At 42.2% G+C, this 72089-nt stretch overlaps 3 protein-coding genes across 3 annotated transcripts; all 3 read left to right on the plus strand.

Annotated features, from left to right (window-relative positions):
* Positions 1 to 12140: 12140 nt before the first annotated feature.
* Positions 12141 to 20132, plus strand: galnt4 (polypeptide N-acetylgalactosaminyltransferase 4). Its single transcript, XM_003225920.4, has one exon. It carries the CDS (start codon positions 14482 to 14484, stop codon positions 16231 to 16233), a length of 1752 nt encoding a protein of 583 aa, XP_003225968.2. The 5' UTR covers positions 12141 to 14481; the 3' UTR covers positions 16234 to 20132.
* A 6747-nt stretch (positions 20133 to 26879) lies between these two features.
* On the plus strand, positions 26880 to 37295 carry bpnt2 (3'(2'), 5'-bisphosphate nucleotidase 2). Its single transcript, XM_008118556.3, has 5 exons — positions 26880 to 27338; positions 30742 to 30901; positions 32132 to 32227; positions 33120 to 33281; positions 35404 to 37295. Exons 1-5 carry the CDS (start codon positions 26961 to 26963, stop codon positions 35673 to 35675), a joined length of 1068 nt encoding a protein of 355 aa, XP_008116763.3. The 5' UTR covers positions 26880 to 26960; the 3' UTR covers positions 35676 to 37295.
* A 4024-nt stretch (positions 37296 to 41319) lies between these two features.
* Positions 41320 to 63804, plus strand: cdc25a (cell division cycle 25A). Its single transcript, XM_062957904.1, has 15 exons — positions 41320 to 41547; positions 44745 to 44827; positions 46543 to 46597; positions 46951 to 46987; positions 47855 to 47953; positions 49825 to 49944; positions 51459 to 51599; positions 51825 to 51902; positions 52354 to 52506; positions 52799 to 52906; positions 54811 to 54873; positions 55076 to 55174; positions 56438 to 56568; positions 58741 to 58852; positions 62477 to 63804. Exons 1-15 carry the CDS (start codon positions 41426 to 41428, stop codon positions 62615 to 62617), a joined length of 1542 nt encoding a protein of 513 aa, XP_062813974.1. The 5' UTR covers positions 41320 to 41425; the 3' UTR covers positions 62618 to 63804.
* The last annotated feature ends 8285 nt before the right edge of the window (positions 63805 to 72089 follow it).

The raw sequence follows: 72089 nt of genomic DNA on the forward strand, positions 1-72089 counted from the left end.
TTTTATTTTTCAGTGATTGGTTTGGGGGGGGCGCCAAAATTCTGTTCGCCTACACTTGAAAAATACCTAGGGCCGGCTCTGGTTGTGAGGCATGGAGAAACTAGGCAAGGAAGGTTAATATATATCTGTGGAGAGTCCAGGGTGTGAGAAGTGTTCTTTGTCAGTTGGAAGTCAGCGTGAATGTTGCAGTTAATCACCTTAATTAGCATTGGAACAAAATCTGGCTACCAGTATTAAAAAACGTAACTATCAGAACAGTAGATGGGAAGCAACACTCTGAGGGCAGAGGAGCTCCAGGGACGGCTAATCACTCTAAACCAGGGGTCCCCAAACTTTTTCAGCAGAGTCCACAATTCAGCAGTCCACAATTTTTCAGCAGTCCACAATTTTTCAGACTGTGGAGGGGCCGAATTATCATTTGAAAAAAAAAAATTCCTATCCACACTGCACATGTCTTATTTGTAGTGCAACAACAACCACAACAATAAAAGAACAATACAATATTTAAAAATGAAAACAATTTTAACCAACATAAACCTATTACGATTTCAATGGAAAGTGTGGGCCTGCTTCTGGCCAATGAAATAGTCAAGTTAATTAGAACTGTTGTTGTTGTGTGCCTTCAAGTCATTTCAGACTTTGGCTGAGCCTAAGTCTAAAATTAATTATTTATTTACTGCATTTATTTACTACATTTATATCCCACCCTTCTCACCCCGAAGGGGACTCAGAGCAGCTGTATGTACATACAATATATTATATTATTAGCATAACACAATATTAGCATTATATATTACTATATTGAACTATACCACTATACTATTATATAATATGTAATATATAACATACAATTAATATTATTATATGGTATTACTATTAGTATTATATTGTATAACATAAGATTATTATCAATATTATATATATTTACAATATATTATATTATTAAAACTGATATAAAAATATTATATTATAAAACTGAGGTCGGGGGCCAGGTAAATGACCTTGGAGGGCCGCATCCGGCCCCCGGGCCTTAGTTTGGGGACCCCTGCTCTAAACAAAGGATGCACCCCAGGCAAGAGACTTTGTGCTTTTTCTGCATGGCAGAGGGTTGGACTAGATGGCCCATGCGGCCTCTTCCAACTCTATGATTTCATGAAAAGCAAATTGCAGCAGCATCCACTTGTTGGTAAGATCTTCCTTCTTAATAACATTTTCTGTCTTGGATACACTCTGATATGAAATGCAGTCAGAGAAACACACCCTCCATTTACAGTTGCTCCATTGTCACTGTTGATCATCTGCCCATGTCTATCAAAGGTGTGTATTTGAGACATACAGTAGAGTCTCGCTTATCCAACGTAAACGGGCCAGCAGAATGTTGGATAAGCGAGTATGTTGGATAATAAGGAGATTAAGGAAAAGCCTATTAAACATCAAATTAGGTTATAATTTTACAAATTAAGCATCAAAACATCATGTTATACAACAAATTTGACAGAAAAAGTAGTTCAATACACAGCAATGCTATGTAGTAATTACTATATTTATGAATTTCGCACCAAAATATCATGATGTATTGAAAACATTGACTACAAAAATGCGTTGGATAATCCAGAATGTTGGATAAGCGAGTGTTGGATAAGTGAGACTCTACTGTACCGTGAACCATGTCGGTGGGACAGTCACCAAACTGTCAACAGCTAGGTATTTTTTTACAAACTGTTCTCAATCCCTTCATTCATGACCTTGACCCAATTCAAGGAAAAAGGACACGGAGAAAGAGGAATGCATTTTTACAAAGTTGTTTGTCTGCTTTCCCCCTGTTGCATCCATGAGGCTTCCATCATCCAAATATCAATTCCGGTTGATATTTGCTTGACCACTCCAACAACTATCTTGTCAGTCTACATAGAGAAGCCATTGAAATTCACAAGCATGTGGACAACTTCAACAGAAAGGAGGAAACCATGAAAATGAACAAAATATGGCTACCAATATTAAAAAAACTCAAAAATCAGAACAGTAAATAAGAAGCAACACTCTGAAAACAGAGTTCCAGACATGGGAACCATGGGCAGCTAATGACTCTGAACAAAGGATGTCCCCAGGCAGGAAGCCAGGAGATGAAGCTATTAACTGCTAATTGAGGTGATTAACTACAACATTCACACTGGCCTCCAACTGACAAAGACTTCTTCTCTCACCCTGGACTTTCCACAGATATATATAAACCTTCCTTGCTTAGTTTCTCCATGCGTCACAACCTCTGAGGATGCCTGCCATAGATGCGGGCGAAACGTCAGGAGAGAATACTTCTGGAACATGGCCATACAGCCTGGAATACATACAACAACCCTGTGATCCCGGCCATGAAAGCCTTCAAAAACAAATTCTGGTTGTCTTTCAGCAGCACATGGGCTGGAACAACTGTCCAGAGTTCCTTCCCCACATCCTGTCCTCCAGCCTCTCTGGTCCCCTTGGCGTAACATGAGCGCAAAGGTGTGCTGTCACTCCATTAGAACTGCAATCTTGATCACAGGCCGACCTTCTCGTCTGATGCTTCTCTTTCAGCAAACAGTTACACAACCGGGAAACGGCTGTGACGCCAGGAAAGACGGGGGGGGGGGGGGGGGGGGGGGTTTGCCCCACATTTGCGCTCCTTCGCCTACTTTGTAAGAGACATCATGTTTGTTTAGAATGACATCAGCAGAAAGGATTTGGTACGGCCAGTCTTTTCCACAGGAGAGAGAAGAACACAAGAACGGTATTTTGCTGCTAAGTGATAGAGCCCTTGCCCTAAATCATGCGTAGACTATTGCGCACAACATCAATGAGAGTTACAGAACAGTCAAACTGTTAAAAAGCCACCAACATCTGGAATAAGCAAAACATGGCAGGGATAAGACACAGTTCTTTTCACTTATGATGGATTGTACTGGCAAGATTCATCTCTTCTGCAAAAAAATTATTCCTAATCACCAACATGCATTACAAAAGAAATAATATGGAAGCATTGCTTTCTTTGGACTGCAGTTCCCAGAACCCTTTTTCTAACACTATTCCTTTCTATTTTTTCTTTCTGAAAATGTCTGTTTACTCTGAGTCATGATGTTCTCTTAGGAGCACAATAAATGATTACAATTAATGGTACAATCTTTGCTTTAATTTGCTTTTGCCTTGGGAGGAAGAATAGAAATTGATATCAGAGTTGAGCACGCTGAACCAATTTTAGCCCACTGTCTTACCTAAACCATCTAGGGTTGAACAGCTGGTCGAAATACAGATAAAATTAAAGTCTTTTAATAAGGTAAGTATTGACTGATCTCTGTTGATTACTGAAATACAATTTTATATATTTCCTATTGTGATGGGCCTTCTGGCAACCATTTCCTAGACTTTTTTCAGCTAGATTGCTTCAGAGAGTTTGTCATGGCTTTTCTTTTGAGGCTGAAAGTGTGTGATTTGCCTAAGCCTGTGGTTCTCAACCTGTGGATCCCCAGATGTTTTAGCCTTCAACATCCAGAAATCCTAACAGTTGGTAAACTGGCTGGGATTTCTGGGAGTTGTAGCCAAAACATCTGGCCTAATGTCACTCAGTTTCTATGGCCAAACAGAGTCCTAAGCCAAAGAATACTTTTTTCAGTGTTTACTTACTATACACTTCTATTTTATGTATAATGCACTCTTCAAGTACCTGGAAGTTACCTTTAAATTCGCATCCTAACTTCACATTTTGACCCAGGACATCCTCTTGTTATCTCTCTCCTAAGAGACACTCCTCACTGTGTTTATAGCTCTTTATTTTTCCTGCATTTACTACAGAGACAATAAAAGAGTAAACAGGAGGTAAAAGGGTAGTTTATAGTCTGCAGTAAAGCATTCTATAATATAGGTTTATGATATATTCCAACAACACTGTCATTTTTTTTCACTTATAATTCCCGTCTTCTTACATGTTTCAAAACTGAATCCAATGTTGGAAAATTGGAAGCCTAAGAAGAAAAATGGTGGAAGATAATACAAGCAAAGCCAGAATTACACCCCTTGCCTGGTCAGACCAAGAATCGTGTCTTCCAATGTTTTATTTTCTCTTCCCAATTTTGTATAATTTGCAGATTTGTTAGGGATTCCCCTCTCCGTCATTTAAATTATTGATACAAAATATCTAAGTGTCAGCACTAGAACAAAAACTTGTAGCACTCCACTTGAAGCTTCCTTCAAGTTTGAAACTCAGCCACTGATAAAAACTCCCTGAACATGGTTTTCCAACCAATTATAGTGTTTCCACCTAATCTATATTTAGTAAGTTTGCTAACAAAATATGGGAGACTTTTTGGAATCCTTTGTTGAAATCCAGATAAATAACATCCACAGCATTATCTCCAGCTGAGGATCAATCCTGACAAGACAGAGGCCCTCCTGGTCAGTCGCGCGTCGGATCGGGGTATTGGGTGTTAACCTGTGCTGGACGGGGTCGCACTCCCCCTGAAATCACAGGTCCATTGCAGTTTGGGGGTCCTCCTGGACTCAGCTCTGACACTTGAGGCGCAGGTGTCGGCGGTGGCCGGGAGGGCCTTCGCACAATTCAAGCTTGTGCGCCAACTGCGACCATACCTCGTGAAGTCTGACTTGACCACGGTGGTGCATGCCTTAGTTACCTCTAGACTGGACTACTGTAATGCGCTCTACGTGGGGCTTCCCTTGAAGACGGCCCGGAAACTACAATTGGTCCAGCGCTCGGCTGCCAGGTTAATTATGGGGGCGAGTTACAGGGAGAGATCTACTCCCCTGTTCAAGGAGCTCCACTGGCTGCCTTTTATTTTCCGGTCCCAATTCAAGGTGTATACCATCATCACGGTTTGGGACCCACCTACCTTCGTGACCGTATCTCCTACCACAAGCCTACACGATCCCTTCGCTCATCAGGGGAAGCTTTCCTGTCCCCACTCCCGATATCCCAGACCTGCCTTGTGGGAACAAGGGAGAGGGCCTTCTCTGCTGTGGCCCCCCGATTGTGGAATTCTCTGCCTGCTGAGATTAGGCAAGCCCCCACACTAGCAGCCTTCAAGAAAGACTTGAAAACATGGCTCTTTCGCTGCGCTTTTGGAGAGTAACCCTTTTATATTTCTTTTCCGTTGCTCCCCCTAATATCTATCCTCCAGAATACCCCACTCCCTTATGACCCTGTTCGCTGTGGTTTTTATTTTTATGTCTTTCTCACCCCGAGTTTTAACTTAATGTTCATGTGGTCTGCCCTTGTTTTTATTGTCTCCTTGTTTTATTTTGTAATGGATATTATTTACTGTATTGTTTATTGTATTGTGTTGTGCTGTTCTTTTATATGCTGTTTATATTGTATTGTTTTGGGCGTGGCCCCATGTAAGCCGCCCCGAGTCCCCATTGGGGAGATGGTGGTGGGGTATAAATAAAGTTTTATTATTATATTATTATTATCTACTAAAGAGAAAATGTTAGTTTAATAGAATTTGTTACTGACAAATGCATGCTGGCTCCTACTGATCCTGGCACTGTCATCAAGATACTTCCAGACTCTTGTATAGTCTGTCCTAATATTTTTCTTGGTATTGCAATCAGGCTGACCTGGATCTTCTCTTTTGTCTTTTATTTGAACAGAGGGACAATATGTGCTTGTCTCCAGTTCCACCTATTCTTTTTGAACAGATTATATCCCTCAAAGAGCATATTACAGTCACAGTTGTCATCCCACCAGGTGATATATATCTTCCTACTCTAAGACTTCATGTTCATCTTGTTTGTTTCTCAAACAGTATGTATAGGTGTAAGACATCTAAAACATTGCTTTTTCTTATCTTTTGATCCACTGGGTTTTATATTCCTTTCTTCACCTTTTCCTCTAGTATCTTCCTGCCCATGTAGTCCTCTATTTTTCCTTGGTAGAACTGGCAAGAATACCACCTGTTCCTCTAAATTCTTCACTTTCCTGTCCTGGGCTTCACAATCCAAGGTGATCTGCTCAGAATTGTTCTTTGCAAAGTTGGTGGTTCCTGCATAAATCAGGAGAAGGAAGTAGTGCTGTGACACTTTTATACCTTGAAACGCAGAGTAGCAGGACTCATATTCTTTTTATCACATTTACCAGGTTTTTCTTATCTTTCAGAGTAAATGTCAGTTTCTGAGCCTTCTCCTGCCATCTGCTGGAGGAATTAATGTTCAAAGCTTTCATATGTCCTGATTCCAGCTCTCTAAAACCTTGACTGTTTTATCTTGGCAAATGTAAGATCAAGGTTTGTAGACTTTAACTGTCACATCCAGAGCTTTTTCACATCACACAATTGTAGCACTTTGATTCCACTTTTATCTGCTGTGCCTGAAATCAATGAAAGCTGGATTCTGTAGTTTGGATGAAGCTGTTGGCTGTATTTGCACTCACCTTAATCAAATAAGCACAGCTCTTCTACTGTGGTATGTACTAATCATCCATCCAATAATTTGTGTCGGGTATTCAAGAAAATACATACAGGTTTTTAGATCAATGGCTTGTTTGATATATGTAAAAAAAAGCTCTTTCCTCACAGTTTTTCAGTCCAGGATAAAAATGGTTTAAGGAGTCCATTTCAGAGTTACCACAAGTGCCACATATCCTCTTTCTCTAGCTCAATATGGGCAGAAAGATAGCAAAGAGATACTAGTATCATAAATACGCACACTCCACCAGCACTCTTATTTACTTTCACTAACAAATATGTTTCCAGTTTTCCATGACGGACATTCATTAGAGATAAGATGCTTCAGTACCACTTATGGTCTGTAGTTTAGCATTACCGATACTTAATTTTTAGTTTCCATTTTATAGAAAATTTGGCGCCTGCCATCAGCAGGATGACAGCATCACAGCCAAACATTTGCAGCTATCCAGTGACACAGGACTGATTTAGACTTTTTACATTAGCTTGGAAGTATGATGTTGGAAAAATACATGAAAGCTGAGACCGAACTAGAGGAATAAAGTTTCCTCCAGATCTGCTTATCTAGTTCTTAGAGATGTGGGGTGGAGGAGATAGGTCATGTCGTGCATTGTTATTTTCCTGCTTTCGCTTTTGAAGGATATCTCCCTTAGAAGTCTGTTTTTCCATCAGCCTTGGACAGAGGGCCCATCCCAGCTCAGGTGGTCCCATGAAGCCAGTCACAGGGAATTTGATTGTTAACCCAGAGACAGTTTTGGTGGAATTAGTTTTTTCAAGGCCATTGGTTTTGAAGTCATTCTGAAGGTCAGTAGGCCACCTCTTGCGTCCTTTACTATGAATGAAGCTGATCTTGCAGCAAGTAACATGCCAGTGTTCATTGCAAAACAGAGGAAATACAGGACTACTTCCAGTAGTGGGACAGAGCATATGTTAAGGTTATTTTTTAAATCTCTAGCCTACAAAATGTTATTATAGTTGCCACTGAAAATAACATATTATATAAGGCAGTTATGGGCAACTGTACTCGATCCATGTTTGGATTTTCTGCCCCTGGGCCTTCATGCAATGCAATTTTTTAAAATTCAGAAATGGGCATGTAAAGTGTGTTTTTATTTTGCTGTATAGATGTCATGTTTAATTTCGTTTTAAAAGTCATGTTTAATTATGTTTATAAGGATATTAGTTACTATTTCGTGGGGGATGGTAGCCAGCTCAGCATTCTGAGGCAGGTTACCATAGCAACGAGGGCGGAGCCAACCGCCGTTTGGAGGAAAGAGAGGGAAGTTCAAATCTTAGTCTGTGATTTTTAGTCACAGGGAAGACACTGGTTCCAAGTTAGGGAAACCAAGGAAGCTCAGACCTCTAGTTGTATCAAATCAAGCAAGTTAAGTGACTTGTTTGGGTTTATTCAGAGAGTCTGAGTGGTAAGGGAAAGCAATCCCAGTTAGATCCAAAGTGATCAGTTAGCAGTTTTGGTTGGGAAAGGAAAAGAGAAAGTATTTGAAAGAGTATTCATCGTAAGTTATATTTGCAACAGATTAAGAAAGTTTAACTCTGAGAAACAAATTGTAACCACTAAGCTCTGTACCTGAAATAAACTTATTAATTTTCTTTAACATTTAAGCCTCTGTCACATATATTCTAACTTAAGTTACGCTACCATCTAAAGAGAATAAAAAGATTCCTCCTCTACCCCACATCTCCACAGGGCACAAGTCCACTTCTTTTTCTGAAAAACAGGTATTCTGTGGAAAAGTACAGGGAACCCCTTGGAACCTGCTGAAAAGGTGAGCTGTCACTCCTGGACATTTTCGGGAGAATTCACTCATTACTTGGTCAGAGAAGGTGGTGCAGGGACTCCAAAAGAGCCGGGGTTGGAAAAACATGTTGGTCCACAAATGCCCGTCAGCAACACCTTTATGCTTGATTTAAAAGATCTTCAAAATCAAGGAAGACGATAGCAACCTTTCACACAGCAGAAAAGGACAAGCTGCTGCTGGTTTAATAATTACGCAGTTCCTGGCATGTCTTTTCTTCCTCAAGTGTCCCGAACCTCAGACATTTAGAAGCTAGTGATGCTTGCTAGTGCAAAGTTCATGAAGCAGCCAGGGCATCGTGATGCCTTTCAATCAAACATCCTGGAGATTGCTTCACTTGTGGGGAAATATATTGACACCTGGCAATTCTGCATAGACTTCGGTTCTTAGGAGTCTTTCGACACCTTAACGTAGCCAGAATAGTTTATGCCAGAATTAGAAGACAATTAGAAACACCGAAAAAAGAAGACTGGTTAGAAAAAAGAAGACAAAGTGTTAGAGATCATGAACATGGATAGACTTACGTATTGGCTGATGCCTAATCAAGGCCTACCTAAGAAAGAAACTAACTGGGACCTTGTAAAAGATTATCTGAAACAGATGGAAGATAGACCTCATTTGTTGAAAGTATGCAATCCTAAGGAAGAGAAGAAGACAGAGGGGAAGCAGATTTAAAACAAGAACACATTGATTGAAAGTGGACTATAGGACTATCAAAGGAAGTCAACACATTTTTATTATTATTATTTTCTTTTATTTTTTTTTCTTTTTATCTCTTTTTTTCTTTCTCTTTCATCCTTTTTTTTTCTCTGTTTTTCTACTTTCTATGTAATCCAAACGTTCCCACTCTTTCGATGTTAATTTACTCTATTTTATATGATAAAAACCTTAATAAATTTTTTTTTTAAAAAGACTCAGATGCCACATGTTTAATTTTGGTTAAACTGGGAGGTTCTGAGATATTTGACTCACCTGAAAAATTGCACCCCTGCAATTCCACAAACACCTTGATTTTCCTGAGTTTTGGACTACGAAGGATGTGAGTTCACAAGCAGTACCAGCAGATGGCCCCACTGTTTTGTGAAATTTTGCTCCCTCGTGGCTGCTAAGGATTGATTGAGGAAAAAATACGTGTTACTAGCTTCCTTGGACTGTGCAATTTTAGAACACAGAAGAGACAATAATTACGATTTCAGCGGTTATGCAATACTTTCAGTGTTTCATTTCTATTTTATGTATGCTGTAATTATTAGGTCTATACAACTTGTTTCCTCAGAGGGCAGAGGCTATCAGATAATTGCTGCCCTAAAAAAAATCGAAAGATCACCATAAATGAGCAAGTGCCTTGAAGGCACACGCAAGGCAACTCAGTAAATTTGCAACTAAGATAAGATTTTCTACCTCATACTTCTGTAGAATAGAGATAGGACTGTCCTTTCAGTGTCTCATAAATAGAAATGATTCACATCCTTGAATGATTCTCCATTACAACAATGACATCCTTCATAAAGAGACAAGATGCCCTTAGAGGACAAGGTTTTAGTGTCAGGCACCTGCTGTGAAGAGCAAAATTTTGGTGCAATTAAAAGATAGTACAGTAGAGTCTCACTTATCCAACATAAACGGGCCGGCAGAATGTTGGATAAGCGAATATGTTGGATAATAAGGAGGGATTAAGGAAAAGCCTATTAAACATCAAAGTAGGTTATGATTTCACAAACTGAGCACCAAAACATCATGTTATACAACAAATTTGACAGAAAAAGTAGTTCAATACGCAGTAATGCTATGTAGTAATTACTGTATTTATGAATTTAGCACCAAAATATCACGATTTATTGAAAACATCGACTACAAAAATGTGTTGGATAAGTGAGACTCTACTGTATATCATTTAAGAGGCCCAGCATGGGGTAATGCTTTGGACTCAGGTTTGAATCTCCACCTGAGCGACCATGGGGAAAGTCACACTCTCTCAGCCTCAGAGTAAGGCAGTGGCAAATTACCCCCTTCCAAACAAATCTTGATAAGTGTTGTCGAAGACTTTCCAGCATGAACACAGTATATCATAGAATCATAGAATAGTAGAGTTGGAAGAGACCTCATGGGCCATCCAGTCCAACCCCCTGCAACGAAGCAGGAAATCGCATTCAAAGCACCCCAGACAGATGGCCATCCAGTCTCTGCTTAAAAGCCTCCAAAGAAGGAGCCTCCACCACAGTCCGGGGAAGAGAGTTCCACTGCTTAACAGCCCTTCTCACAGTGAGGAAGTTCTTCCTGATGTTCAGATGGAATCTCCTTTCCTGTAGTTTGAAGCCATTGTTCCGTGTCCTAGTCTGCAGGGCAGCAGAAAACAAGCTCCCTCCCTCTTCCCTAGGACTTCCCTTCACGTATTTGTACATGGCTCTCATGTCTCTTCTCAGCCTTCTTTTCTGCAGGCTAAACATGCCCAGCTCTTTAAGCCGCTCCTCATAGGGCTTGTTCTCCAGACCCTTAATCATTTTAGTCGCCCTCCTCTGGACGCTTTCCAGCTTGTCAACATCTCCCTTCATCTGCGGTGCCCAAAATTGGACACAGTGTGATTCCAGGTGTGGTCTGACCAAGGCAGAATAGAATAAGGGGGAGCATAACTTCCCTGGACCTAGACGCTATTCCCCTATTGATGCAGGCCAGAATCCCATTGGCTTTTTTAGCAGCCGCATCACATTGTTGGCTCATGTTTAACTTGTTCCCCACGAGGACTCCAAGGTCTTTTTCGCACACACTGCTGTCAAGCCAGGCGTCCCCCATTCTGTATCTTTGATTTCCATTTTTTCTGCCGAAGTGAAGTATCTTGCATTTGTCCCTGTTGAACTTCATTTTGTTAGTTTCGGCCAATCATCTCTCTAGTCTGTCAAGATCGTTTTGAATTCTGCTCCTGTCTTCTGGAGTGTTAGCTATCCCTCCCAGTTTTGTGTCGTCTGCAAACTTGATGATCGGGCCTTCTGACCCTTCGTCTAAGTCGTTAATAAAGATGTTGAACAGAACCGGGCCCAGGACGGAGCCCTGCGGCACTCCACTTGTCACTTCTTTCCATTATGAAGACGATGCATTGGTGAGCACCCTTTGGGTTCGTTTGCTTAGCCAATTACAGATCCACCTAACTGTAGCCCACATTTTACTAGTTTGTTTGCCAGAAGGTCGTGGGGGACTTTGTCGAATATTATTTGAGAACACAGAAATGTCAGAGTATTTGCAGCGCAGCAGTAGTTGGATGGAAGCAGTGGAACGCAGAATGAAGAGACACTCAGAGACGTTGGTAAAACTATTTACAAAGTTTTACTGTATGCAGCAGTAATCAACACAAACAGATTGGCAGACAACAGACGAACAGGACTGCTCTGTTCTCCAACAGAACTTGACTCGAACTCTAGGCAGACAGAACTCAATTGAACTGAACTGATGCAATCGTTATGCACAAACACTTGTGTCTGGATACTCCCTAGTTCCAACCACACATCAAGGTCATCCTAGCTTCTTGGCAATTAAAAGGAAGGGGCCTGAGGCTGTGAGGGACGCTGGGAGTTGCAGTCCAAAACACTTGGAGGGGCCATGTTGGCTAATACCTACCTCAGACCATTTCCCTTTGGCTCTCTTCTCCTCTTTTGTGGACCTTCATTAAAAGTAATCTCTCCCTCATCTTCCCTCGGAGTTATTTCCCTCAGCGCTCTTTCGTTTTTCCCTCAGGAAACCTAATCCTGGCCCCTCTCTCTTTCTTTCCCGCACTTTCTTGTTTCCCGCCCTTTTCCTGGAGGCGGTTTTTCCCCTCAGAGAGAAAACGGAGAGGATGACGACGACGACGACGACGAAGAGGAAGAAGGAGCCGAAGAGGGCGGGCGAGTGGGCGGGAAGAAGCCCGTCTTCCTCCCTCCGCCTTCCTCCTCCTCCTCCTTCTGAGGTAACTTTTCCGAGGCGAGGCGATTGGAAAGCCGTTGCGAGACGGCCTCTGAGGGGAAAAGAAGAACGAGAAGACGCTCCTGAGGGGAACAGGGCTCCCTTCTCTCCCCTCATCGCCTCGGACTTGGCTCTCTTCCTTCCCACAGCCGCCCTTTTCTCCTCCTTCGTGTCTATATTATCCGGGAAGGACTCTTTCCTCACAGAAACCGGGGAGAAGGAAGGAAGGAAGGAGGAGAGCAGACTCGCTCAAACTTTGAGGCGATTTGGAGAAGCCATAAAGCCACACTTGGGGAGAAGATCCTGAAAGAAGAAAGCTCCTTGGCAGCCATGGGCCTCCTCTCATGAAGGCCACACTTGAGGAGCAGATCCTGAAGGAAGAAGGCCCCTTGGCAGGCATGAGCCTCCTCGCATGATTGCCATCTGAAGCTTTCCCTCAGCTCAAACTTTGCTCTCTCCTGAGGTGTTTCGGAGAAGCCACAAAAGCCACACTTTGGGGAGAAGATCCAGATGGAAGAAGGCGACTTGGCAGCCATGGGCCTCCTCTCATGAAGGCCACACTTGAGGAGAAGATCCTGAAGTAAGAAGGCGCCTTGAAAGCAATGGGCCTCCTCGCATGATTGCCATCGGAAGCTCTCCCTCAGCCACAGAGCAGACTTGCTCAAACTTTGCTCTCTCCTGAGGTGTTTTAGAGAAGCCACAAAAGCCACACTTCGGGGAGAAGATCCAGATGGAAGAAGGCTCCTTGGCAGCCATGGGCCTCCTCTCATGAGTACCATCCGAAGCTCTCCCTCAGCCACAGAGCAGACTTGCTCAAACTTTGCTCCCGCCTGAGGTATTTCGGAAAAGCCACACTTTGGGGAGAAGATCCAGAAGGAAGAAGGCGACTTGGCAGCCATGGGCCTCCTCTCATGAAGGCCACACTTGAGAAGATCCAGAAGGAAGAAGGCGACTTGGCAGGCATGGGTCTCCTCTCATGAGTGCCATCGGAAGCTCTCCCTCAGCCACAGAGCAGACTTGCTCAAACTTTGCTCTCGCCTGAAGTGTTTTGGAGAAGCCACAAAAGCCACACTTGGGGAGAAGATCCAGATGGAAGAAGGCGCCTTGGCAGCAATGGACCTCCTCTCATGAAGGCCCCGCTTTCCATTGGAGGCTCAGTCAGAAGAGGCAGGTGCCCAAGCCACCTTCAAATCCATTGCCACCCTCGATTGCAGAATGAAGAAGAGATCAAGAGACATTATGGAGCTGACCCCAACCACTGATTAGGACACTTGGAGGCAGCTGGCGATCCCATATGCCTTCTAGGACCTTCTTGCTCTCAACTGATTTCTGGAGTCTATCCCTGGTGGTCCCAGCAAGAAGTGGGAAGAAGCCATCCTCAGTCAGAAGAGGCAAGTGCCCAAGCCACTCTCAGATCCATTGCAGAATGAGGAAGAGATCAAGAGACAATATGGAGCCGACCCCAACCACTGATTAGGACACCAGGTGCCTGGAGGCAGCTGCCTATACCTCTCCTGGGACCTCCTTGCTTTCAACCCTTCTTTCTTGGAGTCTATCCCTGGTGGTCCCAGCAAGACGTTGGAGGAAGTCATTGCAAGACCCATCACCATCCTTCCAGGAAGAGATTGTATCCAGTGCCTGTTAAATAGGAAACGCCGACTAATTAGGACACCAGGCACCTGGAGCCAACTGTCCTTCAACCTCCTGCTGCTCTCAGTCGTTTTCCTCATGTTTTCCTGTCCAGGGATTCACTACCAAGGTCAAGAAAACGTAATTGATTTGGACTACTGACTTTTTTTTTTTTGCGGCTGATGTAATTTATTTGGACTACTGACTTGTTTTGCAGCTGACAACCACCCTCTTGTTCTCCTTTCCATTCTGCTGGATTCATTGAGACTAACCTGGACTGAATCAACTGCTCATTCTTCCGTAGAGATAAAAGAAGTGATGTCCAGCGGCTGTGAAATAGGAGACCCTGACTAATTAGGGCACCAGGCACCTGGAGGCAGCTGCCTATCAACGTCCCAAGACTTCCTTGCTGATCTCAACCATTCTCCTGGTGCACTCTTCATGCTTTCCTGGCTTTGGATTCACTACCAATGTGAAGAAAACATAATTTATTTGGATTATTGAGTTCTTTGTGGCTGATGACTACCCTCTTGGTCTCCCTCCATTCTGCTGGACCCCTTGTGATCGATTGCTCAACAGCATCTTGTATTCCAGCCACTGGATTCCTGAGACTCTTGATGACTGGAGTCTAAGTGTGTGTCTGTGTCCCGCTTGCCATGAAGGTCCGACTGTCCAGGAAGGGGCCCTACCTGCTGCTGGGGCTCCTGATTGTCGGGGGCACTTTCTTCCTGGTGGAGCTGTCTATTTCCAGCCTCCAGGCACCTTCCTCGGGGGGCCTGGGGGATGGGGCCACCAAAGGGAGGTGGGAGAGGCATTTTTTGAAGGGGGCCGAGGAGAGGGAAGAGCTGGCCCGGCCGGTGTACCAGAAGCCCCCTCCGGACCCCCATGGCCTGGGGGAGTGGGGCAAGGCAGCCCGCTTGACTCTGAGCCCTGAAGAGAAGAAGCTGGAAGAAGAGCTGGTGGAGCGCTACGCCATCAACATCTACTTGAGCGATAAGATCTCTCTGCACCGCCACATCGATGATGGGCGCATGCCAGAGTGCAGGTCCAAGACCTATGACTACCGGCGGCTGCCCACCACCTCCGTCATCATCGCGTTCTACAACGAAGCCTGGTCCACTTTGCTCCGGACCATCCACAGCGTTCTGGAGTCCTCACCGTCCGTCCTGCTCAAGGAGATAATTCTGGTGGACGACCTGAGCGACAAAGTGTACCTGAAGGGCGAGCTCGAAAAGTACATCAGCAACCTGCAAAGGGTCCGCTTGATCAGAACCAACAAGCGGGAAGGGCTGGTCCGGGCCAGGCTGATCGGTGCCACCTTTGCCACGGGCGACGTCCTCACCTTCCTCGACTGCCATTGTGAGTGTGTCCCTGGGTGGCTGGAGCCGCTTCTGCAGAGGGTGGCTGAGAACAAGAGCGTCATCATTTGCCCCGTCATCGACACCATTGATTGGAACACCTTTGAGTTCTACATGCAGCCGGGAGAGCCCATGATTGGGGGGTTTGACTGGCGGCTGACCTTTCAGTGGCACTCGGTGCCAGACTACGAGCGCCAACGGCGGAAATCTAAAGTTGACCCCATAAGATCCCCGACCATGGCTGGAGGCCTGTTTGCTGTCAGTAAAAAGTACTTTGAATATCTTGGCACCTATGACATGGGGATGGATGTGTGGGGCGGAGAGAACCTGGAGCTCTCCTTTAGGGTCTGGCAGTGTGGGGGCATCCTGGAAATCCACCCTTGTTCGCACGTCGGCCATGTGTTTCCTAAACGGGCTCCGTATGCCAGGCCCAACTTCCTTCAGAACACGGCACGGGCAGCCGAAGTATGGATGGATGACTACAAAGAGCATTTCTACAACAGGAATCCTCCAGCACGGAAGGAAAACTTTGGCGATCTCTCTGAGAGAAAACTCCTCAGAAAGAAGTTGCAGTGCAATAACTTTGACTGGTATTTAAAAAACATATTCCCCAATTTGCACGTGCCGGAGGATCGTCCCGGCTGGCATGGGGCCATCCGCAGCATGGGCATCTCCTCCGAGTGTCTAGACTACAATTCACCGGAACACAATCCTACGGGGGCCCACGTGAGTCTCTTTGGTTGCCACGGCCAAGGGGGCAACCAATTTTTTGAGTATACGGTGAATCAAGAAATCAGATTTAACTCTGTGACTGAGCTTTGTGCCGAGGTGCCTGAACAAAAGGATTTTGTAGGCATGAGGACATGCCCAAAAGATGGCACTTTCATTCCAGAAACCATTAAATGGCAATTTAGAGAAGATGGAACCATTTATCATCCCCATTCAGCTAAATGCCTTAGTGCTTATCGTACTCCTGAGGGGCGAGCTGATATTCAGATGACGGCATGTAACGCTGGAGATAAAAATCAAGCGTGGAAGTTTGAGAAATAGAAGAGCAGTCAGCCTAGTCCAGGGTTTTCCAATCAAGGTTCCCTAGAACCATATGGATCCACAAGTGGTTATTAGGAGTGGTTATTGGGACAAAATAACATCTTTTTGAGCTGTTGATGTAATGATTTTAATGCAAGGTAAAAAGGTTGAGAAAAGCTGGTCTAGCCTTTGTCCAAAAGTACTTTCTCTTGAGTATGCAAAGGGATCTTGTAGCACCTTTGACGTTGAAAGAAAAAAGTTGGTAGCTTAAACTCACCTTAACTGGGTCTACATCATCAGATGCCATAGTAGACCAAGTCTGCTAAAGCTTATGCTACCGACTTCTGCTCTGTGTACAGATACAGACTAACACGGCTATGTCTTTGTCTCCAGAGTAGTATATATTTTACATAATTTTTGCTTCGTGTTAGATCACTTATGAAAAAGTTTATTTTAGTAAATATGAAAACTACAGTGCATTAACGTGAAGAAAAATATATTTTGGAATTTGCCTGTTTGAAAGTGCCTTATACATTCAACTATACTGTTCATATGAAACAAACATAGGTTATAGCAGCTTGAAAGTTCTTGTAGAACCAAAATTACTGTAACATTGTGGGAATAAGGTAAATGCCAGTGAAATTAAGTCCAGCAAGAGTTATAGATCATGTTTCAACACCTATTAAATTATGCAGGCAACCTGCAGTTAACATCTTGGTTCACATGGGCAAAGCAAGATGCATGGCTCTTAGGACATTGTCTGGATTGTTGAATTTAGGGTCTTGATTGTGCGGAGAGACAATTTCTTGGCTTCAGGGAACAGAGGATTTATAGGCTTGAACTTGTTTCTCCAATCCTCTGTGCAGATACAGACATCTTGCTTTAATTTAAGCAAGAGCAAGAAACAACTGCAATCTGGGCAGGGAGTAAAAAGAGTTGGGTGTTTTTCACTATTGAGACTAGAACAGAAACAATCAAGTTGAAACTGAGGTTGAAAGTACCAATGGGGGCATTCCTTTTTTCAGGTTTTTAAGTTCATAGAAATCATGAGAAATCTGGCTTTAGGGTTTTGAAAACCAAGGTGCCCATTAGATTCGATGCCACATGAGACTCGAGTAAATAGGGTAATTATGCTGCCCCTTTAAAATTAACTGAGTTGTTTTGTGAGTGCAATTTAATACATTTGACATGTAGAGGATATAATTTAGATTTCCCTGAGGGCCAAAAGACTTACTTTTATTTGAAAATGCAGTATATTCCTAGGGCAGAAATATTATCCTAAGGAGTTATAATTATGATGGGGAAAGGTGATCTTAACCAAAGGCCTGGGTGAAAAGCCAGGTTTTCCGACTCTTCTGAAACGCCATCAAGGTGGGGGCTTGCCTGATCTCCCCAGGCAGCGAATTCCATAATCGGGGGCCACTACAGAGAAGGCCCTCTCTCTCTCGTCCCCACAAACCGCGCTTGTGATGCTGGCGGAAGTGAGAGGACTATGTAACTTACCTCTTTGCAGGAGAAGGGAAGCAAAACTTAAGCAATATGTGTTCGTGTTCAATTGAGCTGTAGTTATTTATTGGGCTCAATCCATAACTATGAACTATTATGTCAAGTGCCAGTGCATTAATACCTTCTAGAGCCAGAAGCTTTTAGGGTACAAAGGCCAACGATCTGAAAAGTAATTGTGAAAGCTTTTTTTGACACCCAGTCACTCTAGCCCTGGAAGCAAATCTTACTCTTTGGAGTCATATAGAATCTAATTTTCACTTCAAAACTGGCTGTTCCAACAATGTCAGCCTTCAGCCTTTTAAAAGAAGAGACACTGACATTTCTTTATGCTGGGTAGAACAAATAGGACTTGTGGAATAATATAGCGTAAGGACAGGTGAGACGTGGCATACTCTGTATGCCTTTTATCACCCCTCAGCAAACACTTGATAGGTCATTCTATGCTTAAAACCTGAAAAACTTGTTTCGCTTAAAAGGGTATTTGGATAAACTACATAGGTTTGCATGGTGCAGGAAATATTTTCTCTGATACAATATTTACTGACTTTTTATTTTAGAATTGGTGACAGATTTATTTTATGGGGGGGGGGGGGGTAGGGAGAATTGCAATGCCTTAACTATTCTTATGGCTCTACCATAACTACTATTCTTTGTTTCTGTTAGTACTCTCATGCTTTTTCATATAATTCATAATCTCTTCTTTAACTGCCATTTTAGCCTTGCATAGTCATCTCCATAATTATGGGGTCAGATTTTTGCACTGAGGTCCATTCAAGGACTGCACAAGGCCTATAAATTGGGGTTGGGATGGGTGGGATCGAAACTAGAAGTGATGGGAGCTCCATTTCTGGACTGGCTATTTCATAGTCTGTGTTGGGGGCAGTTCAGGATCAGGTGCCCTTTTTTAGGCCAAAACTTACTCCAGAGAACATTTATATTTCATGAGGTTTAAACGGGGAAAGATAGAGGGATTTGTTGGGTGCATAAATAACCTGATAGTGTGCCCATCCCTGATAGTATGTGTAAAGAGCATAGATTTCCTGGTAATTCTATTATTTGCACTCAGTAGCCAAAGCCTTGTCCTGTTACATGAAGTGGAATAGAAGCTAATCTGTGACAGAGGACTGTATAGCACTTACCTCTTTGTATTATGACCCTAGGGACTTCAGCTACAAGTGTCTGGCATAATAGCACACTGAATGACCCAGGCCAGTCGCTAATAACAATAAACAACAATGCATGAAGGTGTACCAGAAAGATCCCATTGAATCATGTTTGTATAAATTTGTGGTGTAAAGCACATGTTTGTCTGAAAGTTCCTATTATTTTGGAATCTACAAATCAGAATTATGGAAAAATAATTGTACTGAAGCACTTCAGTGCAGTTGCTCTGTGCATGTTTGTCCAATATGATATGCCAAGGTATTTCTATGACACTTTAGTATTGTGATGATTTAATATCCTAAGGTGAATTTGTAGGATTGTTGCAAAATGCCTTAAATAGCCAGAAGTGACCTTAAAGGAGAGAGAGGGAGATACATTATTTTAATGTGGGCACCACAGTTGGGTCCATGTACTTAGTTCTCTGCCAAGCACTATTTCACTATGAACCTGTGCAAACTATGCAAATGTTATCACCTAATATGCCTTATTTCTTTTTTAAAGTTGGGAGGGGGAAAACTTGTGTGGTCTGCAAAGAACTGTTTACATTCCTAGGCTGAATGCTTTGTAGTATTGATCTGTGCTAATCTGTAACTGTTATCCAGAACTCATGTTTAAATCCTATTGGGCTTTGTGGGACATTACAGCAGAGTTGAACATGTGGAGCATCATGCTGTTAAGAAACTTGCACAAGGGAGGGGGGATGCAAAATTGAATTCAGTTATATTATCTATCGTAATAAGTGCAACTCCTTGTGGAAGAGCCAAGGATTTGATTATTGCTCTCCATGGAGACACTGTACGTATGTGTTGAAATTGATAAATCTTTTTTTTTTAACTAAAAAAAATGCATTGGCAATCTTTTGAGCTGGTGTGTTGCTACTAAATCGTGCGTAGAGATAATCTGTGGTGGAAATTGATAATGATTTTCCCTTCCTCACTACAGATCCCTCTGCACCCCCAAAACGGGCTCTAAAGGGCAAGGAAGCCCTCAGAGCTGATTTTGGGGAGCGCTAAGGATTGTAGGGGGAATGTAGGCCAATCACGTTTACAGGCTTCTCTCATCTGAATCATGAAGGTGTACACGCTACAATTATTTAATCATAAATATCTTTGGGAGTTTTTTTTTTACTGTGAGCCACTTAAAACTACTGATTTCCAGTATCTGTTTAGGACAGTCAATAACTTTATGTTGCATAAATGTTATACATTTCTTGCAAAAACAAATAAAACCCTTTCCAGTTAAATCTGAAATGACTGTCCTGTTGTCTTGTCTTTACTGATAAAATGTACTTTACTTGTGAGTCATTTCCAGCTTCTGGTTTTGACAAGGTTTCTGAGATGAGAGAGTGTGACACCCAAGGTCACCCAGTAGGTTTCCATGACTATTTTGACTCTCAGCATGGCTAGTTCAGGTTGGGTTTTGTTCTTGAAATTCGAAAAGTTGTACAAAGTAAAGTTGCAACAAGGCTCTGGTGGAGTGGAGAAGAGGAGCAGCAAAATGGACAAAAAGGCCACATCTAATTGGGAAAGTTAAGCAGGCTCAGCCCTGGTTAGTGCTTGGATGGGAGGCCACCAATGGTGCTTTGTGCGCTATTTCAGAGGGAGAAAACGGCAATCTGCTTCCAAGTTTTCCTTGCTGAAGGGACTCCCTTGAGTTTCATTAGGTCTCTGTATGTCAGCAGGCAACGTGAAGGCACGTACACACGCATGCAAGGGATGCAGATCACTGAGGGAGCCTAATTAGAAGGATCTCATTAGTATCCTGTGACCTACCCTGGCTGATAAGAGGATTTTTTCATGATATGGTTTCCCTATAGATTTCTTCTTTGGCCAGAGCTTTGCTGTGTTGCACATCAATGGATCTTTGCCAGAGCTAGCATTACCTGTTGATCATATTCTATTCTTGTGCCTAATAGTCATTGTTCTGTTCTCCAGGTCCAAAGCAATACACAAGGATAGCTTCTTCCGAAACAGCCGAAGAATGATTTTCAAAAGCCAATCTGCTAGAAGCTCGGTAATGATGGAATGACAATAAGTTTCCTTTGGAATGGCATTTCAAAACCTAGGGGCTGCGCCTCACTTTAAGTACAGCTCATGCACTTGTGGAAGGACAGAGTCATGCAATAGGGCCATATGAGGCAAGCCCTAGTGCCTTCCCAAAATAATTTGCACCAACAATGTCAGGTGAACATCTTTACTATGTACATCCATCCATACACGGGAATATATTTTAGTTCAATAACTGTGTTTCAGCCCTTCTTAAATCCAATGTAATGTAAGAAGTAGCCTTTGGTCTCAGCAATAGGCCTTGGTTTGATCAGAGTGTAGCGTTATAATTCCCCATAGGTCATGGGGAATTATGTTCATGTTGCCAAATATATTGCAACGAAAGTCACATTTGTAGGGTTTCCCATGATTAACCGCTTGCCTCCTGCATAACTCAAGCACATCTTGAGATTTCAGTAACTACGAAATATCCACAATGACATGATTGTATTTCCAGAGTAAGTGTCACGTTGCTGTTGTGTGCCTTTGTTTCCAGTACATGCTGACCTTATGGCAGGGTTTTATACTTAAGAGCTGTTCAGAAGGAGTTTGCCCTTGCTTTATTGCTATTTCGTTTCGTTTATTGCTATTATGTCTTAGCTATGATAAATTGTATTAATTATTTGCTTTTCATTTATTACGTATTTGTATTTGTGTGGCATTGAATGGCTGCCATCCATATTGTTAGCCGCCCCGAGTCTCCAAGGGGAGATGGGACAGGATACAAATAAAGTTGACTTGACTTGCTTTCCTGTGAAGCTGAGAGAGTGTGACTCACCCAAGGTCACATGGCCCAGTGGATAGTTGAACCCTGGCCTCCAACCTGATTTATTTATTTATTTTGTGTCAAAAGCATTGTTGCATAAATAAGTTTAAAACTGTATGTCTTGTTCCATTAGGAGTGCTTTGTAAGTTGCCCTGAGTCCCTTTTGGGAGATGGTGGCGAGGTAGAAATAAAGTACAGCAGAGTCTCACTTATCCAAGCTTCACTTATCCAAGGTTCTGTATTATCCAAGGCAGTCTGCCTTTTAGTAGTCAATGTTTTTGTAGTAAATGTGGCCATGTTTTGGTGCTAAATTTGTAAATACAGTAATTACTACATAACATTACTGTGTATTGAACTGCTTTTTCTGTCAATTTCTAGTAAAACGTGATGTTTTGGTGCTTAATTTGTAAAATCATAATGTAATTTAATATTTAATAGACTTTTCCTTAATCCCGCCTTATTATCCAAGATTTTCACTTATCCAACGTACTGCTGGCCTGTTTATGTTGGATAAGCGAGACTCAACTATTATTATTATTATTACATTCACCTGCTTCACGTGGGCATAAAGACCCAAAAGCTTTACAACATTCCAATGTGATGATAAATAATAACGAAGGATAATAACAACAAAGGGGGCCAGGCTTCCTTTTTCCTGCCCTAGACTAGAACTCGATTCAAATGACCGGAAAGGAGATTCCAATTGAACATTGGGAAGAACTTCCTGACTGTAAAAAGAGCTGTTCAGCAGTGAAACTCTCTGCCTCAGGATGAAGTGGAAGTTAATAATAATAGTAATAATAATACTTTATTTTTCTATCCCGCCACCATCTCCCCGAAGGGACTCGGGACGGCTAACATGGGGCCAAGCCCAAAACAGAGACAAAGTATAACAAGATTAAAACCAATATCAATGACTAAGAAACAATAATAATAATAAAAAAACTTTATTTATACCCCGCCACCATCTCCCTGCGGGGACTTGGGGCAGCTTACATGGGGCAGAGGCCCAAACAACATAGGACAAAATATAGGCAACATAATACAAATCACACTATAAAAAGAATACAGTAATACAATATATCAATTAAAACAAAAATACAGGATAAAAAATTGCATTTAAAACACATAAATGGTAAAATAGTAATAAATATAGGCTAGATTATTAAAAACCCTCTGGGGCTGATTAATTAATGACTGTCTCTCCAAACAATGTTCACAACAATCAAATAAAGTAAACAATTAAAACAACAGCATACAATAAAACACATAGTGACCATACAAAATGAGGTAATAATACAAGCATCACCACAATGGATAAAAAGTTCCTCCTTTAGAGCAGGCATGGGCCAACTTTGGCCCTCCAGGTGTTTTGGACTTCAACTCAGGACCAGAGTTGGCCCACGCCCAGGCTTTAGAGGCTTTGAAACAGGCGGGATGGCCATCTGCCGGGAGTGCTTTGACGGTGGCAGGGGTTGGACTAGATGGGGTCTGTTATCCTATGGTTCTATGGAAACACCGATGCCATTGTGTTGTCAAAGGCTTTCACGGGATCACAGGGTTGTATGTATTCCGGGCAGTATGGCCATGTTCTAGAAGTATTATCTCCTGACGTTTCGCCCACATCTATGGCAGGCATCCTCAGAGGTTGTGAGGTATGGAAAAACTCAGCAAGGAAGGTTTATATATATCTGAGGGAAGTCCAGGGTCCAGATGAGGGAAAAACTCTTGTCAGTTGGAGGCCAGCCTAAATGTTCCAGTTAATCACCCTAATTTGCATTGAATGGTTACATCTACTGTCTACTTTCTGCCTGGGGGCATCCTTTGTTAGCTGCCCCTAGTTCCCATGTCTCAGAGTGTTGCTTCTTATTTACTGTTCTGATTTTTGAGTTTTTTTTAATACTGGTAGCTAGATTGTGTTCATTTTCATGGTTTCTTCCTTTCTGTTGAAGTTGTCCACATGCTTGTGGATTTCAGTGGCTTCTCTGTGTAGTCTGACATGATAGTTGTTGAGTGGTCAAGCATTTCTGTGTTCTCAAATAGTATCCTGTGCCCAGGCTGGTTCATCAAATGCTCTGCTATGGCTGGTTTCTCTGGTTGAGTGAGTCTGCAGTGCCTTTCATGTTCTTTGACTCGTGTTTGGGCAATGCTGCTGCGTTTGGTGGTCCCTCTGTAGACTTGTCCACAGCTGCATGGGATACGGTAGACTCCTGCAGAGGAGAGAGGATCTCTCTTGTCCTTTGCTGACCGTAGCATTTGTTGGATTTTCTTTTTGGGTGTATACGGCTCGGGCCCTACCTATCTCCGTGATTGCATCTCCTCCTATGAGCGAGTGCGGACCTTGAGATCATCCGGGGAGGCTCTTCTCATGCTCACACCACCGTCTCAAATGCGGCTGGTGGGGACGAGGGAACGAGCCTTCTCGGCAGTGGCCCCCCGGCTCTGGAATGCATTGCCAAAAGAGATCAGGCAATCCCCTACATTATCCAATTTCCGTAAGGAACTGAAGACCTGGTGGTGTCGGCAGGTTTTTGAGTAATTACATTGGAATACCGCCGATTTCTGGGCCTGAATATATTGCACAAGATTTCCCTAGCCTAAAATGATACATTTTAATATATTGGGTTAATGGTTCCCGTCCCCTTGATCTCTAAGTGTGATTTATTGTTATAATTGTATTATTTTACTTTGCTTAATAATGTGTTATGTTGTTATGTAATGTTTGTGTTTTTTTATGACTGGAAACCGCCCTGAGTCCCATCCGAGAGATAGGGCGGTATATAAATAAAGTATTATTGACACAACGACGTTGTATGACACAGCAAACAAGATAGACATGCTGGATTTCGTTTCACAAAACCACAAGTCGAACACTTCCCAAGTGTCTAGGACTGTGTGATGTATTTTCGGATGATGCTGCAGATCCCAGCAGTGTGGCCTTTTGCAGTACGCAGATCGTAATTTTGTCAATGTCTATTGTTTCCAAATGCCGGCTGAGATCTTTTGGCACGGCACCCAGTGTGCCCATCACCACCGGGACCACCTGCACTGGTTTCTGCCAGAGTCTTTGAAGTTCAATCTTGAGGTCCTGATAGCGGCTGAGTTTTTCCTGTTGTTTTTCGTCAATGCGACTGTCACCTGGGATGGCAACATCAATGATCCAAACCTTGTTCTTTTCCACAACTGTGATGTCTGGTGTGTTGTGTTCCAGAACTTTGTCAGTCTGGATTCGGAAGTCCCACAGTATCTTTGCGTGCTCATTTTACAAGACTTTTGCAGGTTTGTGAATCCCACCAGTTCTTTTCTGCTGGGAGGTGGTCCTTGAGGCATAAGTTCCAATGGATCATTTGGGCCACACAGTTGTGCCTCTGTTTGTAGTCTGTCTGTGCAATTTTCTTACAGCAGCTGAGGAGATGATCAATGGTTTCGTCAGCTTCCTTGCACAGTCTGCATTTTGGGTCATAAGCTGATTTTTCAATCTTGGCCTTAATTGCCTTTGTTCTGATGGCTTGCTCCTGGGCTGCAAGGATCAGGCCTTCTGTCTCCTTCTTCAGGGTCCCATTCGTGAGCCAGAGCCAGGTCTTCCATTATTATTATTATTATTATTATATTATTATTATTAATTGCCTTTGTCCTGATGTCTTGCTCCTGGGCTGCAAGGATCAGGCCTTCTGTCTCCTTCTTCAGGGTCCCATTCGTGAGCCAGAGCCAGGTCTTCTATTATTATTATTATTATTATTATTATTAATTGCCTTTGTCCTGATGTCTTGCTCCTGGGCTGCAAGGATCAGGCCTTCTGTCTCCTTCTTCAGGGTCCCATTCGTGAGCCAGAGCCAGGTCTTCTATTATTATTATTATTATTATTAATTGCCTTTGTCCTGATGTCTTGCTCCTGGGCTGCAAGGATCAGGCCTTCTGTCTCCTTCTTCAGGGTCCCATTCGTGAGCCAGAGCCAGGTCTTCTATTATTATTATTATTATTATTATTATTAATTGCCTTTGTCCTGATGTCTTGCTCCTGGGCTGCAAGGATCAGGCCTTCTGTCTCCTTCTTCAGGGTCCCATTCGTGAGCCAGAGCCAGGTCTTCTATTATTATTATTATTATTAATTGCCTTTGTTCTGATGTCTTGCTCCTGGGCTGCAAGGATCAGGCCTTCTGTCTCCTTCTTCAGGGTCCCATTCGTGAGCCAGAGCCAGGTCTTCCATTATTATTATTATTATTATATTATTATTATTAATTGCCTTTGTCCTGATGTCTTGCTCCTGGGCTGCAAGGATCAGGCCTTCTGTCTCCTTCTTCAGGGTCCCATTCGTGAGCCAGAGCCAGGTCTTCTCCTTATCAGCTTTTCCTTCAATTTTGTCAAGGAACTTTCCATGCAGTGTTTTGTTGTGCCAGCTGTCAGCTCTAGTTTGTAGTGCGGTTTTCTTGTACTGGTTTTTTGTCTGCTGTGTTTTGAGGAGTTTCTGATTTGTGACTTCAATCAAAGCAGGTTCTTCACTTTGCTTGACATATTCTGCCAGGGCATGTTCTTCTTCTTTGACTGCTTGCTTTACTTGTAAGAGTCCTCTGCCCCCTGATCTTCTAGGCAGATATAGCCGGTCAACATCACTGCGAGGGTGCAGGGAATGATGAATGGTCCTGAGTTTTCTTGTTTTTCTGTCCAAATTGTCCAGTTCCAAGACTTTTCCAAGACTTTTGCAGGTTTGTGAATCCCACCAGTTCTTTGCTGCTGGGAGGTGGTCCTTGAGCCATAAGTTCCAATGGATCATTTGGGCCACACAGTTGTGCCTCTGTTTGTAGTCTGTCTGTGCAATTTTCTTACAGCAGCTGACGATATGATCAATGGTTTCGTCAGCTTCCTTGCACAGTCTGCATTTTGAGTCATCAGTATTATTATTATTATTATTATTATTATTATTATTATTATTAGATGGTTTGTAGGTTGTGCTTCTTCATCAGTTTGCCTATGCGGTCAGTGATGTATGGGAAGAACACCTTTCCTCTGGGTGGATCTTTGTCTTGACAGACGCCATCCTTCCTGCATGAAGGCGCAGTCTCCGAGGAAGGAAGGAAGGGCAATACGGACTGGCAGGGCGGCTTCCCCCGCTGATGCTGCGCATGCTCCGAGAAAGAGGCCAAACCCGGATGTTGACGTTCTGGCGGGGGTTGGGCTTGTTCCGGGCGGAAGAGGCGTGGCGCGGCGGTCTTCCGGCGGCGAGGATGCCTGGGGAGTGAGGCGGGCGGAGGGTCGGTGGGTCGGTGGGGCATGGCGCCGATGGGGATCCGCCTGTCCCCGCTGGGGGTGGCCGTGCTGGGCCTGCTGGGCCTGGGCCTCCTCTACCACCTCTACGCGGGCTTCCTGGCCGGGCGGCTGGGCCTCTCCCTCCCCGGGGGCGCCGCCTCGGACGGGACGGGCCCGGCGGAGGTGGACCTGCGGGAGCTGCTGGCGGCCTCGGTGGCGGCGGCGGAGGCGGGCGGGGCCGAGGTCAAGCGCGTCCGCGAGGAGGGCGCCCTGGGCGAGCAGCGCAAGGAGGGCGGCGGCGGAGGAGCAGGAGGGGCCCAGGCCGAGAAGCTCACCCGCGGGGACCTCGCCTCCAACCGCAAGCTCGTCCGCCTCCTCCGAGGGGCCTTCCCCGCCCTCCAGGTACCAGCACCGCCGCCTTCAGACGGGTCTTGGGGTTGGAAAGAAGGAGTCCGTATCATCATCATCATCATCATAATATAGGTTGAGTGCCCTTTATTCAGTCTTAGGGTTGGAAATAGTCAATGATAATAATAATAATAATACAGTTTGAGCCTCCCGTATCCAGTCTTAGGGTTGGAAGGAAGTAGTCAGTATAATAATAATAGTAATAATAATAATAATAATAATAATAATAATAATAATACAATGCAGGTTGGGCCTCCCTTGGCCAGTCTTAGGGTTGGAAGTAGTCAATAATAATACAGGTTGAGTGTCCCTTATCCAGTCTTAGGGTTGGAAGTAGTCAATAATAATAATAATCATACAGGTTGAGTGTCCCTTATCCAGCTTAGAGTTGGAGGGAAGCAGTCAATAATAATAATAATAATAATATAGGTGGAGTGTCCCTTATCCAGTCTTAGGGTTGGAAGTAGTCAATAATAATAATAATAATAATAATACAGGTTGAGTGTCCCTTTTTCAGTCTTAGGATTGGAAGGAAGTAGTCAGTATAATAATAATAGTACAATTCAGGTTGAGCCTCCCTTATCCAGTCTTAGGGTTGGAAATAGTCAATAATAATAATAATAATACAGGTTGAGTGTCCCTTTTTCAGTCTTAGGGTTGGAAGGAAGTAGTCAGCATAATAATGATGATGATACAATGCAGGTTGAGCCTCCATTATCCAGTCTTAGGATTGGAAGGAAGTAGTCAATAATAATAATAATAATACAGGTTGAGTGTCCCTTATCCAGTCTCAGGGTTGGAAGGAAGTAGTCATTAATAATAATAATAATAATAATAATAGAGGTTGAGCATCCCTTACTTAGTTTGAGGATTGGAAGGAAATAGTCACTATTAGTAGTAGTAATAATCATAATAATAATGGTTGAGCGCCCCATATTCAGTCTTAAAGTTGGAAGGAAGGGACAAATAATAATAATAATAATAATAATAATAATAATGGTTGGGCATACGTTATCCAGTCTTAGAGGAAAGAATGGGCTGATTGTCATAATTACCATTATTATTACAGCATATAGAACCATATAGCTGGAAGAGACCCTCCCAGGGCCATCCAGTCCAACCCCTTGCAATGCGGGAAAAGCACAGCCCAAGCCCTCCTGACAGATGACCATCCAGCTTAAAAACCTCCATAGAAGGATACTCCACCAGACTCTGGAGCAGTAGTGAATGGCTGAAAGCCCCAAAAGCAGTATTCCCTGTACCCACCACTCGCACAAAAGTTTGCTCTCCTCCTTGCCACTTCTCCATTTCGAGTGTCTCCAAAATCCGCTTCTCTTTCCTCTCGAACAAACTGATCTATAGCAGGATTTCACAAGCTTTGCTCTTTGAAGACACCATTTCGTATCTACAAATTGTACCAAAAGTGCTTGGGGCTTGTGTAATAATGTTGCATCGAAATCCAGTTATTTAGATTTAATGAAAAGTTCCTTTCTCACCTGAGTGACGTTTTTGTCTTAAAGTGTTAAAGCACAGCAGCAACAGTTGTGTTTTGGAAGTTGATTTTTTAGTATTCATAATTATGCTTCGGATGGGTTGCTTTATTTATTTTTATTTATTATTTATTTACAGCATTTATATTCCGCCCTTCTCACCCCGAAGGGGACTCGGGACGGATCACATTACACATATTAGGCAAACATTCAATGCCTTTTTAACACAGGACAAAGACAACAACATAGCTCCGAGCGGGCCTCGAACTTATGACCTCCTGGTCAGTGATTCATTGCAGTTAATTGCACTGGCTTGCTCTCCCGTCTGCGCCACAGCCTCGGGCTTTTGTCGTTGTTGTAACAGACTTGTAAAGGCATACTTTGGTGAGCAAAGTCTCTGATGGTCAAGGTACTTTCAACAAAGTCTTCATATGATCTCAGGCTTTCTACTCTCCCTCGTCCTCTGTGTAGCTGGAAAACCTTTAGTGGCAGCGCCTTTGGGAGAATGGCGAAGGAGGGCCAGAGGAAGACAAGCTTTCATTGTCAGGTTGGAAGAGAGTGCCTATAGTAAACAATTTAGAAAAGCTGGAGCCAGGAAAAGGAGATGTTGTCCTAGCTAATCCTCACAGTAACTGTGTGGCTTTTAAAAAGCAAAGATAACGTAGTGCAACTTGCCCAGATTAACCAAGCAGAACATTTGTTCTGGCTATTAAAAGATTCCCTCCGGCTTGTTTACAGTGGCAGTTCTCCATGGAAAATGTAAGATTGCAAAGCTTGGTGCCACGCTGATAGCAATAGAAGAAAGATAAACGTTGTTTGCGTAAGAAGAGTGTTTCAAGAAATGTGTGCCTTTGGTGCAGTTGAACAAGTGTTTTGGCGTTTCAGCAGCAGTGCCACAAACTGAAACCATTGTTTTAGTTCCTCTTCTTAGTCCTTAAAACCGCCTTATGAGTCCCCTTGCCTCACCACCGGGGAGAGACATTTGTATGGGGACCTGCTGATGCCATCGTTGTTTCTTGCCTGAACTTCTAAAGCCAGAAGGAAAGAAACAACCAACCGTTCCCTTCCTTCAGTATATTAAACAGTGAAATGTTCTACGGTATGTGTTGTCGAAAGCTTTCATGGCCGGGATCATGGGGTTGTTGTATGTTTTCCAGGCTGTATGGCCATGTTCCAGAAGTATTCTCTCCTGACGTTTCGCCCATATCTATGGTAGGCATCCTCAGAGGTTGTGAGGTATTGGGAGTGAAATGTTCTATTTTTAGAGATTTAAAGATGGTCTTAAAGCCAATCTTAAAAACTGTGGCATAGACACTGAGGGAGAACTGGGAAGCCCTAGTCCTTGAGCGTTCTAACTGGAGGTCAGCTGTGACCATCAGTGCTGTGCAGTTTGAAGAGGCAATGAGTGGAGGACGAAAGGGAAGATGGCGCGTCAAGCCAACCCTTGTTGGGACCACCTTCCATCTGGAAATCCATGTCCTCACTGACAAGAAGTGAGAGAAATCTACCTCTCTGAAGGGAAATCCACTCCTGAAAGAGTTATTACCTTGGGGAAAAGGTGTCTCCACTGAAGCTTCCTCTCCAATCCTTGTTTCCACAAGCAGCTACATTTTGCAAAATCCAGTTCTCACAGAGGCAGAAAGCAAGGTGAATTTTTTTGAACAGGGGCACAGAAAGCAAAGGAGATTCCACAGAGGGGTCAACCCTTCCCAATACTATCCAAAACTTTTCAAAAATTGGCTGGAGTTATACTTAAAAATGCACCTGTTCCAACTTTCATAGAAATTCAACTTAAGAACAAACCTATAGAACCTCTCTTGTTTGAAACTTGGAGACTGCCTGTACAAGATTATTGAATTCTGAGAATGAGTTGTTGCATTAAGCTGTATCTCTGTTTTTACCGTTAGATAAATTCTGAAGAACATCTTGATGGAGATGACCAAGAGATCATTTCTTGGGATCGCACCATTCCTGAAGATATAAAGAAACGAGTCCAGCCTATTTTTGTACCAGCAGATAGCATTACAGTGTGGATTGACCCATTAGACGCAACTCAAGAATATACAGGTATTGTCACTGAATTAATGTTGATTTGCTGCTTTCCTCTTCTGCATAGTCTGATGTTTCAGAGGAACTGCTCCATTGCATGATTGCTGTGAATTGAAATCCTGCTTCCCCACAGTTCAATACAAAATAGGTTTTAAAACATTTGAGGTGTTTTATGTTGTTTGATATTTATTTTGTTATATTGTTTGAATTCATTGATTGTGTTTTAACCTATGTTGATGTTGGGCTCGTCCCGTGTAAGGCGCTCTGACTCCCGTCAGGAAGATGGAGGCGGGTTATAAAAATAAAGTTATTATTATATTATATTATTAACTTAAGCAGAGCCCCCAGATGGCGTAGTGGACTAAGTGACTTGAAGGTTGGGTTGCTGACCTGAAAGCTGCCAGGTTCGAATCCCACCCGGGGAGAGCGCGGATGAGCTCCCTCTATCAGCTCCAGCTCCATGCGGGGACATGAGAGAAGCCTCCCACATGGATGGTAAAAACATCAAAACATCCGGGCGTCCCCTGGGCAACGTCCTTGCAGACGGCCAATTCTCTCACTCCAGAAGCAACTCCGGTTGCTCCTGACACGAAAAAAAAAAAAATTAACTTAAGCCAGGATGCTGGTTTTGTTTTGTTTTCTTTCTTGGAACTGTTTATGCCCATTTTTATTATTCTTATTTTTGTATTTAAACCTTGTTTTATTAATGCTTGCCATTTTATCCTTGTATGTTAATGTTTAAATTTTATTCTTGTGCAGGGTTCTGTTGTTTGCTTTGTTTTATGTTGTTATTGTATTTACCTGGGCTCCACCCTATGTAAGCCACCCCGAGTCCCCTCGGGGAGATCGAGGCGGGGTATAAAAATAAAGTTATTATATTATTATTCATCACTGGCAGTGAGAGACAGGCACATTCTCTATAAGCTGCTTGTCCAGTGCTTTCTATCAAAAGCATAACAACTGCATATTTTACTGCAGCAACTATGTTTTGTGTTATTGTTTCTGTAATTTTTGTATTATGTGTGTTTACACCTTTGAGCGCTTTGTAAGCTGCCTTGAGTCCCTCTGGGAGATGGTGGCAGGGTATTTTATTTATTTGTTTACATAGCAATTTACTGAAGGACAAAAACAGTGGAGGGAAGCACATATAATACCAAAAAAAAAATGGAAGTGAGAATCCCGTTAACTGATGTATATGATTTCCTTCACCCTGCATGTATCTAAAGCTCTTCCATTCTTACCCTTCAGAGAATCTTCGCCAGTATGTGACTACAATGGTGTGCGCTGCTGTGAATGGAAAGCCAGTTATAGGAGTAATACACAAGCCATTTACTGGATATACAGGTATGGGAGCGTATTTTTGTGTCCGTTGACAATATTTTCCAAATATTGTGGCCCATTTTTGTTTATAGTTCTTCCAGGGATAAATACTATAGACCAGGCATGGGCCAGCTGGAGCCCTCCAGGTGTTTTGGACTTCATCTCCCACAATTCCAAACAGCCTATGGAGTCCAAAACACCTGGAGGCCTCAAACTTGTCGGAGTTTTGGATGATGTAGTATGAAATTTTCACTTATAGTTTAAAGCTAGGGTATTGTGTGTGTGCCTGCAATATCCAAGTAGTGAAGCATTCCAGTAGAGTTAAGAGTTAAATGAATAGAGAGAGATTAATTGCTAGAGTGACACTGTGTAGTTTCCCCAAACATTACAGGACATACGTCACTGTTCTGGAATGTGGGTGTCGACATGTTTAGAGATAAGGTGCTTTTTCCCGTTGCCATCAAGCCGGACATGTAGATGGTCTTCTCCTGCTGTACTGTGTATATAGATGTAATTGACTCAATAAAGATAAGAACCGTGTTCAGCTGAAAACAGAGAATCTTGATTTATGTTTGTGTGACTAAGCAGATGGCTAGATCGCCAAAAAAGGTGAGGAATTGAGACGGAAAGGTGGATGTATCTCAATTAAACTCTCAAACACCGACAAAAGTTGCCCGTGCCTGCTGTCGATGTTCTCTTGGATTGTGAAGGGCCTCTCCAGTGTAGTTGCAGTCAGTGTAAGGGAGCCTTTGGCCCCGCAAACCTCTTAGGAGCACGTGCAGAGTTCCTGCAGAGAAAGATTGGGGCTGCCTAGGGCGGGGAAGGATCCACCACATCATAGGGCAGCTGCTGACAATGTGAAGTCATTGAGGGTCTGCAGCCTGCAACAGACTGACCGTTTCCCGCTGTTTTGCAGCCTGGGCAATGGTGGGCGGAGGAGCCAACATCAAGGCACGGTCTTCCTACAACGAACAGGCGCCCACCATCATCGTGTCCCGGTCCCACGAAGGGAAAGTGAAGCAAGTCGCTTTGCAGACCTTTGGAAATAAGACTGTGGTCATTAAAGCTGGCGGTTCAGGTTTGTAGTTACTATGAACATTTCAGTCAATTGCAGGCAGGGGCAAACTTGGGCCCTCCAACTGTTTTGGACTTCAACTGCCACGATTCCTAACAGCTGGTAGGCTGTTAAGAATTGTTGCTATAATTGTAAATGTACCAGGCTATAAGGTTTTAAATGCTTAATGGGAGAAAAAACGTAATGATTAGGAAATTGGGTTGCTGTGAGTTTTCTGGGCTGTATGGCCATGTTCCAGAAGCATTCTCTCCTGACGTTTTGCCCACATCTGTGGCAGGCATCCTCAAGAGGTTGTGAGGTCTGTTGGAAACTAGACAAGAGGGGTTTCTATCTATCTATCTATCTATCTATCTATCTATCTATCTATCTATCTATCTGTGGAATAATGTCCAGGGTGGGAGAAAGAACTCTTGTCTACTTGAGGCAAGCGTGAATGTTGCAGTTGGCCTATTTGATTAGCATTGAATGACCTTTAATTTTTAATTTTATTTGTGTGTGGTTTCTGTTATTTAATGTTGTTTTATGTTTGTTATTGTATTTCCCCAGGCTTTGGCCCCATGTAAGCCGCCTCGAGTCCCCCATGGGGAGATGGAGGCGGGGTATAAAAAAATTATTATTACTATTATTATAATACTATGTGTGTTTATTTATTTATTCGCAACATTTATTTATTTATTCGCAACTCTCACACTAAAGGGGACTCAGGGTGGCTTACAAGTTATAGGTACATACAATATATTATATTATTGGTATAGCATAATATAAGCATTATATATTACTATATTGTACTATACCACTAAATTGCAATATTATTAGTAATATTACATGTAATATATAACATATAATTAATATTATTATATTGTATTAGTATTATATTTTAATATTGTCAATGTTATATGTATATACAATATATTAATTATTATATTGTAAATTATATTGTAAATTAGTGCATTATTATTATATTGTATTACATTATATTATTCTCATATATTATATGTGTATACAATATATTATAATATTAGTATGGTATAATATGAGTATTATATATTATTATATTGTTAAATTGATACAGGAGACATGGTGGAAAGATGTTTGGCAAAGATATAAGTCAGCAAAATGGCATGTTGCTAGGTTTTTGATTGTCACTTGTCTTTACATACTATTATTGATGATTGTAAGAGGTACGCAGCAGAATTGAAAAGCCAAAACCATCAATATTGTTACCAGGGAAAATGTTTTAAAAAGCCACAAATCAAACTTACATGTTGCAATACATTCTAATATACACACTTGGTGATATCAGGTACTTTTTTTGGTTAAGTTTCTCTAATTATGGGTGATCTTCAGATCTGTCCTTAACACAACATGACCTGCTCTGTCCACGCCTCAGATCCTGGAGCAATGCAGGATATAATTGTTCCTGCAAAGAGAAAAAGGTTTTGTACCGAGGAAGCAGTTTCCCCTGAGCAAATAACCTGAATCAACAAGCCTTGTTTGTACTTAACTTTTGCAGGGAGAGGGAGCCTCGTACAGAGTTAACTGTGCATTTCCAAAAGACGTAGTTGCCTTGTTTGCTTTATTAATATTTTATACTATATGTTGATTATTATGATGGTTTTATTGATATTGATGTTTTATTGTTGGTATAATTGTTTCATCATTTTATTGTTGTATGTTTTCGGGCTTGGTCCCCATGTAAGCTGCTCCGAGTCCCCATTGGGGAGATGGGGCGGGGTATAAAAATAAAGTTATTATTTTTATTATTATTATTTTCAGTTTTATTTTGCTTTATTCTCAGTTTGATTAAGGGCTTGAATTGTGTAAGAACATCCATAGGTTAAGTGGGTTTAAAGATCTTTGCATGCTGTAATCTATTAACAAGCATGGGGCAACTTGGGCTCTCCCTCGGTGTTTTGGACTCCAACTCCCACCATTCCTCACAGCCTCAGGCCCCTTCCTTTTCCTCCGCAGCCGCTTAAGCGGCTGCGGAGGAAAAGGAAGGGGCCTGAGGCTGTGAGGAATGGTGGGAGTTGGAGTCCAAAACACCGAGGGAGGGGCCAAATTGGACCATGCCCTGTCTATAAAATACTTCTACTCAGTAAGCCTTGAATGATTTCTTCTCTAGGATACAAGGTCCTGTCCCTCCTGGACGTCCCCGAGGCAGATCAGGAGAAAGCGGACGTCTACATCCACGTCACCTTCATCAAGAAGTGGGACATCTGCGCGGGCAACGCGGTGCTGAGAGCCTTGGGGGGCCACATGACGACTCTGGCGGGAGAGGAGATCGACTACACGGGGTCCGTCGCCAACGACGGCGGGCTCATCGCCAGCATCAACATGAACCACAAGGCCCTGCTCGAGAAGCTCCCCGTTCAGGACAAGACCTCGCAGAATTGAACCCTGGAAATGATCCGTTGGAGGCGGGAACCGGTCTTGGGAACGGGCTGCTCTCCAGAAAATGTGCACTTGGAAGACCACCGATGGGCTGGGACGCATGATGTGCTTATGCCTCGTTGTCCAGATGCATTTTGAGGCTGTATTTGGTGTCTGTAACTGAAGGGAAGGAATCCATCTCGGCACCAGTCGTAACAGAAGCACACTGCAAACTTTGGTTCCGGCTAACCTCCACATCCTGTTGCAACCCTCTTTACATTGCCAAATGAAAAATAATAATAATTATCTGGGCCATTTGAACTCCATGGATAAATATCCTTCATTCCTTTGGGATGCAAAGTCTTACAGAGACTGAGGAATCCTTGCGTGACTCTTGTTCATCTTGGGCACAACTTGAAACGACAAAGGAAATAACTTGGATCTACTTTTAATATTTACCCGAAGATGCAAACCAGCTTAAATGTGGATGAGAGTGTTCATATCTTTGTGGTTTTACATTCATGTCCTTTATTATCACATCCTTTGCGTGTGTTATTTTAAAAGAAAGTGTGTTCCCCTGAAATAGTTTCACGTGTTGAGCATTGCCATTGCGGCCCGTGACACTTGCTCCAGTTCTTAACATTTTGTGTGGAGCTTACCCATTAGTCGCATGTCCCGTTTCATTCCTGAAGAGAAATGTAGGGTTTTTATTACAATCGTTGGCAAAAAGAGACCACACATCCTCTGAAAACCCTTACAGGGGCTCTCTCAAGTGTCTTGCTAGAAATTGCATTCCAGAAATGTTATTCGGTCTGTTTTCGAACTCATCCCATCTGTTGCTATTTAGCACTTGAGTTCTGCATACAAATCTTTAAAATTCCTCAAGATTTCAGTGTAACTGGTGTCTTTCCTCCCTTTAAATCGATCTGTGAAAAAGAAGGCTGCCTTTGTTCTTTGAGGCTGGATTGTAAAGGTCTTGGGCTACTGCTGTGAACAATTTAAAGCAAAATCAAACCCATTTGGTGCACTGAATCCAGCCTTGATTTCTTCCCTTCTGTTAATGCATGAGGGAGAGAGCAAAGCAAAAGCCCTTAGATGTGACCCTCCAGATGAGGTTACAATGCCAGCCCCAGGTCTGTTGGCTCCGTCTTCCCTGCTGATAATACTGTCTCTCAGTGTGTGATTGCTTGAATGTTTGGTGAATGTTTGGTCAGAAAAAATAGGCCAATGTTTGTGCAACTCACAAAAAATCCCATTTTACTTTCTGTTTTATTGCAGAGATATTCTTCCTTGGTGCTTTTGGTAGTCTGTAACTTATTTTGGTCACTTGGAAAACAAAAAGAGCTGATTAGTAAAATGAAGTGCAGCCCTCAGTTGACCTGTCTGCTCAGAGCTAAGTCTTGTTGTTTTTGGGTGAAACCGATTCCCCATTAAGACAGAGAACTCTTAGCGATATTAAGACAAAACAAGTGCCAAGAGGTCAGTGTTGGTCAGAAATGCTGCCCAAGCAGGGTTTCATGGGAAGGCTACTTTCCTTTCACAAAAAAGTGTTCAGATCACATGGCTTCTCTTCAAAAGTATTGATCGGCAGTTCATTTCCACTTTGACACAAGACTGTTTGAAAATTAAATGCGTTGTAATGGATCCCACTTCTTGCTGGTGGCACTGATGTTCCCACTTAATACTCCTCTGCTGATCGCACAAAAATAGGAAATATTGGGGTTGCCTTTTACTAATGTGAGTCATTGTGGGAGCAGGAGGAGGAAGAAGAGAGGGGACCAGGGCATTTTACAGGGCAGCCAAAAGAGTGGGACGTCAGTGGAACTGTTAAAGAATCTGACTTGGCCTGGGAACACGGTGTAGCCTCCCACCTACCTTCTTGTTTTCTCTCTGTTCTTGGGGTGGCCATTTGGAGAACTGGCAGTTCTACACTATGTAACACAGTTTTTGTCCCTGGGTTATAAATGTCATTTCCTAATTGGTTCTATCAGAAAAACATAGGAAGTTCCTTAAACAAGAATTTTGTTTTTGCGGGCGGGACATCCTGTAGCACATTTTGCTATACTTTTTCTATTAATATCTCACCAAGTCTCAACCAGTTCAACACAGTTTGTGGCAGCCACAAAAACAATGACGTTTCTGGAGTATAACAAGTCATTACTATCGGTGTGAGGGTTAAATTGAGACTTATTCAGCTCTCTGTCTCAATATCCCCTTCATCAGGAATCTAGCAATCTGCTTAGACCACGAACACACATACACACATAGCTATCTGCTGAGCCCGGCGGTTCAGAATTTTTATTGAAGTAATTTACAGCTATTTACAGAAGAGCAGCTGGAGAATCTCATACACATGTCTGTCCAGATTGATGGTGACTGGCGAAGAAGCAGGAATAGAACATTTTTCAGATTTTGTTACCTAGTGTTATGGGCCCATCCTTCATAGAATCCATTAGGAAATACTTCTTCACTTTGAGAGCTTTTCCGCACTGGAAGTCTCTACCCCAGAGTGTGGTGGAGGCTCCTTCTTTAGAGGCTTTTAAGGTGTCTTCCAACTCTTATGATTCTATGATTCTAGAGTTGGAAGAGATCTTGAGGGCCATCCAGTCCAACCCCATTCTGCCAAGAAGCAGGAAAACAACATTCAAAGCCACCCCACCAGATGGCCATGCAGCCTCTGCTTCAAAGCCCCCAAAGGAGCCTCCACCACACTCCAGAGCAGAGATAATCCCAAATAATCCTCCGCTATCCCACTGTTTATCTAGTTTTACAGATTCCCAGGTTTTACCTGTGCCTTTCTTGTAGGCATACCTTAGTTGCTGCAGGTTGAATCCAAAGGTGCAAAAGTAATTTGCTTCCAACGCAGCAAGAGGAAGAATCCTTTCCTTCTCAGGAGGTTCAGGCAAAAGCAGACAGCGGCAGCCTCTTCCATCTCGTGTGTTCTTCCCCACTTTGCCAAAGTGACTCCATACTCCGATATTGTTTTGCCACTGATGCCTTGGTTTCAGCCTGTGAAACACGGGAGGTTATGGGTTTTCCTTCAGTCCACAAATTTCTAGCAATACAGAAATACAGAAAGGCCTCGAAATCAAATCCTTCTACTTGCTGTGTTCCTGGCTCACTTTGTCTCACCCTTTTGATGATTGAACCATGGTTTTTCTTTAAAAAAAATTCATCTGCACTGTAGAATTAATTCGGTTTCATACCATGTTAACCGCCATGGTTCAATGCTATAGAATCCTGGGAGTTGCAGTTTTGCAAGTTCTCTAGTCGCCTCTTCCAAAGAGGGCTGGTGACTCACCAAACTACTGCTGCTAGGATGATACGCATATTGAAATACAGGAATTAAAAAGTAAAATAAAGATAAGCAAACTCAACCGAGTGCAACAATTTTACTACAGTGTAGAAACAGTTAACAGAATCGTTGGGTTGTGTTTTTCTGGGCTGCCTGGCCATGTTCCAGAAGCATTCTCTCCTGACGTTTCACCCACACCTATGGCAGGCATCCTCAGAGGTTGTGAGGAATATATCTCCATGTTCCAGAAGCATTCTCTCCTGACGTTTCGCCCACACCTATGGCAGGCATCCTCAGAGGTGAGGAATATATCTCCATGTTCCAGAAGCATTCTCTCCTGACGTTTCGCCCACACCTATGGCAGGCATCCTCAGAGGTTGTGAGGAATATATCTCCATGTTCCAGAAGCATTCTCTCCTGACGTTTCGCCCACACCTATGGCAGGCATCCTCAGAGGTTGTGAGGAATATATCTCCATGTTCCAGAAGCATTCTCTCCTGACATTTCGCCCACACCTATGGCAGGCATCCTCAGAGGTTGTGAGGAATATATCTCCATGTTCCAGAAGCATTCTCTCCTGACGTTTCGCCCACATCTATGGCAGGCATCCTCCGAGGTTGTGAGGTATGGAGAAACTAAGCAGGGAAGGTTTATATATCTGGAAAGTCCAGAGTCTATTACATGTCTTTTCCCTTGAAATGTCTATAAAGTCCCATAACCCCAGTTTAGCAATTTTGGAGAATTCTCAATGGAGAACTCAGGCTTAATTGGCAGCATTTTGGCATTAATTGGCCATCTAGGGCGTCTGCAGCAATACGTTTCACTTTTGTATCTATTTTCTTCCTATCAACTTCCTTCATTGCTCGGTTTCCACAGTAATATATATAGAAACTGGAAGTGGTACGACAAATCTTGTATTTGGTATGCAGTGTGTCTCCTTTAAGGAGAAGAAAGGATATGAATGCATGAAATAATAATAATATGTCGTTATATTTCAGTTATTCCTTCCTATGTGTTACTGAAGGCTTTCATGGCCTTGCCCATGGCCATGAAACTCACTGGGTTGCTGTGAGTTTTCCAGCCTGCCTGGCCATGTTCCAGAAGCATTCTCTCCTGGCGTTTCGCCCACATCTATGACAGGCATCCTCAGAGGTTGTTGAGGTCTGTTGGAAATGAGGCAAGTGGGGTTTATACATCTGTGGAATAATGTTGAGGGTGGGAGAAAGAAAGAACTCTTGTCTGTTTGAGGCAAGTGTGAATGTTGCAGTTAATCACCACAATTAGCACTGAAAAGCCTTGCTACTTCAAAGCCTGGCTGATTCCTGCCTGGGGGAAAGAAAGGAGGAAACCATGAAAATGAACACAATCTGGCTGCCAGTATTTTTTTAAAAAAATACTAAAGTCAGGACAGTGAATAAAGAACAGAAAACAGGAATGCCAAACATGAAACCATTAGGGCCAGCTAACACTTCCCAACAAAGGATTCCCCCAGACACTGAGCACCCAGGCTTTGAAGCTGCAAGGCCATTTAGTGCTAATCAAGGTGGCAAATGGCAACATTCACACTTGTCTCAAACAGACAAGAGTTCTTTACTCCTCCCACCCTGGGCATTCCACAGGGATATATATATATACAGTAGAGTCTCACTTATCCAACACTCGCTTATCCAACGTTCTGGATTATCCAACGCATTTTTGTAGTCAATGTTTTCAATATATCATGATATTTTGGTGCTAAATTCGTAAATACAGTAATTACTAGATAGCATTACTGTGTATTGAACTACTTTTTCGGTAAAAATTTGTTGTATAACATGATGTTTGGGTGCTTAATTTGTAAAATCATAACCTAATTTGATGTTTAATAGGCTTTTCCTTAATCTCTCCTTATTATCCAACATATTCGCTTATCCAACGTTCTGCCGGCCCGTTTACGTTGGATAAGCGAGACTCTACTGTATATATAAACCCGACTTGCCTAGTTTCCCACAGACGTCACAACCAATGAGGATGCTTGCCATAGATGTGGGCGAAACGTCAGGAGAGAATGCTTCTGGAGCATGGCCAGGCAGCCCGGGAAACTCAGAGCGACCCAAATTAACAACATCAAGAGCCGCGCTCTTATTAACCGTCATCGAGCGGAGCCTCCCTGATTGGGCCGTTCTGAAGAGAACGCTTCCTATTGGCCGATTCAGACCCCGCCCCCTAACATCTGGCGCGCGAGGCGTCCCTCGCGGAATAAATAACGGCATCGGGATTGCGATTGGCCGCCTGGAAAGGCGGGCTTCCTTCTCATTGGTTGCTACCGGTGCCTATCAATCCCCGGGCGGGGCCGAGCGTTGGGCTAGCCTATTCCTATTGGCTGGCTCCGCTTTTTGGCGCGAGGGGCTTTTCTATTTGTCCCCGGACGGCGGTCGGCGAGGGTCATTCCGGTTTTGAAGGCCGAGGCGGTTTCATTGTTTGCTCCAGAGCCGCCTCGATGGACCCTTCCGCCGGCCTCCCTCCGGCCAGGGCTTCCCACCGCCGGCGACTCCTCCTCAGCGACCAGCCGGGCCTCCGAAGCCCCCCCGACCGGCCCAGGAGGAGCCTGGCCGCCGGAAGGTAGGCCTCAGGCCTTTCTCCCACCGCCTCAGTAGGCCTCAAATGGGCCAAAAGGCCTGGCAGTAGAAGTACAGTAGAGTCTCACTTATCCAACATTCGCTTATCCAACGTTCTGGATTATCCAACGCATTTTTGTAGTCAATGTTTTCAATACATCGTGATATTTTGGTGCTAAATTCATAAATACAGTAATTACTACATAGCATTACTGCCTATTGAACTACTTTTTCTGTCAAATTTGTTGTATAACATGATGTTTTGGTGATTAATTTGTAAAATCATAACCTAATTTGATCTTTAATAGGCTTTTTCTTAATCTCTCCTTATTATCCAACATATTCGCTTATCCAACATTCTGCTGGCCCGTTTATGTTGGATAAGTGAGACTCTACTGTAGTTGGGATTTGAGAATATTTTTCCTCCTACATGATGGAGTATATTGGTATCTAGGAGACCAGGCCTCAGTCTGAGCCAAGTCGGGGCCAACTTGGGCCCTCCAGGTGTTTTGGACTACAACTCCCACAATTCCTAACAGCCGGTAGGCTGTTAGGAATTGTGGGAGTTGTAGTCCAAAACACCTGGAGGGCCCAAGTTTGCCCATGCCTGGTATAGATGGTGGCTAACAATTTGTTTTATTATTTACAGTATTATTATTATTTTATTATGACACAGCAAACAAGATAGATATGCTGGATTTTGTATCACAAAATCACAAGTCGAACACTTCCCAAGTGTCTAGGACTGTGTGATGTATTTTCGGATGATGTGCGCAGATCCCAGTAGGGTGGCCTTTTGCAGTTGGCAGATCGTAATTTGTATCGTTGCTTAATTAATACCTGGATCATAAACTTAAGGTCCATAATAAACTTCAGCCCTCCAGGTGTTTTGGACTGCAACTCCCACAATTCCTAACAGCCGGTAGGCTGTTAGGAATTGTGGGAGTTGCAGTCCAAAACACCTGGAGGGCCCAAGTTTGCCCATGGCTGATATAGCATGTATAAATTAATACACTCTTGCAGTCCATACATTTATATACATGTGAATTATATGTATTTATATATGCATATATGTAGTCATATACAGGTAGTGTCCAAGTTATAAAAAGCTCTTTGTATTTGATGTAAGTCTATACACACATATACATACACAAATAATAATAATATTAACTTTATTTTTGTATCCTGCCACCATCTCCCCGAGGGGATTGTGGCTTACAAGCAGGACCAACCCAATAACCAACGGTTAACCAAGTAAAAACACATTTTAAAACATAATAAACATGACAATCTGATTAAAAAATTAAAACCGTAGATTATAAAAGCATCATTACACTATATCAAAAATAACTTCCAATAAGCAAAACCAGGAATATGGTGGGCAGATCAAAATTAGAGAGGGCTGAGCATGGGCTTGTTGAAAAAGCAAATTATAGGGTCAGGGCTGGGGGTAAAGTGCTGAGTTCAAGCTGACGGTCAATTCGCACTGGGCAATCATAGATGGGCCTAACCATTGTTACATATATTTATCAGGATGTATATGCCTATTTATATGTTTATACATATAAAAGGTAAAGGTTTCCCCTGACGTTAAGTCCAGTCATGACCGACTCTGGGGGTTGGTGCTCATCTCCATTTCTAAGCCGAAGAGCCGGCATTGTCCATAGACATCTCCAGGTCATGTGGCCGGCATGACTGCATGGAGTGCCGTTACCTATTGATCTACTACTCACATTTGCGTGTTTTCGAACTGCTAGGTTGGCAGGAGCTGGGGCTAACAGCGGGTGCTCATTCCACTCCCGGGATTTGAACCTGGGACCTTTTGGTCTGCAAGTTCAGCAGCTCAACGCTTTAATGCACTGTGCCACAAGGGCCCCCGTATATACTATATGTACATATAGCGTGCATAAATAAATACAGTCATACAATCCATACATGTATATCCAGTGAATTATATGTGTGTGTGTGTGTGTGTGTGTGTGTGTGTGTATATATATATATATCATATCATATACAGGCAGTCCTCAAGTTACAAAAACTTCTGTAGGTTTCTTCTTAAGTTAGAATTGTATGTAAATCAGAACAGGTACATTTTCAAAGTGTAGCTCCAGCCATATACATGCGCACGGACACACACACACATATATAACTTTTGCAAGCATAAGAAAGGGCTAACACCCTTGTGGTATTTCCTTTACTGTCTGTGCCCCTTTTCAGAAGGTTTCACTTCACTTTCTATCCCTTTGAGAATTGGATTATGGAGGATGTTGGAAACAAGGATTGGAGATAAAGCTACAGTAGAGAGACCTTTTCCCCATGGGAAATTTCCTTTCTTTTTGGGATTTCTCTCACTTCCTGTTGTCTCAGCCTCATTGTTGTTAACTAGGAGTCATTTGTAAGTTGGATGTCTATAACCCAGGGAGAACCTCTACATCTCATGCCCATCCTCTGAAGGTCATTTCATACACAAACAGGCTGTAGAATTAGTGCAAGTGTCGGGGCCTAGTGCTGGGAGTGATAGTTTTTCCTGGCCCCAGAAGGCTGTAAAACTGCAACTCCCAGGACTCCATAGCAGTGAGCCATGGCATTTACAGGGGTGTCAAACTGAGATGCACCCCAGAAGCGTGTAGGAGTTTGAGATACTGGCATTTGTCATATACATTTACCTCCTGAGAGATTTTGGAGATTACATGTTGGTTATGTTTCAGTTGCATCTTATACACAAAGCCTGTGGCCATTTTTATGAGCAATTTTATTAGTGATCAATAGTCTTGTGCATGAAAGAACTGTTACCTCAAATGTTGTGGAATTAAAATGTAGTTTGATACCGCTTTAGCTGCCGTGACTCAATGTTATGGGATACTGGGATTTATAGTTTGTTCCAAGACCTTGCAGAACTACAATTCCCCTGGTTCCCTAGGATTGATCCATGGTAGTTGAAGCAGTATGAAATTTCATTTGTGCTACGGTGTAGACAAACCCTTTCTGTTCTCCCAAGGAAGCCTTGTATCCCAGGGAGAATGGGTGCCGCAAGGAATGTGGAAATGCCTGCACAGCTGACACTTGTGCCACGTCTTCCTGGGCTTAAAAATATACCCTTTGAATCCTTACCATTCCCTACGAGTTAGCGATTTCTTGCTTTCTTTCAATTGCATGCTGCAGAATTTTGTGAGATGACAGTCGTATTCTGAATCTTTACAGTTCAATTGAAAACTGCTTGCAAACGCTGGACGCAAAGAACGTCAACCTCCAAAGGACCTCTTCTTCTGAGTCTACAGATTCAGGTTTGCAGCTTCCCATGGGGTTTGAGTTGCAAATGCTAAGGGGCTTTTTTTTTTTTTACCCTGTCAGTATTCTTCTTAAATTCTGGTGACCAGAATTGAGTACAGTATTCCAGGTGAGGCCTGACCAAAGCAGAAGAGAAGGGTGTGAGCATCATTCCTCCCCTTGATTTAGATACTGTACTGCTTTGGATCCAGCCCAGATCCCATTGGCTTGTAGAGCTGCTGCATTACATTGTTGGTTCATGTTCAACTTGTCGTCCACTAAGACTCCCAAGATCTAAGTCATTGTGGTCTTACATGCCAGCTGTAGCTCCTCAGATTCCTATATGTGTTACAGAGATTGTTCTGAATTAATATGACCATGCGTTCCTAAATAGTTATCACCTGCTTGGACCCCTGGCCTTTGACCTGTGGGGTCCTGCAAGGTTCCATTCTTTCTCCCATGCTTTTTAACATCTACATGAAACCGCTGGGCAAGGTCATCCAGGAGTTCGGTGCCATCTCTATGCAGATGACACTCAACTCTACTACTCTTTTCCACCTGACTCCAAGGAAGCCCCCCACGTCCTTGACCAGTGTCTGGCTGCTGTGCTGGGCTGGATGAGGGCTAACAAGCTGAAGCTCAGTCCTGACAAGACAGAAGTTCTCCAGGTCAGTCGCTCAATGGGTTGGGGGCATAAGGTGGCAACCTGTGGTCGACGGGGTCCCACTCCCCCTGCGGACACAAGTCCACAGTATGGGGTTCCTCTTGGTCTCAGTGCTGACACTTGACACTCAGGTGTCAGCGGTGGCTGGGAGGGCCTTTGCACAATTAAAACTTGTGCGCCAGCTGCAACTGTACCTCAAGAAGTCTGACTTGGCCATGGTGGTCCACGCATTGGTTACATCAAGATTGGACTACTGCAATGCACTCTATGTGAGGCTGCCTTTTCAGATGGCCCAGAAACTGCAGCTGGTGCAAAGGTCGGCAGCCAGATTATTAACAGGAGCTAGTTACAGGGAGCGTACTACGCCTCTTCTGAAGCAGCTCCATTGGCTGACGATAAGTTTCCGGTCCCAATTCAAAGTGTGGGTTATGACCTACAAAGCCCTAAGTGATTCGGGTCCTGCCTACCTTCGTGATCGCATTTCCCCCTATAAACCAGCGCAGGATCTAGTCTCCTCCTGGGAGGCCCTCCTCTCACTTCTTCCACTATCACAAACACGGTTGGTGTGGACGAGGGAGAAGGCCTTCTCGGTGGTGCCCCCCAACTCTGGAATTCTCTCCCCAGGGAGATCAGACTAGTATCCACCTTGGCCACATTTCGAAAAAAACTTGAAGACATGGTTGTTTCAATGTGCCTTTGAATAAACAGCTGCACTTTCACCACATAGTCCTACATTGTCCCTGCCGGCTCCTAGCACTTTATCCACTCCGGCCCCATCATCCATGTTGGCACAAGCCTGACCCTCCCAAATAACCCTATTAGCCCCACTTTTGTGTTTTAATTGATATGTTATGCATCTATTTTTAAACGTTAATTGTTTCATTATGTATTTTAATCTTGTAATTCTGTTGCGATTTATGTATATGTCAACTATTGTTTTAGGGCTTTGTCGCCATGTAAGCTGCCCCGAGTCCCTTTGGGGAAATGGAGGCGGGATATAAGAAATAAATAATTACTATTATTGTTGTTGTTATCTGCAGCCATTATAACAGAGTCTCTCTTTTGAAGGATGCTGTATGGATTCACCCGTCCTGCTTGGCTTGAAAGACCTCGAAGATGAAACGTATGTAGAAAATGTGCCTCCCTTTTATCCTTTTGTGTGGCAACCTGGATTGACCAGGCTGAGGGTTTTACTTCCCATTAAACCAGAAATAATTTTGGGAGGGCTGCTGAGAGTGTTTACTTTATTCAGGATATTACAGTAGTTCAACCTGCATATTTGTCACCAATCCTGTGGTTTTCATGGGAAGGAAAAGACCCAAACATTGTGCTAATTATTTTAAATTGAGAGACACAGTGGGGTTGTGCTTCAGGAACTATGTGTAACTTGCGAGCTGCATTTTGCCCCTTCCCAACCTTCTTTTGTTCCAACGACTAAAATCCAATTTAATTTGTGTCTGTGTGTTCTCCTTGTAGTTTTCGATTGCCTATGCGAAGAATGTATTCCCTCCCGGTAAGTAAAGCTTGGGAAAATAGAAGCATTTAATTGACAGCGCTAAGCTTTGTGTTCAGAGGATGATAATTAACCTTTTCAGGCTTCAAAAGGCTTAATTTTGTCAGAGTATTTGCAGCGCAGCAGTAGTTGGATGGAAGCAGTGGAGCGCAGAACAAAGAGACACTCAGAGACGTTGGTAAAACTATTTACAAAGTTTTACTGTATGCAGCAGTAATCAACACAAACAGACTTGCAGAGGACAGGTGAACACAGGACTGTTCTGTTCTCCAACAGAACTTGACTCGAACTCTAGGCAGACAGAACTCAACTGAACTGAACTGAACTGAACTGATGCAATCTGTATGCACAAACACTTGTGTCTGGATAATCCCCAGTTCCAGCCACACATCAAGGTCATTACAGCTTCCTGGCAATTAACTTTTTCCACACTATGGTACATTCTGGATGATGCAATCAGTTGCAATACAAGCATGGCACAAATTACATTTAAACACTATCAATACACAAATCTCACTTTAACAAATTTGTGGAAATTGTTGACTATAAAGCTTCTGAAGGTTTTACAGAGCCCTTTTAAGTCAGACGTGAGCAAACTTGGGCCCTCTGTCCAGGTGTTTTGGATTTCAATTCCCACCATTCCTGGCCTCGGGCCCGAGGCCAGGAATGGTGGGAGTTGAAGTCCAAAACACCTGGACAGAAGGGCCCAAGTTTGCCCATGCCTGTCCTAAGGAGAAAACAACTCAGTTTGCAGTTCATAGGCTGGTTTATAGATAATTGCATAACTTACTTTGTGCCCCAGTTTCCCCTTTAAGAGAAAACAAGGGAGTTGAAACCTGTGTCTTTGCTTCCCGGTCCCTTTTGCAGCACAGCCTTCTGGGATGCAGCCCTGCCCTCAAAAGAGGCCTGGATTTCCTCGGATGCGACGCCTTCCAGGCCTGTGGCCCCGAAGAGAACAAGGAGAACGTGAGTCCATTGGCATAGATCTTTTAGGAAAAGTGTGCTTTCAAAGACTGAACAACTAATTCCTATGTCGGGTTCCGTTCCAGGGTCAAGCTGTTTTCCTGATGCACTTTATCTCATTCCTCAGTTGAGAATAATCTCATTGTTTATCCCACTACATGCAACACTTTTATCTATCTGCCTCACCCACGGGTTTTACAATTTGTTGTCGAAGGCTTTCATGGCTGGAATCACAGGATTGTTGTGTGTTTTCCGGGCTGTATGGATGCCTGCCATAGATGTGGGCAAATCATCAGGAGAGAATGCTTCTGGAACATGGCCATACAGCCCGGAAAACACACAACAATTCCAGGTTTTACCATTTCTACGCCTCACACTTTGGCCCAGTTTGCCCTCATTTAAAATTTTGTACTGTTTTTACACCTTGTTTTATTGTGCTATTGTTTGTTTTAAATGAATTTTTAATAGTGCTTTTCTGATATAATACAATGATATTCCTACAGGGAAGATGGAGAAGGATTGTCAGAAGGGATGGAAAACAAAGGGGGGTTGGAATATGTCTGGGGAGGGGTATTAGGAGATTGGGTATTGTGCTATTGTTATTACGTTTTGTTTTACTTTGTTATTGTGTAAGATTTGTATTGGATGTTGTCGTGTGTCTTGTATGTATTTTATTTTGTTTTATTGTAATTATTTGGGCTTGGCCCCATGTTAGCCGCCCCAAGTCCCTTCAGGGAGATGGAGGTGGGATACAAAAATAATGTTGTTATTATTTATTTATTGGCGACATTTATACCCCGCCCTTCTCACCTCAAAGGGGACTTAGGGCAGCGTACAAGCTATATTACGTACAATAAATTATATTATTAGCATATATTGGCATAGCACAATATACGCATTATATATTAATATATTGTACTATACCACTATATTGCAACATGATTAGTAATATTACATGTAATATACAATTATAATAGTGTATTATTATTATTATTATTATTATTATTATTAGCGACATTTATATCCCGCCCTTCTCACCCCGAAGGGGACTCAGGGTGGCTTACAAGTTATATTACATACAATATATTACAGTAGAGTCTCACTTATCCAACACTCGCTTATCCAACGTTCTGGATTATCCAACGCATTTTTGTAGTCAACGTTTTCAATACATCATGATATTTTGGTGCTAAATTCGTAAATACAGTAATTACAACATAACCTTACTGCATATTGAACTACTTTTTCTGTCAAATTTGTTGTATAACATGATGCTTTGGTGCTTAATTTGTAAAATCATAACCTAATTTGATGTTTAATAGGCGTTTCCTTAATCTCTCCTTATTATCCAACATATTCGCTTATCCAACGTTCTGCCGGCCTGTTTAAGTTGGATAAGTGAGACTCTACTGTATTAACATAGCACAATATACGCATTATATATTACTATATTGTATTATACCACTATATTGTAATAATATTAGTAATATCACATGTAATATATAATATATAATTATGATAGTGTATTATTACTACATAATTATGTATTATTATTATTATTATTATATACCCAATTGTGCTTAAAGCAAAGGCTAGGGGAAATAGTCTTGTCCATTTATTATTTCTACTCTGCTCCGTTGCAATGGTTCTTTGAGCAGACAATGCAAAAATGGAAGGGTAGGCTGTTGGGAATTGTGGGAGCTGAAGTCCAAAACACCTGGTGGTGGTGGTCCTGATTCACTTTGGCAGATGCAAAGTTCAATCTCCATTTCGATATTCTGCTGGAGATAAACTGAAAACAGCAGGCTAAAGCTTTGGATTCTGGCCTCTTAAGAGTGTAGTAGCAGCAGCCTCTCTTGCTTCCTTTTCTTAAGGAGCCCTTTGAGTTCAAGAAGCCATCGCAGCCGGTGTCTCGCAGCTGCCTGCGGACCTCTCCCATCAAGGATGAAAAGGATGCTTCGGAGCTGAGGCAGAAATTTGATTCTGCGTTTACGGTATGTGTTACTGAAGGGAGGGAACTCCGTCTCATCACAGGCTGAAATTGCGGTTAATGCAGAAGCTTGTCCATCAAAATAACAGTAGCAACATATGAAAGAGGAACAGAAAATTTACTCTTGTTCAAAACAGTAAAAATAAGCTTGTGGTATCAAAATAACAGTCCTTTAGAGCAGGGGTCCTCAAACTTTTAAAGCAGAAGGCCGGTCCACAATCCTTCAGACTGTTGAGGGGCCGAATTATCATTTGAAAAAAAACCCGAACAAATTCCTATGCACACTGCACATATCTTATTTGTAGTGCAAAACAACAACAATAATAATGAAAGAACAATACAATATTTAAAAATGAAAACAATTTTAACCAACATAAACATATCAGGCTTTAAATGGGAAGTGTGGACCTGCTTCTGGCCAATGAGATACTCAAGTTAATTATGATTGTTGTTGTTGTTGTGTGCCTTTAAGTCATTTCAGACTCTGGGCGAGCCTAATTCTAAAATTATGTATTTATTCATTTACTACATTTATTTACTACATTTATATCCCACCCTTCTCATCCCGAAGGGAACTCAGAGCAGCTGTATGTACATACAATATATTATATTATTAGCATAGCACAATATTAGCATGATATATTACTATATTGAACTATACCACTATACTGTAATATTATATGCAATATATAACATATAATTAGTATTATTATATGGTATTATTATTCGTATTATATTGTATAAAATGGTAATATTATTATCAATATCATATGTATATACAATATATTATATTATTAAAACTGATATAAAAATATTATATTATAATTGAGGGCGGGGGCCAGGTAAATGACCTTGGAGGGCTGCATCCGGTCCCTGGGCCTTAGTTTGGGGACCCCTGCTTTAGAGTAACAGAACTCACATAGTCTTGGTATGCAATTATGCCAACACAAATGGCATGGCGAGAGAGAGAGAGAGAGAGCAAGCATGTATCCCAAAAGACACCCAGCTATACCCCATTGAGAATGGCCCAAATGTATAGGCCCCTGGTGAGCTGTTGCACTTGCTGATCAAAAGGTCAGCGGTTCGAATCCGAGAAGAGGGGTGAGCTCCCACAGTTAGCCCCAGCTTCTGCCAGCATAGCAGTTTGAAAACATGCAAATGTAAGTAGATCAATAGGTACCACTCCGGCAGGAAGGTAATGGCGCTCCATGCAGCCATGCCAGTGGCCACATGACCTTGGAGGTGTCTACGGACAACGCCGGCTCTTTGGCTTAGCACCAACCTCCAGAATCAGACAAGACTAGACTTAATGTCAGGGAAAACCTTTACCTTTACCTTGTTGTCCTTAATGAGCACATTAATGTCTCCTGAGTATAATACCCACCAGAAGGAGTCTTTTTTCTTTCTTAACGCACCTGGTGCAGGGAAGGTAGTAATTCTACACGAAACTTACTTCCTGTTTTATGGAAACTTTAACAAAAAGAACCAAATGTGAGTGTTAAAATCCCCTTTCTTTAGTTTCCTAGTGGGGAAGTTCCTGGAAAAGACCCCGGGAGATTCAACCCGGCCTTTGAGAGACGGCGTTCCCGAAAGGCCTCTGAGGCGGAGGAGGAAGAGGACGATGGGTTCTTGGAGATAATGGATGGCCCGGATGCCGGCGTAAGTAGCGGTTATTTAGTAAGAAGAAAGGTTTTGGACTGCAACTCCCACCATTCCCAACAGCCTCAGGCCCTTTCCTTTTCCCCCTCGGCCGCTTAAGCGGCCGAGGGGGAAAAGAAAGGGGCCTGAGGCTGTTGGGAATGGTGGGAGTTGAAGTCCAAAACACCTGGAGGATCAAAAGTCCTTTCCTGCGCCATAACCAATCTTGTGAATCCTTTCCTTTAGAGCAACGAAGAGAGGCCTTCGGACGTCGCGAGTCTTTGGACGGCCCCCTTAGTGATGAAGAACAGAGAGGGCACCCACGTAAGTTGACCACCTTGAATCGTTTGGAACTTGAAGATCACATTCAAATCCTTAGGAGCAGTTTCCCAGATGCAGACTCGAAGCAGGCACAAGGGGAGCAAAGGCTTGGGCATTAAGAGTCAGTTTGTTACCAGCAAGAGCTGACTGCACCCGGTTCTGCTTTATAGCCTTGAATTCCCCCACAGCTGCTAGGGCTGTTTTTAATTACTCAGCTTCATTTCTGACAGCTATTCTAGCTGAACGACGTCTCTGCTCTGTTTCCTTTCGCCTCTCTTGAAATGCAAAATCTCCTCAGATTCATGAACACTTTTCTGCTCCCCTTCCTCTTCTGAAGAAGAGAAATCCCTAACAAATCTTACTCTCTGGTGGGGGCATTGACCGTTCTTGCTGCGTTTTCAGGACAAAGTTTGAGTTGGGTGCCCTAATGCTGCTTTGGTTGGCTCTGACCCAGAACAAACGCTGCCGCTTGATGGGCACGGAGCACCAGCCATTCAGCATGGCCAGGATGGCGCTGAAGAGGATGGAGAGGCCCCAAGAAGATGCTTCTCCGTGTTGCAGCAAAAGGATGAAGAACGTCTGCGCAGCACCTTCTGCTGAACTAACGGTTGGTACCTGTGGCTTCGTGAGTCCTTTCCGAACCAGGCATGGGCCAACTTGGGTTCTCTTTCTAGGTGTTTTGGACTTCAACTCCCACCATTCCTGGCCTCAGGCCCTTTCCTTTTCCCCCTCAGCCGCTTAAGCGGCTGAGGGGGAAAAGGAAGGGGCCTGAGGCCAGGAATGGTGGGAGTTGAAGTCCAAAACACCTGGAGGGAGGGCCCAAGTTGGCCCATGCCTGTCTTAAAGGAATGCTCCCTGCTAGTTTACTCTCTTATCTCTCTGTTATATTGTTTCTTCAGAGCCTGGTCCTGGGTGGAGCGCAGGCCTCATCGTCATCGTCATCTTCAGCGGAGATAGAGAGCCTTCTGGACAGTGACCCAAGGGATCTCGTTGGAGACTTTTCCAAGGTAAAGTCAACTTCATTTTCCTCTTGCCTTTTGACATCTTGGGTTATATACCTGGATGCACTGGGATCCGCTGGTGGCCTGTGCTGGCCCAGCTTCCCACCGGCTAACTACACAGATATCTATAATTTTAGTACAGTAGAGTCTCGCTTATCCAACACTAGCTGTGCCCGGCCACGCGTTGCTGTGGCGAAGTCTGGTGGTATGGGAAATAAAGTATTGAGGAATTGGTGGTAGTTAAGGTAAAGGGTAAAGGTTTTACCTTACATTAAGTCCAGTATAAATGGGTTCTATAGCTGTGTGGAAGGGCATTGAGTCTACACTGCCATATAATCCAGTTAAAATCAGATAATCTGTATTTTATAGGCAGTGTGGAAGAGGCCTAAGTGAGGCCTAACTCTGCCTGTCCCCTGGGCTGAGTGGGTTGCTAGGAGACCAAGTGGGCGGAGCTTAGCCTTTTAACTGGCAGCAATTGGATAAAAACAATTATTCCTGTCCCTCTAATTAGGACTTTTTCTTTTCTTTTTGTTGTATGAACGTGGAGGCATGGATGAGGGGTTGTGCTGCCAAGTTTAGTGTTTCTTGGATGTGTAGTTTTGTTGTTTTGTCCTAGGCCGAAATTTCATTACCCTTTTATATATATAGATAAATGGGCCGGCAGAATGTTGGATAAGTGAATATGTTGGATAATAAGGAGGGATTAGGAAAAAGCCTATTAAACATCAAATTAGGTTATGATTTTACTAATTAAGCACCAAACATCATGTTATACAACAAATTTGACAGAAAAAGTAGTTCAATAAACAGTAATGCTATGTAGTAATTACTGTATTTATGAATTTAGCACCAAAATATCACGATGTATTGAAAATGTTGACTACAAAAATGCGTTGGATAATCCAGAACGTTGGATAAGCGAGTGTTGGATTAGTGAGACTCTACTGTAGTTCAATACACAGTAATGCTATGTAGTAATTATGGTATTTACGAATTTAGCACCAAAAGATCATGATATATTGAAAACATTGACTACAAAAATGCGTTGGATAATCCAGAACGTTGGATAAGTGACACTCCACTGTATAAACACAAAGTTGTCCTGTTACTATAAACTCACTAGTAATACAGGATAGAATTATAATTATAAACCGACTATTATTATAATTCAAGAACATGGGGAACAAACAAATTTGGACAGTTTTACAAAGATGTACCAAACATTATAATCATGCTTAAATGTTTTCCAAAATAGCTAATAAGTACTTCCAAAAACTGTGTGGTCAACACTTTCAATAAATCCAGTATTGTCCCATGCAAGTATAAACTGATACAAAATCTTAGAAGTACGTGATAAGATTGCTTATTTATTGCTAGTTTTAACCAAATTGTTTTGTATTGTTTTAATGATGTGCTTTGACTGTATTAAGTTACTGTATATTGTATGTTGTTTTGCACTGGTTGGAAACCATCCCGAGTCCCTTCAGGGATATAGAGCGGTTTACAAATAAAGTTTTATTACTATTTTATTGTTGGAAAATGTTCTTGCTTTTATGCTTATGGATTTATACCAGTGATTTTGACTTCCTTGACTTCATGCACCTTACAATTTTGGACTCTTTTGTATGTGGACTACTGCTATTTTATGGCTCCTTTTCTACTGCTCTTTTGGAAAATGCTCTTGTACCTGCTTTTCTTAATAAACTGCTGTAGATAGTACTGCTGGACTCTGGTGTGGCGCTGGGTGAAAACGTGTCTCAAGGCTGGAATGTATCACTATGGGGAGAAAGGCAGGATAGAAATAAAAATGACGATGATGGAGATTTTCCCTTGATTGCAATTGCAAGGCCTCTTGGCCCAGTGCTCCTCTCCTGCATTCTCTGAGCAAAGCTTCTCTTTCCACTCTTTAGAGCTACCTTTTCAAAACCGTCAGTGGCAAACATCAAGACCTGAAGTACATTGACCCAGAAATGGTGAGTGGCATATCTTCCAGGTGGTGAAATTTGCTTTCTCTGCCATGGGGGTCATGCTTTTTGGGGCAGGGAGAACAATTTGATCTCCAATGAAACAGATCGATCAGTCCGTCCTTGCTATTAGTTTTTCTAGATACAAAGGGAGTGTGTGTAACTGGGCAGCACGTGCCTTGAGGTCTAATACTCGACCTCTTCTCTCTAGATTGTGGCTGTGCTGAATGGGAAGTTTTCAGGAGACATTAAAGACTGCGTCATCATCGACTGCAGATATCCCTATGAGTATGAAGGTGGACATATTAAGGTAAGCATTAAGGGTTGGCTTTGATGCGTGGCATCCGTTGTGGATGAAAGACTGGTGAGTTCTGGCATGGGCCAGCTTGGGCTCTTCCTCTGGGTATTTTGGACTTCAACTCCCAACATTCCGAACAGCCTCAGGCCCCTTCCTTTTCCCCCTCCGCCGCCTGAGGCTGTTAGGAATGGTGGGAGTTCTAGTCCAAAACACCCGGAGGGCCCCAGTTTGCCCATGCCCGGTTTAGAATGTTCAGTTTTAAAAGGATGACAGAAGTCAGTTGAGGCTTGTGTCTGTTAGACGAAGCTAGAAGTCAGTTGAGGCTTGAGTTTCTTTGGAAACAGGCTGTTATAAAAGAGAGTTGTACAGAGCAATATAGTTTTTGAAGAGACTGCTAAATATTGTAGGTTAAAGATAAAAACTGAAATGTTTTAAAGTTTAATCTGACATGGAATGTACCTATATATTTAAGCGGTGGAGGGGGAAAAGGAAAGGGCCTGAGGGTGTTCGGAATGGTAGGAGTTGAAATACAAAACATCCAGAGGAAGAGCCCAAGTTGGCCCATATTGTGATTCAGTCTGATGATGAAGGGGGATTTGGGTTTATGCAGGCTGATTAGGCTCTGAATTGTTAAGAGAGGCCGCAGGCTAGCAGTGAAGCAGAAGTTTGTGATAAACAGACGAGTATTGAAGCAGAAGTCAGTGATAAGGGTGACCTTTCACAGGATTCAGAACATCAACAAATCCCAGGTGGCTCTGGCAGCGAGCTGGTAAACGTGTGGGAACCCAAGGACAAAGGAATGCTTTCTTAGCCTGTAAGCATGGTTAAATAAGAGAAAAACGGGGAAAGATTTCAGATGAAACAAAGTTGATTTTGGAAGCTAAGTTTCTGGCTTGTCTAAGCTCATGGAAAAGGATTCTTGCTTTTCTTCATGCCTAGATCCTGTGTTTGGATTGTATTTTGGAGTTCATACTGCCTTGTTTTCAGGACTGATTCGCAATATTAGAGACTTTGAATTATATTCTACAGATTGCCTTTGCATTTGGATTATTGCTTTCTTTACTGCTTTTTATTCAGACTTTGCTATCTTTTATTAATAAACTGTAAAAACCAAGTCTGTTGTAGTAGTGGAGTGTGTGTTGAGAGCAAGGTGAACTAGTGCTGAGGTGCAATAGCCCATGCCTGGGTTTGTCCCAAAGCATCTTCCTTGGAGTCAGCTAGAAGGGAGACATAGCTGGGTCTCATCGCCCTATTGAATCCTTATTTCTTTCCCAGGGGGCTGTGAATCTCCACATGGAAGAAGACGTGGAGAACTTCCTGCTGAAGGAGCCCATGGTCTCCTCGGGCAACAAGCGGGTCATCATCGTCTTCCACTGCGAGTTCTCCTCAGAGCGGGCCCCTCGCATGTGAGTTCTGCATATCAGGGCACAAACAGATATGGCTTTGTCGGCCAGCTTCCAATCTCTAAACTGGTTAGCCAAAAAATTTTTTTTAAAAAAAATGGCACAAAAAGGTACCCTAGGATGAACCTTGGACGTGCTTAAAATTTTATATAATGTGATTTTATTTTGCAATGGTATCTGTTTTATATGAATTGTTGTTTTGTAGATTGTTTTATATGAATTGTTGTTTTTACATTGTTTTTAGGCATTGAATTTTTGCCTATTTATTGTAAGCCGCTTTGAGTCCCCTGGGGGAGAAAGGCGGGGTAAAAGTGATGTAAATAAAATAAAATAAATAAACCTCACGCAGGGACTCGCTTTTACCAGAGTTAGATTCAAGCAACTTAATTCTGGGGTAAGAACAGGATGATCCTTCTAATTAAAAAAAATGTAGTGCACCAGCCATAGAGGACATTGCACATATTTTGTTTGATTGTTGACTATGCTAAGATGAGATCCCAATATTTAAGACCGCTTTTGGTCAGTTAGAACAACCAGCTGGGATCCAATTGCCCAGCTGCATATTCCTTCCTTCCTTTTTTCTTCCTTCCTTTTTTCTTCCTTCCTTTTTTCCTTCCTTCCTTCATTTCCCTTTCTTTCTTTGCCTTTCTTTTCCTTTCTTTTCTTTTCTTTTCTTTCTTTCTTTCCAGGAAGAATCTGCACTTAGTCAAAGCCAAATTCATCGTAAAAGCCACCCACCTGAAACATCTCTTATCTCCCTTGTTATGGCAATGGACATCCTCAAATTATCTGACAATTCTTTCACACTCACCATCTATCTATACCCATAATAAATGTGAAAATCTGTATCTGTGTATGTGGTGGAGGTATCCATTTACACAGACAGGTTCCCGCCTCCACAAACAGCTTTAACCCACAGTGCTGGGGAGCCACCAAAGCTCTCCCTTGGCACACACACCCAGCATGGCCAACTGTGCATACAGGTAGGGTTTGGGGGTGATTCTCCTTGACATATGGGAGTTGTAGTTCTCCCTTATCCAGACATGACTGAACCCAGCCGACGATGGATCTGGACCAAACTTGGGACACAGACCCAACAGGGCCAGCTGTGTATACAGGCCTGGGTTGGGGAGGATTGACCTACAGTTCTGGGAATTGTAGTTCACTCACATCGTTATGCATTTTCTAACAGGAGCATTCATAAAAAAAATGAAATCAAAGACTTTTTTTTAATAAATAGTGTTACTAATTAGCTAAATTTAAAACAATGCCTTTTTCAAATAAACCAGGCACTGCCGGGTACCCAAGCTAGTTAATAACAACAACAACAATAACTTTTATTTGTGTCCCACCCTTCTCCCTTAGGAGACCCAGAGTGGATTACAGCATTCACAGCAGGCATATGCAAACATTCAATGCCTTTACAATCACATACAATGAGACACAAACACAAATCGAGGCTTCTCCTTTCTTTTCTGGCTTCTGGAGATGGTGCTCTTCTCTGGCTTTACTCCTTTTCTATTTAACTCCCCCTGCTTTCAACTCGTAATGTAATCCCAAACCTATTGTTTAATAAAGTTCTATAGCAGTGGTTCCCAAACCTATTTGGCCTACTGCCCTCTTTCCAGAAAAAAATATTACTCAGCACCCCCTGGAAATTATTTTTTTAACATTTTAATAGCAATTAAACAGAAAGATATGTGTATGAATGTTTCTACCGTTTTCGTAAAATATAGTAAAGAAAGGTATAAATTAGAAACATTGAAGTTTGAAATTATGAAACTATTTTTTGAACTCAGAATAGAAAGGTAATACAAAAAAAGTTAAAACGTTCAAATGCACCTGTGGCCATCACCGCCCCCCTGGATCACTGCAGTGCCCACCAGGGGGCGGTAGCGCCCACTTTGGGCATCACTGTTCTATAGTGTTTTAATTTATTGTAGTTAACTATTACAGAAGCTTTAGGATAGTGATTTGAGTTTGTCTGTATATATATTTTTCTTTTCTTGTTGATTTGGTCAGTGGACCAATCAATAAAATATCTATCTAAGGCTCTGCGCCTCGTTTTTCCCGAATGTACGATCCCTTTCCTGTTATAAGTGGTGTCCGCGTAACCTCTTGTGTCTGCCAAGAGTGGCGTTTTGAGCTCGCAATTCATCCAGCCCTCCATTGCAGGTGTCGCTTTGTCCGGGAGCGGGACCGGCTGGGCAACGAATATCCCATCCTGCACTATCCCGAGCTCTACGTCCTGAAGGGAGGCTACAGGGACTTCTTTTTGAAGTGCAAGGTATGTGTTGCTCCTCTTGACTTGGTGTGATTCTGTGTTGCTCTCTGGCGTAAATATAATGCCTTGGTCTCTGGAGGTGCACGCAATGCTCAAAGGCTTCCTCTGTCCATATTCTGCCCTCAAAACATGCTCCAAAGCATCCATATGTCTCCATTTAGTTCATTGGGCAGTGGGTAGAACAACACCTGATTTGCTGCATTTCATAGTTTCTGTACCTGCTCAAGAAGCCATTTACAAGACATTCTGAGTTATAGTAGAGTCTCGCTTATCCAACATAAATGGGTCAGAAGAATGTTGGATAAGCTAAAATGTTGGATAATAGGGAGGGATTAAGTAAAAGCCTATTAAACAGCCTGTGGCGCAGGCTGGAGAGCAAGCCAGCTGCAACCAGCTGCAATGAATCACTCTGACCAGGAGGTCATGAGTTCGAGGCCCGCTCGGAGCCTATGTTTGTCTTGTCTTTGTTCTATGTTAAAAGGCATTGAATGTTTGCCTTATATGTGTAATGTGATCCGCCCTGAGTCCCCTTCGGGGTGAGAAAGAAGGGCGGAATATAAATGCTGTACATAAATAAATAAATACGTTATGATTTTACAAATTGAGCACCAGAACATCATGTTTTACTTTCAAATTAATAGAAAAAGCAGTTCAATACACGGTAATGTTATGTAGTAAGTATTGTAATTACAAATTTAGCACCCCAACATAGCAATATATTGAAAACATTGACTACAAATACATGAAATGCTAAAAGGCAGACTGTTGGATAATACAGACGTTGGATAAGCAAAGGTTGGATAAGTGAGACTTTATTTCCATGATTTGTTCATGTAATCTATGCTTAAATATGGCTGAAAGATGTTATAAGAAAACCCAAGTTCTGCAGTATCTGTAAAATATTTAGCTGACTGCATCTTTGCAGTGGAATTTCCTATCCATGGTAATTTCCAGCAGCTCAATGGATGGCCAAACATGTCCCAATGCAAAACCAGCCTGAACCCCATTATAGATTTTGTGAAGCTTCACAGTTGCAAAGACTTAATAAAACCCAGGCATTCCTATGAGAGGCCTCCTGGCACTGGCATCCAGAAAAGGGCCCGGATAGAGCCAATGCTCTGTGCTTCTGGCTCTCCTGCATTGCGTGAAGGGTTGGCCTCTTTGAGGCTGAACTTCAGGGCTGTTTGGGGAAAGGGTCTCCTTTCTGAGTCGAGGCCTCTTGACATCCATCAGGAGGAAAAGGGTGTTTCCCGCAGCCAGAAAATTGTGGGTTTCTGCTACAAGGGAGAGGTAATTGCATGTTGCCACAGATATTTATCTCTCTAAGATAAAAAGGCATGCATTTTTCATTCTGCCACACAGATCTATTCAAATCAGGAACTCCGCTGCTCACCTCTCTGTGTCTTGCAAGCGCAGTTAAGTCTTGCTTATCCAACCTTCGCTTATCCAACACAGTCTGCCTTTTAGTAGTCAGTGTTTTTGTAGTCAATGTTTTCAATACATTGCGATGTTTTGGTGCTAAATTTGTAAATATGGTAATTACTACATAATGTTACCATGTATTGAATTGCTTTTTCTGTCAATTTGTTGTAAAACATGATGTTTTGGTGCTTAAATTGTAAAATCATAACTTAATTTGATGTTTAATAGGCTTTTCCTTAATCCCTCCTTATTATCCAACATTTTTGCTGATCCAACATTCTGCCGGCCTGTTTATGTTGGATAAGCGAGACTACTGTAAGAGCATTTGGAAAACACTTTGGATGAGTTTCCCATTTACTTCAATGTCCCAATTCTTGCAAAAACAGTGACACAAAGATGGCTCCTGTTCGAAATAGACGTCCTTTCTGCACATTGAAATGTCTCCTTGCCCAGAAGAGGTGTCAAACCTCTACCGTATTTACACAATCTAATGCAAACCTTTTTTGGCTAAATGACCATGCCAAAATTGGGGTGTGTATTGCATTCACATAATACAGTAAAGTTAAGAGGCTTGGACCAATCCCTCCTTCTCTCTTCCTTTTCTTTCTTTCCTTACTGCCTTTTTCTCTTCTCATCCTCCTTCTTTTATTTACCTTTTTTATCTTCTCTCCCAATTTTCCCTTTTTCCTTTCCTTCCCATCTTCCCATCAAAGGGTACCTGATTCTCTGGTGTTACTTTCCGTTGCTGGAGGATTTGATGATCTAACACTTTATTTTTTAAAAAGGAATTCTAAGTGCACAACAACTGCAATGCACACCTTTTTGGAACAAATTACAAATAGTGCACTTTTTGCCGCTGCACATTACATTCGCCAGCAAATACTTTTTTTTGTTTCAGGTTTTTGAAAATAGAGGTGCGTATTAGATTAGATGTCGCACTAGATTTGAGTAAATACAGGTATATAGAAAGTATAAGGCTCCCAGAAATAGAGGACAGCATTGACAGTGGCCCTGATGTTCTCTGAGAAGTTCATGTTGGGCAAGTGGGCTTATTAACAAAAGACCCTCCCCATAAACATATATCAGAGTAACTTATTAGCAGCAGCGTGACCCAGCACCAGTAGCCAAAGCTGATAAAAGAACAAAAACACACTGACAAATGTTATCTCTTCCTTTGGAGGTTTTTCTTTGTAGTAAAATAATATGGTTGCACTATTTCCAAAAACAAGGTTTCCATAACACAAATAAAGTTCTTTATACTTCCTTTGCTTCCACGCTGGGCTTCTTTCTCATGCAGATAAAAAGCTTCGCTCTCACAGAGCCTCCTCTCACACCGTTCTTACACAGGAACTTTACACAGGAACTTCACACAGTAACTTTACACACAGCAGCCTTCACACTGGAGCTTCACACATGAGGCCTTCACTCATGTCTTTCAGGAAGCAGCTGAAGACCTGGCTGTGGGACCAAGCTTTTGGCCCATCCTAAGATATGAGTTGATATGACCTGATGAATTCTGTGAATTAATATTAAGTCGAACACGGATTGGCTCTGACTTTGCCTCGAAACTTCCCCTGTTTTAATGGTCACATGGTTTTAATTGTTTTAATTTGATTTGGATACTGACTTTTATTTGTGTTTTATGTTTGGTTTTTACTGTTTATTTATTTCCAATATTTATATCCCACCCTTCTCATCCAAAGGGACTACGTGTTATAATATATGTGGCATTTATTCTGCCATTGTGTAAGACCGTTCTGGGTCCCCCGTGGGAGAAGAGCTGTATATTAATAAAATAAATAAATAAACTTGGGGCATCTCTCACTGAAGCTTCTCACACTGAGGCCTACTCACACTGAGGCATCTCTCACACTGAGGCCTAACTCACACTGATTCCTACTTGCACTGAGGCATCTCTCACACTGAAGCCTACTCGCACTGAGGCATCTCTCACACTTAGGCCTAAGCACACTGAGGCCTTCTAAGCTACAGGCACTCCTGCTTACATTGAGCTGCAGCTTTTTCTGAGTCATTGCACCCATTTTAACCCTTTCAGTGCTTGACTCACATTTTTGTAAATAAAAATACCTAGTTAATTTTAATATTTCTGACAGTTCATTTGCACAAGAGGAGTCAGGGCATCTCCAGGGACTGGGTGGGATTCTGTGAATCTTGGTATTTTTAAAAGGCCGCCTTCTGTTGCAGGGCTACTGCGAGCCCCAGGGCTACCGTCCCATGCACCACGAAGACTTCAAGGAAGACCTGCGCAAGTTCCGCACCAAGAGCCGCACCTGGGCCGGCGAGAAGAGCAAGCGGGAGCATTACAGCCGCCTGAAGAAGCTCTGAGGGCTCCCTTCCGGGGCAGGCGGGCGGGTGGACGGACGGACAAACCCTGCCGACCTTCTTGCCCAGAGGAGAGAACCGCTTCGGTCCTTTGGCCACTTTTCTTGCAGGACAGAACCATCCCTTGTGGCCTTTGTTGTCTTCTGAATCCCGTTGCGCCAGGCTTTGCACATCTGCCTTCCAGCCGTGCTCATTGCACCTTCCAAAACAAGGTCTATCTGTAAATTAGGAAGATGGGAGGGAGGGATATTGGTTTTGAGATTTTACTGTGGGATTTTAAACGGTGCCTTTTTTAAAAAAACGGACTGGGCAAACTTGGGCCCTCCGGGTGTTTTGGACTTCAACTCTCGCCATTCCTAACGGCCGGTAGGCCGTTAGGAATGGCGAGAGTTGAAGTCCAAAACACCCGGAGGGCCCAAGTTTGCTTTGCTGCTCTTGACTTGTTCCAATCCTTGGTTTGTACACAACAACAAGCCGAGAGCGTGGAAACGAATTGCCTGCAGATTCCTGTTTTGTAGGAACTGCTTCAACGTATTCATGTCATGCTAAACCCTGGTTTCATGTGTGTGCGCGCAGTCTGTGTGTCAGTATTAAAAAATAGTTGACATCGGAGCGTTTGCTGGCGCGAGGAGGGCCGTCTGTGAGATATTTTAATGTTTAATTGCCCTTAGTATTTGTGTGTCGGTGACACCAAAATAAATTTGGTGGTTGCCCTGCAAAGAGGTGGGTTGGCGGGAAGGTCAAATAGGATATTTGCACAAAATGCCTGCATTTCGGTTCAGTGGCATTCTTCAACATCTCCATCCAGTGCCTGTCCCAGGGAGGGAAGGGCTTTGTTTATCGCCTTCTGCACAGGCAAAGGATTTATTTATTTATTCCCATAAGCAAAGGTTGCCTTCCTGGGAAAGGGAACTCCATATTCTCCTGATCTTAAAGGATCCATTTGTTGACTTTCCTGGCTTCTTCCTCCCAAAAGTCCATAGTTTCCACCTTCTTGGTATTGGCATGAGAAACAATGATGGCTGTTTGTCCTTTTCATTTGTGCAAATGTCTTCAGAAGGGGGGGGGGAGGGAATGTGGTGTTGGGGTGAATGTTTTTAGAAGGCGGGGAGGCAGAATTTGGATTGACATTAAGGCAAAAGGGCTTTCGACTGACACTCGGGGAATAAATAACCTTGTTCCCAAACGCTGCTATTTCGTTGCATTTGTCTTTATTTTATTTATTTACTAGCTTGGGGACCCGGCAGTGCCCGGGTCATTTGAGAACGGTATTATTTGTCTTTCAATGTTATGTACAGTAGAGTCTCACTTATCCAACATAAACGGGCCGGCAGAAGCTTGGATGAGCGAATATCTTGGATAATAAGGAGGGATTAAGGAAAAGCCTATTAAACTTCAAATTAGGTTATGAATTTACAAATTAAGCACCAAAACTACTTCATGTTATACAACAAATTTGACAGAAAAAGTAGTTCAATACGCAGTAATGCTATATAGTAATTTATTTACAAATTTAGCACCAAAATATCACGATGTATTGAAAACATTGACTACAAAAATGCGTTGGATAATCCAGAAAGTTGGATAAGCGAGTGTTGGATAAGTGAGGCTCTACTGTATTTGTGTTTCAATGTTATGTACAGTAGAGTCTCACTTATCCAACATAAACGGGCCGACAGAAGCTTGGATAAGCGAATATCTTGGATAATAAGGAGGGATTAAGGAAAAGCCTATTAAACTTCAAATTAGGTTATGAATTTACAAATTAAGCACCAAAACTACTTCATGTTGTACAACAAATTTGACAGAAAGAGTAGTTCAATACACAGTAATGTTATGTTGTAATTACTGTATTTACAAATTTAGCACCAAAATATCACGATATATTGAAAACATTGACTACAAAAATGGCTTGGATTATCCAGAGGCTTGGATAAGCGAGGCTTGGATAAGTGAGACTCTACTGTATTTGTCTTTCAATGTTATGTATTCTGTTTGGAGTGGGTGAACTACAATTCCCAGAATTTGTAGCTCAATCCTCCCCAAACCCTTCCAGTATGAAAAGTTGGCCATTTTGGGCCTGTGTCCCAAGTGTGGTCCAGATCTGTCGTTGGCTGGTCATCACCTGGCTGCAGTGCTCTCTGGGTGGGGGTGAACGACTACAACTGTCCAGAAGACAGGAGCAGAATTCAAAACGATCTTGACAGAGTAGAGAGATGATTGGCCGAAACTAACAAAATGAAGTTCAACAGGGACAAATGCAAGAGACTTCACTTCGGCAGAAAAAATGGAAATCAAAGATACAGAATGGGGGACAATGCCTGGCTTGACAGCAGTGTGTGCGAAAAAGACCTTGGAGTCCTCGTGGGGAGGAAGGTGAACATGAGCCAACAATGTGATGCGGCAGCTAAAAAAGCCAATGGGATTCTGTCCTGCATCAATAGGGGAATAGCGTCTAGATCCAGGGAAGTCCTGCTCCCCCTTATTCTATTCTGCCTTGGTCAGACCACACCTGGAATCACACTGTGTCCAATTTTGGGCACCACAGTTGAAGGGAGATGTTGACAAGCTGGAAAGCGTCCAGAGGAGGGCGACTAAAATGATGAAGGGTCTGGAGAACAAGCCCTATGAGGAGCGGCTTAAAGAGCTGGGCATGTTTAGCCTGCAGAAGAGAAGGCTGAGAGGAGACATGAGAGCCATGTACAAATACGTGAAGGGAAGTCATAGGGAGGAGGGAGGGAGCTTGTTTTCTGCTGCCCTGCAGACTAGGACACAAGGGAACAAGGGCTTCAAACTACAGGAAAGGAAATTCCATCTGAACATCAGGAAGAACTTCCTCACTGTGAGAAGGGCTGTTCGACAGTGGAACTCTCTCCCCGGGGCCGTGGTGGAGGCTCCTTCCTTGGAGGCTTTTAAGCAGAGACTGGATGGCCATCTGTCGGGGGTGCTTTGAATGCGATTTCCTGCTTCTTGGCAGAAAGGGGTTGGACTGGATGGCCCGTGAGGTCTCTTCCAACTCTACTATTCTATGATTCTATGATTCTCTCCACTGGGAGGCGCTGTTGTGGCTCTTTTTTTTTTTTTTTGCAAATCCTCTGCTCCATTCATCATCTGCAATTGAGCCTAAACATTTTGGGAAAATACACAAACAGTCCCTCCTCCTTCATGTTTACTGTGCCTGGTGACAGGCTTCCTCCCTTCCTGTGTTTCCCAGAGACGGCTTGGGCCACATGCCTTGCAGAGGGTTTGATTCCTTGATGTGATGTTTATTATTATCTATGGTATTACTTTTAATTATGCTATGATATGCTGTTTTTATATTTTATTATATTGTACTAGCTGTGCCCGGCCACGCGTTGCTGTGGCGTTGTCTGGTGGTGTTGGTGAGAAATTGTTGAGGTAGTGGTGGTATTGAATGTCTGTTGTATGGTTGTCTTTATGTTTAGTGTGCATTTGGTTGTTTGTGTACTGTGAAAGTGGTGACACTGTTTATGTTGGATTAGTGAGACTCTACTGTATATTTGTAATCTTATATTATCTGCCTAGAACTGCCCCTTCTACACAGCTGTATAAAATGCACACTGAAGTGAATTACTCAAGATAATCCAGTTCAAAGCAGATAATATAAGATTCTAAATGGGTGTGGAAGGGCCTTGAGTCTACACTGCCATATAATCCAGTTAAAATCAGATAATCTGTATCTTATAGGCAGTGTGGAAGAGACCTGAGGCCTAACTGTGCCTGTCCCCTGGACTGAGTAGGTTGCTAGGAGACCAAGTGGGCGGAGCTTAGCCCTCTAACTGGCAGCAATTGGATAAAAACAATTATTCCTTTCCCTCTAATTAGGACTTTATTTTTCTTTTCTTTTTTTTTTGTATCAACCTAGAGCCGTGGATGACGGGTTGTGTTGTCAAATTTCGAGGTTGGGGGGCCTGTAGTTTTGTTGTTTTGTCCGCTGCCCTGATGCCATCACTCTTTTATATAGATAGACTAGCTGTGCCCGGCCACGCGTTGCTGTGGCGAAGTCTGGTGGTCTGGGAAATAAAGTATTGAGGAATTGGTGGTAGTTAAGGTATAGGGTCAAGGTTTCCCCCTGACATTAAGTCCAGTCGTGTCTGACTCTGGGGGTTGGTGCTCATCTCCATTTCTAAGCCGAAGAGCCAGCATTGTCCGTAGACTCCTCCAAGGTCATGTGGCCACTGGCATGACTGCATGGAGTGCCGTTACCTTCTTGCCGGAGCAGTAGCTATTCATCTACTCTCATTTGCATGTTTTCGAACTTCTGAGTTGGCAGAAGCTGGGGCTTTAGATAATCTGTGGAAGAGGCCTAAGTGAAGCCTAACTCTGCCTGTCCCCTGGGCTGAGTCGGTTGCTAGGAGACCAAGTGGGCGGAGCTTAGCCCTCTAACTGGCAGCAATTGGATAAAAACAATTATTCCTTTCCCTCTAATTAGGACTTTATTTTTCTTTTCTTTTTTTTTGTATCAACCTAGAGCCGTGGATGACAGGTTGTGTTGTCAAATTTCGAGGTTGAGGGGCCTGTAGTTTTGTTGTTTTGTCCGCTGCCCTGATGCCATCACTCTTTTATATATATAGATTGCTCTGGGCATGGCCCCATGTTAGCTGCCCCGAGTCCCCGCTGGAGGGATGGTGGCGGGGTATAAATAAAGTTTTATTATTATTATTATTATTATTGACACAACGGCATTGTATGACACAGCAAACAATATAGATACGCTGGATTTCGTTTCACAAAATCGTTGTGAGCGTTGGTGTAAAGACATGTAAGCCCCTGTGACCTCCCCTCGAACTGTTTATTTGGGATTATTGTGCTCTCTGTACTTGGTCCTTGCTGTGTTTGTGCAGCCCTCCGTTAAGCCCAGGGGTCCTCAAACTTTTTAAGCAGGGGGCCGGTCCACAATCCTTCAGACTGTTGAGGGGCCAAATTATCATTTGAAAAAGAAATACAAACAAATCCCTATGCACACTGCACATGTCTTATTTGTAGTGCAAAACAACAACAACAATGAAAAAACAATAAAATATTTTAAAATGAAAACAGTTTAAACCAACATAAACCTATCAGGCCAATGACATAGTCAAGTTAATTAAGATTGTTGTTGTTGTGTGCCTTCAAGTCAAGTGGGTGAGCCTAAGTCTAAAATTATTTATTTATTCATTTACTACATTTATTTACTACATTTATATCCCACCCTTCTCACCCCAAAGGGAACTCAGAGCAGCTGTATGTACATACAATATATTATATTATTAGCATAGCACAATATTAGCATTATATATTACTATATTGAACTATACCACTATACTGTAATATTATATATAATATATAACATGTAATTAATATTATTATATGGTATTATTATTAGTATTACATTGTATAACATGATAATATTATCAATATCATATGTATATATAATATATTATATTATTAAAACTGATATAAAAATATATTATAAATGAGGGTGGGGGCCAGGTAAATGACCTTGGAGGGCCGCATCCGGCCCCCGGGCCTTAGTTTGGGGACCCCTGGTTTAGCCTTTCGGCGGTTCCCTGTGGTCGTGGGTAATATAGTGTTCGCCAGGCTGTTGTTCCCCTTCCCCAGTGGATCTAGTTTAAAGTGCGCCTGATGAGGTTTGTGAGTCTGTGTGCAAAAAGATGTTTTCCTACTTGTGTGAGATGCACCCCATCGCTTGCCAGTAGTCCATCCTCTTGGAAGAGTAGACCATGGTCAAGGAAGCCAAAATGCTCCTCTTGGCACCATTTTCTGAGCCAGTTATTGACCTGTACTATTTTTCCGGCCCTTGTAGAGCCGTGTCCTACAACGGGGAGGAGGGATGAAAAGATCACATGTACATTATACAGTACATTATACAGTGCCCCGGGAGGCAGCATGTTTCTCGAGCCATCCCATCCGGTCTGGAAATGATGGCTTCCGTTCCTCTAAGGAGGGAGTCACCTACTACCAAGACCTGTTTCCTTTGAGGATTGACAGGGTCCCTTTTGTGCAGGTAGGCCAGGGGTCCTCAAACTTTTTAAGCTGGTTCACAATCCTTCAGAGTGTTGAGGGGCCAGATTATCATTTGAAATAAAAAATACAAACAAATTCCGATGCCAACTGCACATGTCTTATTTGTAGTGCAAAAGAACAACAACAATGAAAGAACAATACAATATTTAAAAATAAAAACAATTTTAACCAACATACATTTTCAGTTCACAATCCTTCAGAGTGTTGAGGGGCCAGATTATCATTTGAAATAAAAAATACAAACAAATTCCGATGCCAACTGCACATGTCTTATTTGTAGTGCAAAAGAACAACAACAATGAAAGAACAATACAATATTTAAAAATAAAAACAATTTTAACCAACATACATTTTCAGTTCACAATCCTTCAGAGTGTTGAGGGGCCAGATTATCATTTGAAATAAAAAATACAAACAAATTCCGATGCCAACTGCACATGTCTTATTTGTAGTGCAAAAGAACAACAACAATGAAAGAACAATACAATATTTAAAAATAAAAACAATTTTAACCAACATACATTTTCAGTTCACAATCCTTCAGAGTGTTGAGGGGCCAGATTATCATTTGAAATAAAAAATACAAACAAATTCCGGTGCAAACTGCACATGTCTTATTTGTAGTGCAAAAGAACAACAATAAAAGAACAATACAATATTTAAAAATAAAAACAATTTTAACCAACATACATTTTCAGTTCACAATCCTTCAGAGTGTTGAGGGGCCAGATTATCATTTGAAATAAAAAATACAAACAAATTCCGATGCCAACTGCACATGTCTTATTTGTAGTGCAAAAGAACAACAACAATGAAAGAACAATACAATATTTAAAAATAAAAACAATTTTAACCAACATACATTTTCAGTTCACAATCCTTCAGAGTGTTGAGGGGCCAGATTATCATTTGAAATAAAAAATACAAACAAATTCCGATGCCAACTGCACATGTCTTATTTGTAGTGCAAAAGAACAACAACAATGAAAGAACAATACAATATTTAAAAATAAAAACAATTTTAACCAACATACATTTTCAGTTCACAATCCTTCAGAGTGTTGAGGGGCCAGATTATCATTTGAAATAAAAAATACAAACAAATTCCGATGCCAACTGCACATGTCTTATTTGTAGTGCAAAAGAACAACAACAATGAAAGAACAATACAATATTTAAAAATAAAAACAATTTTAACCAACATACATTTTCAGTTCACAATCCTTCAGAGTGTTGAGGGGCCAGATTATCATTTGAAATAAAAAATACAAACAAATTCCGGTGCAAACTGCACATGTCTTATTTGTAGTGCAAAAGAACAACAACAATGAAAGAACAATACAATATTTAAAAATAAAAACAATTTTAACCAACATACATTTTCAGTTCACAATCCTTCAGAGTGTTGAGGGGCCAGATTATCATTTGAAATAAAAAATACAAACAAATTCCGATGCCAACTGCACATGTCTTATTTGTAGTGCAAAAGAACAACAACAATGAAAGAACAATACAATATTTAAAAATAAAAACAATTTTAACCAACATACATTTTCAGTTCACAATCCTTCAGAGTGTTGAGGGGCCAGATTATCATTTGAAATAAAAAATACAAACAAATTCCGGTGCAAACTGCACATGTCTTATTTGTAGTGCAAAAGAACAACAACAATAAAAGAACAATACAATATTTAAAAATAAAAACAATTTTAACCAACATACATTTTCAGTTCACAATCCTTCAGAGTGTTGAGGGGCCAGATTATCATTTGAAATAAAAAATACAAACAAATTCCGATGCCAACTGCACATGTCTTATTTGTAGTGCAAAAGAACAACAACAATGAAAGAACAATACAATATTTAAAAATAAAAACAATTTTAACCAACATACATTTTCAGTTCACAATCCTTCAGAGTGTTGAGGGGCCAGATTATCATTTGAAATAAAAAATACAAACAAATTCCGATGCCAACTGCACATGTCTTATTTGTAGTGCAAAAGAACAACAACAATGAAAGAACAATACAATATTTAAAAATAAAAACAATTTTAACCAACATACATTTTCAGTTCACAATCCTTCAGAGTGTTGAGGGGCCAGATTATCATTTGAAATAAAAAATACAAACAAATTCCGGTGCAAACTGCACATGTCTTATTTGTAGTGCAAAAGAACAACAACAATGAAAGAACAATACAATATTTAAAAATAAAAACAATTTTAACCAACATACATTTTCAGTTCACAATCCTTCAGAGTGTTGAGGGGCCAGATTATCATTTGAAATAAAAAATACAAACAAATTCCGATGCCAACTGCACATGTCTTATTTGTAGTGCAAAAGAACAACAACAATAAAAGAACAATACAATATTTAAAAATAAAAACAATTTTAACCAACATACATTTTCAGTTCACAATCCTTCAGAGTGTTGAGGGGCCAGATTATCATTTGAAATAAAAAATACAAACAAATTCCGATGCCAACTGCACATGTCTTATTTGTAGTGCAAAAGAACAACAACAATGAAAGAACAATACAATATTTAAAAATAAAAACAATTTTAACCAACATACATTTTCAGTTCACAATCCTTCAGAGTGTTGAGGGGCCAGATTATCATTTGAAATAAAAAATACAAACAAATTCCGATGCCAACTGCACATGTCTTATTTGTAGTGCAAAAGAACAACAACAATGAAAGAACAATACAATATTTAAAAATAAAAACAATTTTAACCAACATACATTTTCAGTTCACAATCCTTCAGAGTGTTGAGGGGCCAGATTATCATTTGAAATAAAAAATACAAACAAATTCCGATGCCAACTGCACATGTCTTATTTGTAGTGCAAAAGAACAACAACAATGAAAGAACAATACAATATTTAAAAATAAAAACAATTTTAACCAACATACATTTTCAGTTCACAATCCTTCAGAGTGTTGAGGGGCCAGATTATCATTTGAAATAAAAAATACAAACAAATTCCGGTGCAAACTGCACATGTCTTATTTGTAGTGCAAAAGAACAACAACAATGAAAGAACAATACAATATTTAAAAATAAAAACAATTTTAACCAACATACATTTTCAGTTCACAATCCTTCAGAGTGTTGAGGGGCCAGATTATCATTTGAAATAAAAAATACAAACAAATTCCGATGCCAACTGCACATGTCTTATTTGTAGTGCAAAAGAACAACAACAATAAAAGAACAATACAATATTTAAAAATAAAAACAATTTTAACCAACATACATTTTCAGTTCACAATCCTTCAGAGTGTTGAGGGGCCAGATTATCATTTGAAATAAAAAATACAAACAAATTCCGATGCCAACTGCACATGTCTTATTTGTAGTGCAAAAGAACAACAACAATGAAAGAACAATACAATATTTAAAAATAAAAACAA

This window comes from Anolis carolinensis, chromosome 6 (assembly GCF_035594765.1).
Source record: "Anolis carolinensis isolate JA03-04 chromosome 6, rAnoCar3.1.pri, whole genome shotgun sequence".
NCBI classification, from domain to species: domain Eukaryota; kingdom Metazoa; phylum Chordata; class Lepidosauria; order Squamata; family Dactyloidae; genus Anolis; species Anolis carolinensis.

Bases quoted from the DNA above. Each gene is read 5' to 3' on its own strand.
- galnt4 (XM_003225920.4), top strand. From the start codon at position 14,482: ATGAAGGTCCGACTGTCCAGGAAGGGGCCCTACCTGCTGCTGGGGCTC.
- bpnt2 (XM_008118556.3), top strand. From the start codon at position 26,961: ATGGCGCCGATGGGGATCCGCCTGTCCCCGCTGGGGGTGGCCGTGCTG. The intron at 27,339-30,741 runs GTACCAGCACCG...TTTTACCGTTAG, and splicing joins GGGCCTTCCCCGCCCTCCAG to ATAAATTCTGAAGAACATCT. The intron at 30,902-32,131 runs GTATTGTCACTG...CTTACCCTTCAG, and splicing joins CGCAACTCAAGAATATACAG to AGAATCTTCGCCAGTATGTG.
- cdc25a (XM_062957904.1), top strand. From the start codon at position 41,426: ATGGACCCTTCCGCCGGCCTCCCTCCGGCCAGGGCTTCCCACCGCCGG. The intron at 46,988-47,854 runs GTAAGTAAAGCT...TCCCTTTTGCAG, and splicing joins GAAGAATGTATTCCCTCCCG to CACAGCCTTCTGGGATGCAG. The intron at 54,874-55,075 runs GTGAGTGGCATA...TCTTCTCTCTAG, and splicing joins AGTACATTGACCCAGAAATG to ATTGTGGCTGTGCTGAATGG.